This window comes from Hydra vulgaris, chromosome 06 (genome assembly GCF_038396675.1).
Source record: "Hydra vulgaris chromosome 06, alternate assembly HydraT2T_AEP".
Lineage (NCBI taxonomy): Eukaryota > Metazoa > Cnidaria > Hydrozoa > Anthoathecata > Hydridae > Hydra > Hydra vulgaris.
In genome coordinates this window covers 49,553,927-49,626,015 of record NC_088925.1, presented here as the reverse complement: position 1 = coordinate 49,626,015, position 72,089 = coordinate 49,553,927, and the positions used below count along the sequence as shown (strand labels likewise).

Below are 72,089 nucleotides of genomic sequence, written 5' to 3'. Positions count from 1 at the left end.
TCCTTTATATTTGTACACGTTATTACCCTTTAAAATCATACCTGATGATGACATTTTATAAGAGAGTTCTTTTATACCCGTTGTTTTATCATCATTTGTAGTAGGTTTTTTTAAAATATTTTCGATTAAAAATGACATGGAATAAATTTTTACTTATTTTTATATTTAGAGATTAAGAAATAATGTTATGATTTACACAATTATGCTTTTATTTACTTAACCATCCGAACCATGTGAACATCTGAAGGTGTCTTCAAAAAAATAGAAATTTTTAAGGTGACCTATCAAAAGATTTCCAAGTTTCCGGTCTTTGCAAGGGGTATAGTGTTGTAATTATTTAAAAGAAACCCTGGAGAGCAACTAAATGCGTGAGCTAAATCTTTTTAATTCACTCAAATTGATAAAAGTTTTGTTTAGAGAAACGCATCAGCTTGAAATAGTAATATTTAAAAGTCGTTTGTCAAAAATATGTAGAAAAACAAATCACTCTTCACAGCTTTATGAAACTAAAAAAATTGTTTTGTTCTTATATTTTTGAATATTATTTCTACTTTTAATTTTCAAACTTTTTATTATTAAATAAAGAAATAAACAAAAAAAAACAACCTTTCTTTGAAAGAAAATTTTATTTACTCAAATTAAGCAAGCAATTTCTAAAACTCGAACTGAATTGTTTTCTTAAGTCAAATTTTGTTTCCTTAGTTGTATGTTTTTTGAACGAATTATTACAAAACTTGTAAATTTCTTTTTTAATTTAAGATTAAGTTGCAATTAATAATTATAAAGTGATTTAAAAAAATAATTATAAATAACTTTTTCACTTGTCAAGCAAAGCTATTCTTATGCTTGTCTAGTAATTAAAATGACAATAAATACTGCAATAGAAGAGCAGCGCTAATTTAAAAACTATTGCATATTTAGCAGTGTAATCAAAAACGGTAAAGTAACATCCTACAGAGATCTGAGGTGTTTTATTGCGGTTTTTATTGTTACTTTTTTTTAGTTTATAAAAACATATAAATTCGCGATATATAAGCGTAGTTTGACAAAGTTCTTTCGGATGCGAAAATCCTGTTAGCATCGAAGTGTTAACAATTTCGCTATCTTTGAATTACATCAAAGAAGTCCATCTTATTTTAACTAAGTGTCTTTGTATATAAACTCGTATAAAACTCATTTTAAAACACAATAAAAGTACTCAGTCTGTGATAGCTAATTTGCGTAATGCATATTTTAAACATATTTTGTGTAATGCATATTATTTGTTAATTTTTGTTACGTATTTTATGTTTATATTCTTTGTGCTAAAAAATACCAGATCAATTGATTTTAGAAGCCCTATTGTGGTTGTAATAATAATAATTTTTTTTTACTTGTTTTTCATTATTATTAATAATCAAACCGCCGTAATCCTATGAATTGTCATTTGTATACTTTATATTTATATTATTAACAGGTCTGTGTTTGGGTCATCCTCCCCCCCCCCTCCTCCTCCAACAAACGTAATGTTGTGGTAACTCTAAGACCTTCCCCTCCACCCTGATAAAATTAAAAAAAAATCTTTGAACACAGTGTAAACAATGCAGCAGATGAAGTTTCATTTTCTAATGTAGGGGAGACCGGGGCTAGTTGGGTTGGTTTTTACTCTATGAGCTCTGTAGCCCTAACAGTACATTTTTTAAAAAATATTAAAGTGTAGTCTTAAAGAGTATGGATTAGGGTATCTTATAAAATTTGCATTCGTTTACCAAAAAAAATTCTTGGGGCCTTTCCGGACCCTCAAACAAACAAAAAAAATTTGCGCCAACTTACCCCACCACGGGGTAAGTTGGCGCAAGCAATAAAAATGATTATTAATGCACTATTAAGTGCAAAATTAATAAAAAATTTTTTAAAATTAATTTTTGCAACAATTTTATCCCAAAATTTAATATTACTTTTGGTACCAAATATTAGTCCGTATAAAAGCCGAACAGTAACCCACCTTTTATCTGTGGAAAAAAAAACTAAACAAAATTTTTTTTTAATTTTTTTGTAAGAATAGATATTTTCAATATTGTTAAAAATAAAAAAAATTAAAAAAAATAATTTTATAAAAATAATTATTTTTTTCCATAGTAAATGCTATGAGCCAACTTACCCCGTGAAAATTTGTCAACTTACCCCCGAAAGCTTTTTTTTTAATAAACAGTCTATAGATCCTGAAAAACGGCAGCTTTGAAAAAAAAGTCTGACTGGATATAGTAAACCAATTGTGACTGGAACTTTTACAATAATTTTTTTTTCATACGACTAAATATTTTTTTTGTAAAGTAAAAAGGAAGCGATGTTCTAAAAGTTACGTTTTTGTCCAAAAAACGCATAAATCTCAATATCTCCCATGCGCATGCGCGAATCCTGACAATACTTCAGTGAATGATGAAATGGTCAATGAGGAAGTTTCTGAGTAATTTTTGTCACTTTCTGATGAAAGGCTCTAAAGATAAACGCAGTTCGTCAACTTACCCCTGCGGCCAACTAGCCCCGGTCTCCCCTACATATATAAAAATTACTTACGATGTGATGTAATGATGCTTTCTTAAATTTTTTTATTAAAAAACAAATTCAATATATATAATAAAATTAAAATATTTTAATTTTTTAAAGTTTCTTAGCTTTTAAAGTTTTACATGAATTGAAAACATTTTTTAAAAAAGTAATTAAATCCTGACCGGCTAGATACCTAGCCCCAGAGCGGTTTTCTACGTTAAACATGGTTAAAAATGAGGCTACATATTAAATGATGGGTTTATATTTTCATAATATAAGTATTCTAATCTACAATAAATAAACTATAAAAGTTAACATTCAAATCTACAATAAATAAACTAGTGTTGTTATCGACTTCAACTAAATCGACTAAAAGTCGACTAGTCGAATGTCAAAATTTGTCGACATAATCGAGTAGTCGATTTAAACGACTATGGATTTCCTAATAATCGACTATAAGTCGATGTAGTCGATAATCTTAAAATCCTTATATTTTTTATTCGATTTAATATTAAAATTTTTAATTTTTTCATATAACACTATTATAACAATTACTTACTGTTTTCGTTTATTCTCTCAAAGTTTTATCTAGTTCCAAGTTTTATTCAAAGCATGTTAGTATTATTTATACCAAACTAAACTATCGATTTTGTATTTAAGTTTTTTTTTGTTTGTTTTTGTTTACTCAATGCTTGTGATGCTCATAAACACTTTTATACAGGGCCGTTCAAAGCTGTCTTGGGCCCTGGAACAAAATTAAATCGTGGAGCTTCAAAATATAATAGGCATCTATACAGTAACATTGCAAATATGATTGTATAGACTTTTTGCTAGCAAGTATTTAAGGCAGCTCTTAAATCATTGGGATTTGGAAATAAATTGTTCTGTTGTCATAGCAGCCCTGCTCTGGCCCTCTCATTCTGCTCCCACTTATGCAATTTATTATCAATTTTCCTTTTTAACCCCAAACAATGCAACAATATCTTAGACCCCATACATTGCAACATAAACTTAGATGGGAGAATAACAAGAAATAATAAATTGGTAGCAGAGTATGTTTGGAAACATAATGTTGCATTAAAGACAGCATAATGTTATGACAAAAAGAAATATTCAGAGATATTTTATATATTTAGATGGGAAAAGTCTTCTACATTAAGTTCTAATTTTTACATTTTTTTTTTGGAGGGTGAAAAATAATATATTCAGTTTTATTGATATTGCGAGTGAATTCTTAATGCAGAGAAGATTAGTGTCGTCAGCCAAATGATAAACAATCGAATTTATTTAAAACTATTTAAAATATTTGAGAAATATCATAAACAAGACGTTTAAAAATAAAGGTTGGAACGCTGTTTGGGCCAGAAGCCTTTTTAGGATTTAGAGAAAGAATAAATGATAATTTTTCATTTTTGTCAGTAGTTTTAATGAATATAGAGTAAAGGTTTGATATTTTTAAATACTTATGGAATGGTTGAATACTTTTTTTAGCAGTTCTTCGGGGATTGAAATAAAGAACAAGTTAAAAGTTTCTGAGAATTTAACTGAATCAGGCATAATGCTGTTGTTTGAAGATAAACAAGATGAGTATGAGATATCTTTCGAATGTGTATTCAAAAGACTTATAATACCCTTCCACGTAGCTCTCAAAAGGAAGCAAAATGGTTCTTTTTGCTTCGTCGTGTTACAACTAAATTTTTATCGGTTTTGGGAGTTTTTCCAAGACTTAGTTTATCATTTTTAGATTTCATGTTTTGAGAAATTACTTAAATATTTTTTTTTTTTTATTTGAGGTAAAAATTGCTGCAGTAATGTATGATTTAAGGCTCCAAGTTAGGCCGCGATTTACGACATTTTTTAGCGGTGCGTGTTTGTCTAGAAAAGAGTTAAAGCTAGTGAGGAAATCTTCAAGAGAAAAGAGAAAAGTGTCGACATTTCGATATAATTTTCTATTTTTTTTATTTTATAAACTGTTGTATTTGTTTAAAATAAATTCATTTTTTTCTTTAATGCATATCTTACAAGATTCGGTTGTTAGGTTGCACTATTCATATTGTCCCATTTTTATCACGCAATTTTATTTATGATTTTTATTACACTATAATTGTTAATTAAATGTTTTTAGCATATCTATACTGTGCAACCTTAAAACTATTAACTACCTTGATGTAGCTCTAAATCTCCACAACCAATCATGCCGACTGCAAACCTGATAATACTTTAAACTACATAAATGCCCAATCTACCTCCTAGTATACTAAAATAATTAACTCACAATGTTGAACTAAGACTGTCTGGTAATTCTTCAAGCAAAGAGGTATTCAAGAAATCTGTACCTATGTATAATGAAATATTAGCATATTTTTTGTTAATAACACAAACTTTCCTACCAACCTAACTTAGAACAACAGTAAAAGATAAACACACACCCGAACAATCAGTTACAACTCTCCCTACCCACACGCAAAACAGTTTAGTACTTTTTTTAAGTTTAGTTTAGTTTAGTATCTTTTTGACTCTAAGTTTAACTTAGAACCTTTTTTTAACTTTTTTTTTAACAAAAATTTAAAAGAGAAATTTTTGTTTGTTTGTTTGTTTGTTATTTGTTTCATCACTATTTATTTTACAATTTAACTTTAATACATTTATAAATACAAGTATACTTATATGTATACATTTATAAATAAGATTAAAAAAAATTAAAATAATGACAAGAGCAAGTAGAAGACTGCAGTCTTATCATCAAGCCCCTTTCATTTGTAACTTTGCAATAAGTTTCACGTGACATTAAAAATTCATAAGTAGAAATAAACCAAAAACAAAGCCTTGTACGTAACGATCTGATTGATGAGTATAGAAAAGAAAAAAAAAACTATTTCTATTGTGATATTGTGAATCATCGTTTGTGGTCATTCAAAAGGGATAAATTTGTTTTAGTTTGTTATTACTAATTTGATCTTTGAAAATAGGAGAGTATGTTGACGTCATTTAAGTTAAATAGGTGCTGTTTGACTGCTACTTTAAAGAGATTTGATGACTTCATATTTTTTTTTTCCTCTTTAAGGATCGAATCCCATAACTGCGGTCCTCAAGATAAGATAGAGAAGTCAGTTTTTTTAAGTAAAGTCTTCTGAATTTTAAAGTTTTGAAAAGAGTACTTCGTTGGGTATTTGTGATCAATGGTGGAAAATTGATTTTCAAAGTATTTTGGCAGCAAGTTGTTTTGCCATTGAAACATAAATAATAAATTTTGGAGGAGGTTCAGTTCATAAATATTTAGAGCTCCAATTTCCCTGAATAATGGTTTGGCGTAGGTATATCTGTTAGCATTGCATACTATTAGACACGCTTGCTTTTGTTTAACGTATATTTTTTTTAGTACTGAAGAGTATGTGCTTGCCCAAACAATATTGTAATAGCTGATATAACTGTGAATGAACGAATAAAATATATATTTTTAAGCAAGTTTTGATTAGAAGGTATTTTATTTTATGCATGATGCCGATTGACTTGGAGATTTTATTTTCGACACAAAATATGATTCTTCTAACTAAGATTTTCTCGAAAAATTATTCCCAGGATTTTCATTGAATGGTCTCTTTCTATACTAATGTTGTTGATCATAAGCTGGGGAAGTTGAAGTGGTAAATTAACAGAGTTAGATGGTTTGTGAAATAAAACATATTTTGTTTTGAGGATGTTTAAGGAAAGCTTATTAGCTTTGAACCACTCATTTAAGTTTTGCAGCTCGTTATTAACTATAGAAAATATTGTTTTTATATTTGAGTGAGTGAAGAAAATATTCGTATCATCAGCAAAAAGTGTAAAACTAAGAATGTTTGAAGTTAAATAGATATCGTTTACATAGAGTAAAAATAATAAAGGTCCAAGAATTGAGCCTTGGGCTACACCACAACTAATTGTTTGTAACCGTGTACATGTTGAATTGTACGACACTCTTTGTTTCCTATGATTTAAGTAACATCTGAACCATTTTAGATTGTTGTTTGTTACTCCATATATCTCTAGCTTGTGTAGGAGGATTTCGTGGTCAACTGTATCAAATGCTTTGGTTAAATCAATAAACAAGGCTAGAGTATATTCATTTTTTTCAAAACCGTTCAAAATTTTATTGAATAATTCAATTATTGCATGATATGTTGAATGGCTCTTGCGAAAACCAAACTGATTGCTATAAAGGATATTATTTATTTCAAGATAGTTATATAACCTATGATACATGATACGTTCGAGAAGTTTTGAAAAGCAAGAAAGAATTGATATAGGCCTATAATTGGATGCTAAAGAGTCGTCGCCATTTTTATAAAGAGGGACTACTCTTGCTATTTTTAATTGATCAGGAAAAACACCAGTTTTTAAGGATAAATTGAATATTGTTAAAAGAGGCGATTCAATAATATCAAATACTGATTTCAAAACAATTGAATTGATTTTGTGGATGCCTGGACTTTTGTTGGTTTTAAGTGAATTTAAGGCTGTTCGAAGTTCATCCGCGAATATTTCAAACTCATTTATAACTGAAAGTGTTTTTTTAATAAAAGACTTAAACGTTTTGCTTCCCGGAATTATTTGATCGGCTAAATTTTTACCAACGTTTATAAAGAATTCATTAAACATATCAGCAATTTTGTCTCTGTCAAAAATATCTGTGTTCATTTTTGTTTGTAAATGCTTTGGAAAAATAGTGTTTATGTTTAGTTTTTTTTTTTCCAGTTACTTCTTTTATTATATCCCATTTTTTTCTTCCATTTTCTATTGAATTTTCGAGCAGATTGGAGTAATAGTTTTTTTTTTAATTTGCTTTTTAAATTTTTTAAAAGAATTTTTGTATTTTTTATATTTAGTTTTATTTTTTTTTAAATTATCATGGAGTTTTTGCTTCTTTTTTGATGATTTTTTAAACCCTTTTGTCATCCAAGGGTTTACAGGTTTTTAGAATGAATTGTTTTCTTGGTCTTTGGAAAAGCTTTTTCATATTATTTAAAAAATAAACGTATAAAAAGATCATAAGCCTTACTCGCACTGTTGCACTCAGCTATGAGCAATCTGCTTTATGTCCTGCTGCCTTGTAGGATACGCCTTTTCAGGCAAAGGCTAGGAGATGCCAACTCCGACTTAAAACACCCCTGCATTGAGACTCTTGGTTGAGTAAAGGCTAGAGATGGTGTCTCGAAAAAAATACTCATCTTGGGCAGATGTTAAATGCATCCGGCTACTGTCTTGTAGAAGGCCTACTAGGCAAAGACTTAAGGGGTAAACAAATTCTATCGGTTGGCCAGCCTCGCACCCCTTCTTCATCTATTAGGCTGGCGCAGGTGTATTTTTAATACATTGTTTCCAGTTTAGGATGTTGAATGCTGGATATTCTTGACTCAATGCATAGGCAACTTATTCTATTATCTCCTAATGAGGGTACAGCTCTAAAACTTTTAAAAGTATTATGGTTCTGAAGCCGGCTGGTAGTCAGGTTTCCCGAACTCTGTAGTAGCTTTCAGAGAGGCTGATTCCATCAACAGCTAAAAAATATCAAAGTATTAACAGTGCCATGTTGCGCATGGATGGTGTCCCTGTTTGTACTTTTTTTGTGTATTGTGGAGGATACATTTGGAGCCCTTTGTTACGGGTTAGAGTTTATTAATAGTAATGAGGCAATTGCTTAGGCTATTAAACAGTGTTCTGAGTACTATCTATGCTTTAAGTTGAGTTCTTCAACAAATTTAAAAATGAATAAAGTACCAAAAACTAAAAAACACAAAAAACCATCATCATCACCAAGTTCTCTAAATCTATCATTCACTAATATTCATGGTCTTTGAAGTAACTATTCTTCTGTTGAGACTTATCTCTTGCAAAGTTCACCAGACCTACTTGCTCTTTGTGAGACTAATTTGAGTTCGGCTGTCTCATCTTGCGATCTTAGTGTTGATGGTTATCTTCCTTTAATTCGTAAAGATTCCAACAGTCGCATGCTCAGCCTGGGCGATTACATTCGTAAGAATTCACCCATTTGTCGTGAAACTAGGTTTGAATCCACAGACTATTCTTTTATGTGCTTTCGTTTAGCACCTTTTTACTTTATTGTATTTCTCTTTGTTCTATATTGCTCTCCTTATCTCAAGACTGCACTCTTTACGATGATATTTCTGATCAAATTGACCAATTTATTTCTGATCAAATTGACCAATTTATTTCTTATCAAATTGACCAATTTATTTCTGATCAAATTGAACAATAGTCTGTTTATTACTGCTAGAAAATCGTGACTTCTGGAGAATCTTTATAGTATCAATAATAAGAGCAAATCTGTAATTCCACCTCTCTTGTATGGTTCAGACTTTGTCACCTCACCTAAAGACAAAGAAGAATTATTTGCTAAGAACTTTTTATCAATATTATCTCTTGATTCCACTAGTTGCGTTCTACCTGATATAGCTGTCAAACAGGTTGATCCATTGCTTGACATTCGTATCACTCCAGCTTCTGTATCTAAAGTGATTTCCTGTTTAGACTATTCTACAGCTTGTGGCCCGGACAACATACCTGTTATAGTCTTGCAGAAGTGTTCTACGGAGCTTTTGTCTATACTTTCAAATTTATTCAACAAGTGCTTATCAGAGTCTTGTTTTCCAGTCTGCTGGAAAGCGGCATCTGTTATCCCTATTTTCAAAAATTCTGGAGAGCGATCCGATTTGTCTTACTACCGTCCCATTAGTCTTCTTCCTATCATAAGCAAGGTTTTTTAATCTTTAATTAACATACACTTAATCTCTCATCTTGAATCTAATAGTTTACTTTCTGATCATCAATATTGATTTCGATGTTTTTCTTCTAAAACTGATTTACTAACAGTAATAACCGATAGATTTTATCTTGCATCAGATAAAGGTGGAGAGGTTAAGGCCATCGCTCTTGACATTTCTAAAGTTTTGATAAAGTTTGGCATGCTGGTTTTCTCCGTAAGCTTTCTTTTGAGGGTGTATCTGGTAATATTTTCAAGATTATTGAATCCTTCCTTTCCAATTGTAGTATAAAAGTTGTCCTCGATGGACAGCATTCTTCTTCTTATTCTGTAACTTCAGGGTTTCCTCGTGTTTCGATCCTTGGCCCTATACTCTTTTTAATTTACATCAACGATCTTAAAGATAATCTCACATCTAAAGCGGCATTGTTTACTGATAATACTACCATTTATTCTTGTCGTGATAAGAAGCCAACACTCTCTGGTTGCATGGAAGGGGGCATTTGAGCTAGAAAAGGATCTCACTTTTGCTACAGCATGGGGCTCACAGTGGCTGGTGAACTTCAATTCAGATAAAACTCAATTTTTTTCAGCCAATTGTTATCGCAATTACTTAGATCTTCCTATATTTATGAACGGTAATGTATTTGATGAGTCATCCACTCTTCATCTTCTCGGATTAACTCTTACTTTCGATCTTTCTTGGAAACAATATATCAGTTCCGTTTCAAAATTAGCATCTGCTAAGGTTGCATCTCTTTATCGAGCTCGACACTTTCTTACTTTAGATTTTTATTCTCTATCTCTATAAATCTCAAATCCAGCCTTCTATGGAATACTATTGCCATACCTGGGGCGGATCTTCTAATGATGCGTTTTCTCTTTTAGACAAGGTGCAAAAATGCCTTGAAAAACATAGTTGGACATGCTCTTGCAGCCAACCTCCAACCATTATCACATCGTCGTAATGTTGCTCCACTTTCTCTTTTCTACAAATACTATAATAGGCACTGCTCTAAAGAGCTAGCGTCTCTTGTGCCATCTACTAAAATTCATTCTCGTGTTACTCGTCATTCAATTAAGTGTCATCCTTTTTCTGTGACTGTTCCTAAATGCCTCAAAAACTCTTAATCCTCTAGTTTTTTTCCTCGAACATTAGTCGTTTGGAATTCGCTTCCTTCATCTTGCTTTCCTGATTCATATAATGTGCAATCCTTTTAGTTGTCTGTCAATCCTTATCTTGCTCAACAATCTTCATCTTTTCTTTTCTAGTAACTTCCAACTTTAATTAGTGGTTGCTTGTAGCTTTGTTGGAAGCGAAGATGTTTAAAAAAATCACTTAAAATAACTTAATTTTCTTCGTTATTCTTCGACAAATTTTAACGATGAAGTCCGCGTCGTTTGACGCGGACTTCATCGTTAAAATTTAAACTAACTTTTGCCCTGAACTTTTGAATGAAGAAAAGAATTAGATTGTAGACGAACTTATAATTTAATTATAGATAATATTTTAAATCCCCTAAATAACTGGGGAGGTTGCTCAAAATTTATATGGTCATATTTTTTGAACACTAAGAGATTATTGCATGACATTTTAGACTTGTTAATGAACTTAAATTTAGTTTAAAATGTTAAAAAAATGTATATATAAATGTTATGAGCTCGTCGCTCTTGTGCTAATGGCATGAAAGGGAGGTAAACACTTTAGGGGTTTATTATTTACAGACTCCGATTATCGCAATACTTTTGAAAAGATTTACATAAACATGAATATATAAACGTTTGGAGTTTGCTCCATGTCGTTAAATAAAGTTCAATTCTCAATCAAAGACAAAAAACTTTCTACGGGCCTGATTTTATATATGTCATTGGAATCTGGTTGTTAAAATATTTTGGTTTACACTTTTGTTAATTTTTTACATTAAATTTTTGAAAATTTAAAGTAAAAAAAGTTACAAAAATTTACTGAAAAAAAAAAAGAACTTGATGTTATTTCATCTTTAAGATGAAATAACATCAAGACACTTTTCTTCACAATCGACCATACAATTTTTAATTTGAAAGTGTGCTTTTTTGAACCACCCTACTAAATTAGCTATATTAAATAAATTAAAAGCGACTGTTGTGGTTATGAAAAGTTATAAATTTTTTTTAATTTAAGAGCCGTTTTTTCTAAGAATCAGGCAAATTCCTGAAACTGTGGAAGTGACCTCCTCCAAATTGCTTGAATTTTTTATATATTGATCAGAATATAGAGAAAACCTGTTGGGGAAAAAAAAAATTTTCAAAAATGTTTCGTTCACTCGGAATCTGGGCTTAAATTTTTGAGATTTTTTTAAAAATTTTTAGAAATTTAGTTTTTGCCACCTTTGAACCCATTTTTTTGGCAAGGCAAAAAGTTGCACATAGCTTTTGTAGTTAATATCAGACGCAACCCAAAAGCTCTCTCCAAAAAATATAAAAAAGTTGCGTGACACTGTGCGGTTGGCTAATTATCATAGTTCAAAAGTACAAAATCAATCAGTTTTGTCAACTTTTAATCGGAGTTAATTCTAGCGGCGAAGTGTTGCACACAATTTTTCTTTTAGGATTTGAAATTATCAAAGGTATTGAGTCTAAAAATGCAAAGAAAGTTATGTGATACCTAAGGCCTATTAATATATTAAGGCTTGAAATTGGAAAAAAATGTTTTAGTATACTTACAAAATGAACCATTACGGCAGAGGCGCTTAGTTTTGTAAAAATGTAAACATATCCAACTGTCAATACAAAAAAAAATTCGTGTGATTTTGTCACACGCATGATATAACATGAATTAAAAACTGAACAAAAATCTAACATCAAGATAACTATATTGCTAATTAAATAAAACATAAATCAAACATTTAAATGTTTTTCCATTTAAAAATTAGTTTTTCATTTATTAATAGAGTCATTTACACACATTATCCACCACATCACACATAATTTCTACTCTGCTGCAGTAAGTTTCTCTAAGAATAATGATATGACTGTATTATAGTCTTCTTCGGATAATGAATAATCGCCACAACCACTGATTAGAAAAGGAGCATTTACTAAACAGATAATTTTATCAGTTTGGTTATTTATCTCCTCGGTAGTAACTGGCCAGCGAAAAGTATTCTTCTCTTGCCCGTTAATCATACAATTAACTCTGATCCCAGTTATAGATACCTAAAAGTATTAGCGCAACATTTAAAATAATATAATAAAGAGTTTATGATTTGTTTAATTTTGCTTACATTCAATAAAACTTGTAAAGTCTTATATAATGTCATTCTGAAATTATTTTTACATTTTATTTATATTCCTTTTATTTTAGAGCACTGTTTTGTAAAACAAAATAAAAACTTGAAACTAATATATACTTTGAATAATATTACCTCCACAATATATCCAATATTCCATTGTTTTTCATATGCAACAGCAACCCAATCATTCACTTTCCATACAAGACAAATTTCTTTTGCAAGATTGGCGATGTCTTCCTCATATTTATTATCATCTTCATTGTCTCCTGCCAGATTAAAGTCATCATTTTCGCCATAAACTTCTTTGTTATCGTTAACCTGACTATTTTCATTATTTTCTGTTGTCGGTTCTACCAGCTTACCTTTTCTTTTCAGGTTACTAAATCTATAACAATATCAATTGTACATATTTTTAAACATATGTAAACAAACACACAAAATTATAACTTTCACCTAAATTTTAATTTCATATTTGTAAAAGAACTATTTAACAGTCAGAAACATAATCTAATTTGCAAAAGTTTTGATAGCAACAATGCCTACCTTGAAAATAAAGATCTTATCTGTTGGCTAGTTACATATTGATCAGGCGGAAGTTCTCTCCTCAGCTGCATGTGAACCTGCTCAGGGCTCATTTTATTACCTGATTCTTCTCCACGAATAAAGTATTTATACAACAGTTCTTTCTGCTGATTTGAAAATCTAAAAGAACTTCGAACTGGTAATGCCCAACCTTGCAATAGAAAAATGTTCATGCAATGTGGTTTGTCTTTTACGGAAGCACTGTTAGAGGATGAAGAAATTGGCATATTTAGTTGTGAAGTAATTTTCATCTTATGAACAAACGAGTTGCGAACTTTATCCAATGATGTTAATGATTTCGGAACTGTATGAAGACCGGATAGCATGTGTTCTTCTAACTCAGCATCGCTTTCAAATGATAAAGTACAATTCATTTTAGTGCAAAATCTTAATGAATATAATTGCCTGTCACTTCTTTTCTGTTTTTCCTTAAGTGACTTGTTACGCTTAATTGAATTATCTGTTTTGCTATATGGCAACAACAACTTAATCGAGGGTTGAATTTTAAGATTTCCATACTCTTGTTCAATTCCCTCACCGATATTGAAATAACGCCACATCTTCATACTTTTCTCACCAAACTCAAATGAGTGATAGTTGCTAATGATCTTAATCTTTGGTCCAGTAACTACAGTTTTATCATTGCTAATTTGAGCAACTGCTACTTTTGCATCATTAGCGCCAAAACTATAATGCATAGCCTTGTGTATATCTTCAGCAGTCAAAAGATTATTACCAGAGTCAACGTAACTCCTTAAAATTGTCTTTACAACTGCACTCTCCCTGTCACATTGATCTTTTCCACAACAGGGTTCATTATAATCATATCTCAGCAACTTTATATCTCTCTCTTTGCATACATTGTAGATTGCTTCAGCTGAAAGATTTCCCTGATAGCAGCCGGCATTATCAGATTTGGTAAACATTTTCTTGATATGCGGTTGATCAATTCTGAATTGGTCTAAAACTGCAGTGGCTAACGAAACAACATCACCTATTCCCTGATCACACCTATACATTGAAGTAAAGTAAACACGTTTGAATAACTTTCCTGCTATTTTTATGAAGAATATATCCACATGTAAACTCATTCCTTTCTTGCCAAAATACTCTCTTTGGCCCTCTCTGTATCGAACCGGAAGAATTTTTTGACAAAAATCTTTAAGACAGAAAGCAGTTTCATCGTTTAATTGCTTAAAAGCTTCGATTTTTGCCTTTTTCTGTTGAGAATCTCTCATCAGGTGTTTTATATGTAGTTGAATACATCCTTTACAGCAATTTCCAAATCATAAATAGAATCAGCATCGTCAGAATTTTGAATTGTTAGTTCTTTGATCATCTCGATAGCTTTGCACAAATCATAGCAATCGGCACATACCACTTCTGATATCTCTGTGTTGGATTGAAGATTTTTTTCAGATGGATCTGATAAGGCATGTTTTGAGCTATGAGAAGAAATGTTTGAGTCATTGACACTACAATTGGTTTGATAACTTGTTTTCAAATACCTTTTTCCTTTTTCAAGGGCAGCTTCGAGAGATTTAGAACTAAATCTTTGTGCCAATTTTTGTAATGTTTGAAAACCATTCATGCCTGAAGCAGTAACATCATCTAATCCAGCTAAGCTTTTTCGACTTGAAGGTTTTATTGCATGCAATACTTTCCACAAACTTGAATCAGATAATGGTATATAATTGTTTTCACTACAACTTTTTCGATAGAACATGATAGCGTGGCTATATTTTGTCGTCAGTATTGCATGCACTATCTTTTGTTCTTCACCGCTGTCGTATTTTAATTTGGTTATTCCATAAGCAACATCATGCAAAATACCGCTTGTAAATATAAAGTCTAAGAAATGTTCACACTTTGTTTGATCAAGACTAGATCGGACGAATACTTTCTTCTCTGGAAATGCCAACCCTTTATGAGATGCATGCCATTTTCTTGCTGTTTCTACACGATGTTTGGTACACTCAAATGTGTTCATTATAAACTTTTTGGTATACTTGGTATGGTCTAATAATGAGAGGATAACTAACTTTCCCATGGAATCACTTTGCTTATATACTTTCTGAGCACGAATAATTTCAATTGGGAGAGGGCTATTTATTTCATCAACATTTTTACTGTTAAGAAAATCTATAAGTATTTCCTCTTGTCCAGGAGCAACAGCTTCCGCAAATTTTTTCTTTAATAAGTTTTCTAGGCGAACATACTTGCGTTTTAACTTATCTTTAGTAGTATCTTCCAGATATTCGAACTTCCTTTTTAATCTAAATTTTATTGGATTTGCATTAAGAACCTCAGTTACACTCTCACGGCTTCTTAGAGATTCGTCCAAAATCTCCTGTGAAACATTAATTTCACAGGGATCAAATTCTTCATCTGGAGTAGCAGGTGTCATATATGTTTGTTCTTGTTGTGTTTGTGTTTCTGTACATAAATTGGTGTTTTCGTTGACTCTAGATAAAGCAGTTTCTTGCTTTAAATGGGTAAAACACAGCATTGCACCAACTGAAAATACTTCATTGTATCGCTTTGACATTGATATGACGACATGTATTGGTGACGCCCTTAAAGCGGGAGATTTTTTTCCTTTTATATTTAGATGGTGAGGACGAAAGCATGTTTTTGGAGGACTCCATGCAATACCAAACGTGTACCGGTGAAAAGCACATATTTGTTCATCCTTTTCAAGATTTCTTTTAAGTCTATTTGCAATAAGTCCATTTACTTCCCAAATATTATTATCGTTTAATCGCATGACCTAAAAACAATTTTTTAAACAATTATTAAGTGTGTCATTTAAAGCATTGTTTATAATCTGACTCTTCACGAAAAATGTTTACAAGTTTGAAATACATTGTTGTTATTATTAAAATACAATATTGCAAGAGTGTGATTAATTTAGTGATTATTTATTAAAAGAGTGAGGAATTAATTAAAAGAGCTATTTTTTTTTGTTTAAAGAACTTTGTCTCAAAATCTTATTGCAGAGAAGTTATAAAGTATGTAATTATAAAAATTATATTACAGTCTGCGTAAATTTAAAATACATAATTACCTTTAAGTTGATGAGGTGTTTCTTAACATCAACATCTCCCAGCTGATGAATGTAGAACATTTTGTTTATAATTTTATGTTTTTTGAATGATCCACAATTTCCTTTTGAAAAGCAACAACAGTTTTCATAAAAATATTTGTTTTGTTTCATACTCAACTAAAAACAAGTTCTATTTATGCAGTACCTATTTCTCAATAGCAATGATAAAATATCTACTCTATTTATGCAAATTTTAAAGATCGTTAAAATAAAGTTAAGACATTTTTATGGTAAAGTAAACAACCGCCCACTAACTTGTTTCTCCACAATCGTGATATCAGCGATTCTTTTTCCATTCGATCACCACAAGTTATTTGGTTATGACGTAAATTTAAATAATTCACTTCTGATCCTGTATTGTTTTTTATTATTATTTATTTCAATTGTTATGATTTCTATATCATAGTCAGAAACGCTTAAATTTTTTCTTAACATTACGTGCAATGTTTTGTGTAATGCTAAATGCTAATTTTGGATGATAGAAATTTTATTGTGAGCGAAAACCTCATCTGTGTGTCCAAAAAAATATCTCTTCGTGCTTAATCATTTTTAACAATTTGTACCTTTATTTTTAACTTAATATCTAAAGATCACACGAATTTTTTTTATTATTATGTTAGGACCTTTTTGTATTGACAGTTGGATATGTTTACATTTTTACAAAACTAAGCGCCTCTGCCGTAATGGTTCATTTTGTAAGTATACTAAAACATTTTTTTCCAATTTCAAGCCTTAATATATTAATAGGCCTTAGGTATCACATAACTTTCTTTGCATTTTTAGACTCAATACCTTTGATAATTTCAAATCCTAAAAGAAAAATTGTGTGCAACACTTCGCCGCTAGAATTAACTCCGATTAAAAGTTGACAAAACTGATTGATTTTGTACTTTTGAACTATGATAATTAGCCAACCGCACAGTGTCACGCAACTTTTTTATATTTTTTGGAGAGAGCTTTTGGGTTACGTCTGATATTAACTACAAAAGCTATGTGCAACTTTTTGCCTTGCCAAAAAAATGGGTTCAAAGGTGGCAAAAACTAAATTTCTAAAAATTTTTAAAAAAATCTCAAAAATTTAAGCCCAGATTCCGAGTGAACGAAACATTTTTGAAAATTTTTTTTTTCCCCAACAGGTTTTCTCTATATTCTGATCAATATATAAAAAATTCAAGCAATTTGGAGGAGGTCACATCCATTGACTGCCTGATTCTTACAAAAAATGACTCTTAATTACTTTTACTTTTTCAACTTTAATTTTTTTTTTTTAATTGATGTTATTTAAATCAGTTAATTAAAAGTTTTTTCAAAAGACAGTCTGGTTTATTGTTTTTGTTTTGGAAATGGCTTTGCATTTTGCAATTTTATTCTAAGTTTTATATTTTAGCTTCTTTTATTTAGCGTGGTTGTTGTTAAAAACCAATCTAACTAAAATGAAAGTTATTTCTGGAAATGACCAACTAGAATAATTGTTGTCTGTAATAGACTAATTGAAATTGGTTCATTCCAGACATTAATAGGTATTAATAAACAAATAAACAATAAAAAAAATTAATTTTCATTTCTGTTAGAATGGTTGTTACAATCAGAGCCATCCCGAACGGGGGGGGGGGGGGGTGTAAAGGGTATCCCCTCCCACCAAGTTGCACATTTAGCATTTCAGTTGGCAAGTTTTGAAGTTTAGTTGGCAAATGCCAAATATTGAGGACCTTTTTTTTTTGTGTTCTAGTTGGCAAAAAACACATACAACACCCCTCCCCCTCTTCCTGAGTGACCTATTCAGGACGGCCCTGACAGCGATCACGCCGAAGAAGAGAACCGAAAAGCAGCAGCATAGCTACATATACGCTTAGCTCTTTTACGGTAAATTTTTATAAGGGCCACTAACCTATTTCCTCCCGACAAAAAAATTAATACAAAAAAAATTATTCAAAAATTTTTTTTTTTGATTTATTTGTTTTATTATTATTTTTGAAAAAAAGCTTTGAAAAAGCATTTAAATGCCTTTTCAAATCTTTTTTGCAAAAAAACTTTCTCTCAAAAATGTTATAAACCCCAACTTTAAAGGAAAAAAAAAATTAGAGAAAAAAAATAAGGGTACGACCCATCTTGCCCAGGAAACAAATTTAACATGCATGTTCATTGGGACTACTCAAATGCTGTTAAGATAAAGTAAAATCAAAGCAAAGTCTAAAAGATAAAGTAAAATTCAAAAAAAAAAAGATTCAAAAAAGTGGAGTTCTCCAGTTGGCTCTGAAAATAATTTTAAGATGTACTTATATTAAATTTACACAAATGCTGGAAGTTTCAGAGCTCTAGCTAGTCTGGAAGGTAGTGAAAAATCAATTGCAAGATTCCGGAACAACTGATAGCCGACAAATAACTTGTGAAGTCAAACTAACGTTTGAAAAAAAGTTACAAGTTTATTCTGAAGCACTATTTTAAAATAAAGCACAAGTTTATTCTGAAGCACTATTTTAATTGAATAAGATTTTATTTTTCTAATTATCTTTGTGCGGGTCGGACACCAACGCAACAAAAAGGAGGTGATTAGGGTACCCACAACCTATAGTAGAAGATTGACCAGCTTTCCTTTCTATCTTTTTTCAAATAGATTATATATGATAAAACGAAATAAAAAATTATATCTCATAAACACTCCTTTAATCATATCAACTATATTAGTTTAAACGACTTATAATTTTTTGAAAGCTGTTTTAGCAGTCGATGTCCTTGCGGATAACAAAAGTGTTTTACTGTGTTTAACAAAATACTTGATTAAAAAGGCAAATACAAAGAAAAATAACTAGAGAAAAAGCTGCGCTGTAACGAACAGTGACTTAGTCAAGGTTTACACATGCATAAAATACCTATAGCATAGAAATTATGCCCTCTACCCCCACCCCTGCCAAAGTTTCATGGCCACTAACCTATTTCTGCTCAACAAACAAAAAAAAATAAACAAAAAATTAATGATTATTTAGCTAAAAAAAGAAATAAAAAATTAATGATTATTTAGCTAAATAGTCATTAATTTTTTTTTTTCATTAACTATTTCTTTTTATTTTGTTTGTCAAACGAAACTTTGGCGGGGGATCGGGTAGAGGGCATAATTTCTAAGCAATAGGTAATTCATGCATGTGTGAACCTTGGCTAAGTAACTGTTCGTTAGAGCACAGCTTTTTCTCTAGTTATTTTTCTTTGTATTTGCCTTTTCAAACAAATATTTTGTTACGGTAATATGACGCAATATATCATTTTGGTATCCACAAGCACACCAATTGCTAAAACAGTTTTCAAAAATTTGTAAGTCATTTAAACTATCTGATATAATTTATATGATTAAAGGAGTGTTTATCAGATATAATCTTTTATTACTACTAATAGTACTAATAGAGGCGGCTTATTAGCAGCCCCTATTAGCACTCATGCGGCAGGGAGCCTGTCTCTAAACTACTGGTATACCCGCATGTTGACTATATTTGCCCCTAATTAAAATAGAACTACCCTTTATGATATACGTGAAAAAAAATCCTTTCCGGATGTCCCACCACAAACATTGCCCACATACATCAGAGCATTACCTGAAGAATAACCCAGAAATGCCCTCAAACAGGCAATGGATTTGAATACGCTATCTATCTCAAAATTTATGTTAAATCAACATGAAATGACTGTTCTTTGAGAAAGTAAACAATGTTACATTTTACTTACAAAGTAAAGTATAAAATTTAAAAGAAAAAATTTACTTTAGTTTGTAATTGCAAATAACATTTTTTTTCAAATTACTTTTATGTAAGCTGTTTTTGCTAGTAAGTTACTTTTCGCGACCCGAGTGCTTATTTATTTTAACTCCCAAAAACACATCATTGAAAAAATGAGGATAAAAGATTCAAAGTTATTTTTCTCAACATATTTACGCCTTTTAAATTTCTAATTAACTTTATTTGAAAGAGATAATTATATTTCTTCAGATTTCTTCAGATTAACTTAAAACACTTTTTTATAGTAAAAATATTTCTTTTAACGAATTGAATTGTTTTGGAGATAGTATTCTTCAAAAAAATATTTGTAAAAAAACAATGCTTATTTATTATCATTTGTAAAAAAACAATGCTTATATTTATCTCCAATAACAGAAATCAGGATACCATTTTTGAAGCATTTTACTACGTTTGCAATACTCATAATTTGACTATTGTTTTAAACTGTTTCTTAAGTAAGCAAAAAGTTTTTTAAAAAATTACCAAAAAAGGGTTACCCTAAAACCATGACACTTCCACTGTCTACATTGTGAAAGTAGATATTAAAAGGTACACTATACAAAAACAATATTAAATAATTTCAAAATACAGTAAAAATCAAAGATTATTTCAACACAACAAAAAATTAGTCTTATAACAAAAAGTTTTAATTTTAAGGTTGTTTCATAAAAAGCACAGTAAATTACAGGCATAAAACATAGCATTGACTTTATATCTTTAGTTTTTTTTATGCATAGAGAAAATTTAGTAATTAGAGAAAATTTGTGATGTTAATAATGAGACACTAGAGATTGAGACTATTTGCTGCAAATGTGTTTTTTGCGCTAACTCGTAATGTTCTTCCTTTTTTCAAAATACTTACACATTTCTGGTTCAGTAATAGTGACAATCCTTGTATATTACAAAATGTGGCATATTAAAACAATATTTTAGTTGTTTGACAGAAAAAAAAGGTATGTGCAAAAAATTCATAGTCTTTGATAATTTTTCAAAGTTAAAAAAATCTGATGATCTGATCTGAGTTGGGGCTTTCTTCTCAGAATTTTTAATACACGAATTAAGCTAATTGGACTAAATACTTCATTCTTATCTAAAGTTTTTTCAACTAAGCTATGAGCATTATCAAATTGCACAAGAGAATGACCTTTTTCTGAAAATTTTTGAGTAATTGTCTTAATTTGTGTATTTTCTGGCTTAAAGCCTTTTAAAGCAAAAGCAAGTATTGAATTTCTATTTTGTAGTACACATGAGTCGGACAAAATAATAATTTCTGTTACATTTGGATGTTCTAAAACTAATTGCCTTAAAACCTTTACCAATGCTGATCCAATACAATTAGCAGTTCTACCACCAGTATATTCACTCCACACACAACAGTAAACTTTGTTATCTATTGGACTATGAACAGTGAGATTAAAAAGTGATAGTTTTCTTTTATAAAAAAAGCTTGATAAATTTGCTCGTGGAGGTTGAATAATATTTTCCATACCAAAACATAAAACAACTTTTCTGGATTCTCTGTCATTCTTCCTTTCTTGATAGGAATCTGTCTTTAAAAAAATATGACACTGAAATTGTATTTATACTCTAAGCTGTTAATTGCTTTCTCCATATTCATTTTATTCTCTTCACAGCAGTCACATTGGTCTGATTTTGGTCTTGAAAAACTTATATTAAACTCTGTATTAAACACTTCTCTATACTTATGTTACTTAACATATTGAATTCCTTTTTTTGTGCAATGTTCAGTATATAAGTCATACTTTAATGACAAATTTAACTTATTTTCAAGATATTGTTTTTTGGTAGTGCTCCTACAATAACGAGATTCACTACGTGGAAACAAATTTATGTGAGTACGAACTTCGTCCAACAATGTTTGTGACAACTTGTATTTTATGTGCATTCCTTTTTTCCATTCAACTGGAACTCCTGTATGTAGATCTATTAAATTGTTGTGAAAATAATTTACTCTTGCTTGAGAAATGCAAAGAACTACTAAAAAAAACTTTTGACAAACCCTGTCAATAATGCTGTCATTTTCCATAAAATATTGATAAGAATACTTTCTTTTGCCATTGTCTGAAACAGTTCTAACTCTTACTTTTTCATTCCGTTTTGTAAACTTAGCATAAAAAGCATTTTTGCTACTGTCATCTTAACTCTAGAAATGTTTGTATATAAGTTTCCTATTTTCCGGGGTAATTTTTGATTCACAAGAAAATATGCACTTTAAGCAATTACAACAACAGGTTTTCTTTCTTCAACTTTTTTCCCTCTTGAATTTATATAGGATTGTCCAGATTCTTTTTTTTTTTTTGTGCAATTCCTTTTCCACATATTAGTATTTCTTGTCCGTTTTCGAGTTTTCTTTACTTGGTCTTCACTAAAAAGATAATACAATAATTTGATTTACAGAATAACAACAGCAACAAAAACACTTGAATAATTTTTAATAAGATCATATTAAATTTTAAACAATTATTATAAAATTCTAATTTTTTACAAATTATTCAAAGATAAACTCTTAAAGCACTTTGTTATTTTGTTAAATAAACAGATAAAATATTCACAATTCGACTTACGTTGTTGAATTACAAAAAAAAGACATAATGCGTTGTTTCGCGATCAGCTATCTTAAAATTGTCATCAAATTATAAAAAGCAAGCTGCCTGATTGGCTAGAATCTGGTAGAACAGTTAAGCATTATAAATTTTTTGTTTGTTTGGAAACTTGTTTTTTGTAACGCTTATTTGATTGGCCGTTTTGGAGTTAAAGCAATTAAGCATAATAAAACAAGTTAAAAAGTGGAGATAAGACAGAGTGAATTCTTAATTAACACGCACCAGGCATATTATTACACAAATCAACAATTAAAATATAAAGATTTTGATGCCTTTTGACTGCGTTAAAGTTATTTTGATTTTTTACAAAATTGGAGTTAAAACACAAATAAGCACTTAGGTCGCGTTTTCCACGTAAAAGTAATTTGTTGTCATGATATAGCTTTATTTTACTTTTAAAAGTAAGTGTTATGTTTTTTAAATATTATATTTACGTAAGTTTACTTCATAAATAACTTTTTTTACATATAAAAAATTAAATTTCAATGTAAACTTTTTACATAAATATAACCAAAATTACTATTCAAAGTAAAATTACTTTACACGGCATACCATTAAAATTAAATTACATTTACAAGTAAAAGTAAAAATGCAAATAGCTTTTACTTGTATAAGTAAATTACTTTTTTAAGTTACAGTTACTCATTTAAAAAACTTAAGTTAAGTAATGAAGTTTGACATGTTATATAATTTATGCAAAAAAAAAACGAATTACTTTTAAATGTAAGTAAATTATATATTTTTATGAGTTATGTAAAGTAATTTGCTCTTAAAAGAAATTCGCGTTTTTACATTAAAATAAGTAATTGTGCCATCCCTAGTAGCAAGGATTTATTTTTACCGTCATTTCATGGTAAAATGAACAGATAATAATGTCACAAATACACATTTTAAAAAAAAAAGTAATTAATTAGTAGTCAAAATCAAATCAACAATTAAAACAAATCCATAATACTTGTCCTTGGGATTATTGCTGAAAGAACACCGTTACTACCTCTAATTTTAATCTTTGATTATCTAGGAGCGTCTTTTAATACGCTCCTAGATAATCAAAGATCAAAATTGTTCCTAACAGTAATTGTGTAAGGTTTTAAATAAAAGATTTTTGACTGTCGGTAAAATGGTCCGCAACTAAATTTGTATAAAACCGGTTCGCAGTCCGGGTTTTACCTAGTAAATAGTTACTAAGAATCTTCAGACACAACTAAAACATTTTTTATTATTAAAAGAATAAATTCAAGATAAAAGAATAAATTCAAGATAAAAGATGTTCTTAAAAAAAAAGATATAACACGGTTTGTAGATTTGGGGCCCTAATATCAATGAAATATTCTTTTAGGTGGTAGTAGTACATGTCTATGGGAGTCCATATTGAGGTGTTTTGAAATCCCTCATTAACGTTCAAATGGAAATTTGTATCTCTAAGTATTTATAAACTAAATGATCTAAATTCGGACTTTTTCAGTGCTAATTTCATACAGTAAACATGGTCTGTGAAAAAAATTAATAAAATAAGAAATGTTGACAATTAAATATTTAAGTTTTCTTATTTTTATAACTTTTTTCAAAATTTGATTTATTACGTTGATTCAAGAGCATTTTTGAAAGCTCGAACCTTGTGTCCGTATCCTAAGTTTTTTCCGGAAGAGGCAGTACATAACAAAGAAAATTGTAAACAAGGTTTTTGTGAATATATTTGTTAAGTTTCAAGATGCCAGCGTGTGCAAAGACCCATGAAGAATGCAGAAAATCTGTTTGTGTCATTTGCATGAAGAAAGGTGACCAAGAGCTGACCGAAAATTACAAATCAAAATCAAAAAAACTACAAATCTGCATTTGTTGAAATCCTTCAACAAATCGAGAAAGATCTCAATTTCAATGATGAGAGAGTGCCTTTGGCAATTTGTATCTCATGTCTCACGGACAAGAAATACTAATATATGGAAAAGGAATTGCACAAAAAAAAAAGAATCTCAGATTGGAAAGCTTTGTGATGGGAAAACAACCGTTGTGCCGAAACTTTACCACTTTGAGACAATTTTAATCAAACCTGCAACTCGTTTTTCTAATGTTTGTGAGTGTTTACTCTGCCAAATTGCCAAGCTCAAGGAAAGAGAAAAGCATCCATTCAGTAAATTCCAAGACTCAGAGCCCAAACTTCCACAGCAGGCTTCTCAAAGTGCTGAAAAACGTTGCACAAAGTGCTTGTCAATTATTGGACAGGAAATTTGCAGCTGCAGATCCCGTAGGAGTCGAGCAAGTTGCATCAGCAGTTTTGGCTTTTAAAAGTGCCTCTTTAAATGTAACCATCAGGCTTAGTCAACCAAGCGGAAAGATGTTGTCTATGAGAAGAGGTATGCTGTGCTGATTTGATATTGTTAATTTCATTTAAAAAAACGTTTGAACTTGTCAATCAAATGTTTGAATAGGGGGGGGGGGGGGCAAAATTGGGGTAAGTCAGAAATGCTTAAAAATCTTGAAAATTAAAAATCTTCTTCAATACTCTTTATTAATTCTAATTTAATTTACTTAAAAAATATTCTTATTATATTTTGTTCTAAATTAAATTCCCAAATCTTTATCTAGTTTAATCACTTGATTGATTTTGAACTTTCTATTTTTTTTTGTTTAGGACCATCATCAGCTCAGCAACTCTTTAAAGAACCTCTTACAACGGAAAATATGGTTCAAATTCAGCAGAATACTGGACTGTCCAACAATGAAATGCGAAAACTTGAATCAAATTAGTCCTGTAAGATTGGTGTAGCCAAGTTTCCCTCTAAAGTTTGCTCAAGCTGGCCAAAAGCTTCATGATCAGTTTATTGTCAGCAGCATAACTCTGGCAGAAAATAAGGAATCATGCTAGGTAGTTCATTGCCAAAGTCTCAGCAGTCTCAGTGAAGCTTTTAAATCAGCTCGAAAATTAACTGAATCTGCCATTTCGAAGTTGGGAATTGATGGAGGAGGCTCCTTTCTGAAAGTAAGCTTCAATCACATTGTTTTGGAGGAGGATGAAACGCCACCAAACAGCCCAGTTCAGAAAACTATCAAACTGATGTCTCATCCCTCAACCAAAGCAACAAGTGTAAAGCAACAAATCCTGATAGCACTTGCACAAAATACTTCAGAGAGCTACCATAATGTGAAGGCTATTTTGAATCTCATTCAAGTTCAAGAAAAATGTCAGATTTGTCATTCTCTCATCATTTCTTGCGATCTCAAGCTGACAAACATTTTATGTGGAATACAGTCTCACATCAGCAAGCGTCCATTTTGTTGGTGTAATGCCTCATCACCAAATCTCTAAAACTGTGGTCACCTGAGAACTCTTGGTGAGATCAGAAGACAACATTTCGATTTCATCAGGGCAGAAGGAGATTTGAGAAAATCAAAGGAATTCAAAAAATGTCGTTCACTTACCAATACTCGATTTTCCAGATGACAAGCTCGTCTTTGAAGCTATCCCACCCATGGAGCTTCATTTGCTACTTGGTGTGGTAAATTACTTGATCAAAACTCTCTGTGATCTTTGGCCCAAAGCGAAGGAATGGCCCTCATCACTTCACATTCCCATCCAGCCTTTCTATGGTGGTCATTTCAATGGGAATGACTGCATGAAGCTCTTGAGAGGTGTGAGCAACTGCTTTCAGAAAAGAAAAGTTTTGCTCAAGCTCATGGCTTCATTTAAACACTTACGCTATTCAAGGATGTTGTGACTTCCTATTCTGGCCAGAATTTGGACCCTGACTACGAATCCAAGATTGCTCAATTCCAAAAGAGCTACATTAAACTTCCGATTTCAATTACCCTACAGTTAATGATTACCCTACAGTTAATGATAATTTAATTAAAAAACAAGCCAGTATTAGATTCTTAGGAGTTTTTGTTGATGAGAATTTATTCTGACTTCCTCAAATTAGATATATTCAATCTAAAATCACTAATTTAATTGGTATGATGTATCGAGTTCGCTCATGTATCAATAAACAAAGTCTCAAACTAATATATTTTGGACTAATTCATTGCTTCGTCAGCTATGCAAACATAACATGGGCGAGTACGCAACCATCAAAACTTAAAAAAATTTATTGTCTACAAAAACATGCTAGCAGAATCATTTACTCTAAAAATAAGCGTGAACATGCCAAACCTATAATAAAAGATATGAAAATGATGGATGTTTTTGAAATAAATATTTTTTAATTTAATTTTTATGTATCGAATCAATAATAATCTCTCTCCTGCAAACTTTAATAACAAGTTTGAAATAAACATAAATGAAAACTATTATCTAAGAGCAAATATTAGTAACTCATATAAACTGCCTTGAAACTTTAATAAATATGCTGAATATAGCATTCCATATCGAGGACCAAATATATGGAATAGTTATTAAAAAGAATTCAAATGTATGGCAAAGTTATTAAGTTCATTTAAGTTTCTAATAAATAAGGAACTTTTTAAATTTTGAAAATCATCTGTGCTTAAAAAGATTACCAAGTAATTTAAACTATTTTAGTATTTATTTTATTTGATTTACTGAATAGCGCAGCAGTTTTATGCCAATTTTAGGATTTTACATTTACTATCTATATTCTATTAAAATTGTATAAAGGGGCTCTATGAAAAGATTGCAATGACGTATTGTTATTTTCATCTTCTTTGAGCCCCTGTCTGTTTAACTCCTTAATTATAAAGGTTATTGTAAAAAAGAACAGTTTTTATTTTTTTCTTGTATATACAAAAACGGTGCTTGTTGACAAGATTTTACTGTCTTCTTTGTTTCTACGGACATATTTTTTTTTCTTGTATATATATGTTGGTTATTTACTGTTAAACAGAAAGAAAAAAAAAAGTTACCCCTAAAGCGCATGCAGTGTATTTCCATGTGCCTCAGGTTCATCAAGAAGAAAAATTGAAATTACTCATTTTGCGCTACAATTAGTATACACAATTACCACCCAAAAGGATTTTCATTGATATTAGGACCCCAAATCTACAAACCGTGATAAAAATCATTTTTTTATAAACACATAGTAAATATTTTGCTTCATACTAAAAAAATATATAAAAATAAATTACAAAATTTGCTTTTTAAATCATATGTAAGACGCGTTGTAAAATGTCACTATCAACTTAAATGCGGGAGAAGAGTAAAATTAAAGCTGTTTTTATTATCAGGTTACACAAAGAAAGTTCATTCAGAACACTTCTAAAAAAAAGTGTTTTGTGAATAAAATGTCAATTTTTTTTTTTAATTTGTCCTTTTGTAACTTCAGTGTTTTTACTTAAAAAATGTAAAAGAAAAAAGTTGCAAGTGCTTGTTTTTGTTTTTTGTCATTAACATACTTTTATTTATTTTCTGAAAAAATATTTATCTTATATATAAACAGCCGTCTTTCGCTCGTATTTGTTTCTGTAATAAGTCGAGTTTTAAATTTTTAGAAAATTATTAACAAGAAATTCAACAGTAACAAATTACAGCAGCAATTAACAGTTATCATTACAAACTCTTAGAATTCAACTTTACTCTTGCAAGAGAACTTTACTATAGCGAATTCCGTATGAAAAATAAATAACCAGACCTACAAAATAGAATTTTTTTAAGTAAAATAATTATTGACTAAGGTAAAACACAATAAATTAAATAGAATATTATTAAGAATAAAACAAACCAAACAAAAGTTTACCTATTGCTAGCCATACAACAAAACGGATCCATGTCAATACACTAAGCATCGACATCAAGTAAATATTGAAAAACAATGCCAATACTGGAATCCATGGCACCAATGGCACTCGAAAGCTCAAGGTGTTTTCACAAGATTTGTTTCTTGATAAGATAACTGTTGTTGCTAAGAGAGCAACACTGAGTATTGACAAAACGATAAGAACGGCAATATTTTTTTCAGTAATTTTTTTAACAAAGAATGACAAGATAACGGAAATTCCTATTAACTCTAGCAGAAGAAGAATGACAGTAACATTTACTCCCATTGATATATATTTTTTTTTAAGTCCTAAGTCTGTCGAATATTTTGAACGATTGGTCGATCGTGAAAAAGATTCTATTAATATAAATAACAGAGAATATTAATTAACAGTGTGACCATGTAAGTAAATACGAAAACAAATAATAAGATGAATAAATACAGAAATACATGTGGTTTTGTAGAACGATTAGAAATTTTTGGGACATTTTGGGAAAGTTTATTTTTACATAAGTTTTTGTTTCTATTTTAAGATTGCACTTTTAGATAAATATTTTTTATTTAAAAGCCAGAATACATCTCCTCCTAACTACCTGAATACATGTGAATACAGAAAAAAAAAGCTTTAGCTTATCAACTTTGTTTAACATTTAATACTAAATACTAACATAACACTGTTTACGCAATAAATTTCCTATGAGTTAATTTTAAAATGTTACTAATTTTAGTGGAGGTGTATTTTATAACCTGTCAATATATTTGGAAATGCATAACATCTTAGTAAAAAAAATCTTAAATTATAGCTTTTAGGAAAACATAAAAAAAAACCTTCCTCTCACCCATACCATCACAATGAGAATTAAATCTAAAAAATTACTAATAAAAATTAAAAACATTTTTTTAGGAAAACATTAAAAAACTTCACATCCTTCACAATTTTCTATACCTTTACCACTAGTTTTATTGCAAAATACTCCCCACCCCAACAAATATACTATTGCCACCATGCTTAACAGTAACCAATCTCTACACGGTCTAACAAACTATCATTGGTTTCCAAATAATAAAAATTTAGGTTATTTTGTCGATTGCATTTTTATTGTTATTTTACTTATTAAATAAATAAACAAATTTATATAATTACCATGCTTAATTGGATAAAAAACTCTTATTACACAAAAATTATAACAAAATCCTAAATAGATCAAAATTCTAGTTGAGTGTTTTGTTTACAATAATATCATGTGAAACAACATGTGAAAATAACATGTGGACGCAGCAGTACATACCTCGACAGAGGGTTCGGATTTGGGCCTGTACAAACCTTTTTTAAAAAAAATTTACTATGCAAAAAAAAAATTCTTTACGTCTGAAAAACTGTCAAAAACTGAAAAACTGAATTAAGTGGTGTTTAAATTAAAGTGGTCCAAATATATATTAGAAAAATGCTGACCCAAACTCACACAATTATATTTTATATATAAAATAAAAACTTTATCTCTTTGTATTGTAGACAACATGTCAGTAGCCTTTAGAACCCCTATTAAAACCTTATCAATTATTTGCAAAATAACATCACCTTCTTCAACAAGTTGCTTATCATCTGTACAGACATTAACATCACAATTTTTGTCTGGAACTTCATAGCGCAATAGTACAACACATATCACAACAATACTGTATGCTAGCAGGGTACCAATAGACAACATTTCAACCAATTCATTTAAATCAATAATGGCTGCTATAAATGCTAAAATAAACTAATGCATATCAAAATGATTAGAATAGAACAAAAAATAAAAGCACTTAACTTCAACTTCATTTAAATATAGATCAATAATGATTACAAATATTAAGGAGCGATTGATTATAATTTTATAAAATAGCTTAAAACTAATTATCCTAAATTATGATAAATCATATTCAAAAAAGGCTTTACATTAATTATGATAAATTATATTTAAAATTAGCTTTAAATTGAATATGATAAATAAAAATTTAAAAATAACATCAAAAAAATAATAAACAAACATAACAGCTCTCAATAAACTTTTTTACTTTTTGTAGGAGATAACAACCTACCTACAAAAATACCAGATATTATTGTTGAATAGACTGGAACCTGCGTATTAACATTAACTTTTGAAAAAAATTCAAACAACAGTCCATCTTGTGACATTGAGTAAAGCATACGAGGTACAGGCATTAATGACACTAATGTTGTTCCTATAAAAAAAAATTTCAAGAATATTAGTTTAAATTATATTGTTATTTTTGAATGTAAAAAAGACTTAGTATAACTATGTTCATGAGTCTTAAAATAATTAACATTGTTCATCCTCTCAGATGAATCTTAGTTCAAGGAAAATTTCTTACAAATTCCCTCTGAATCAGAAAATCTTTTTTGATAACTATTTTTTAAATATTAGGATATTGATGAAAGTTTAACGGAATAATGATAAAAATAGGTCTTTAATTTCAACCAATTGAATTTCAATGCATCAAAATGGAAAAATTTATTTATTAAACTAAAATTAATACAGCTATAAAAAGTTTATTTTAAAAAAAATATTTTTGAAAGCAATTTTTTAGTTTATTTTTCAGGGTAAAACTTTCTATATTTAATGATAGCTTATTAAAAAATCCTGCAAAAAAAAGTCTTATTTATTATTATTATCAGGAGTCTTTACAAAATACCTTATCTGGCATAATGTATGAATGGTTTTAAAGTAATGGCTTAAAAAAACAGGATCTTTAGGTTATCAGCTAAGAAACAGGATTGATATTTAGGTTATTAGCTTAGAAATGAGATTGGTGTTTAGGATATTAGCTAAATAAATTGATCTTTTGGCTAAGAAACGAGATGATGCTTTGTTCATTAGCTATAGTGGACCTTCTATCAATCTTAGTGAAGCAACCATTTTTCAAACCTAGTGCAGTAATCTTCTATCAAACATAGTGGAGCAGCCTTCTATCAAACATAGTGGAGTAACCTTATATCAAACATAGTGGAGCAACCTTCTATCAAGGCAACATTGATTGAAGGTTGCATATACAAAAAACTGTATAAGTAAAGAAAGTTTTTTTAAATTTTTATAATTTTAATAATCTCTTATCTAAATATTACTTCATAAATTAATGGGCTGGGTTAATTGACATTAACCCATGTTCTATAGTTATATTAATTAATAAAGTATATATATTATTAGAGATTATCAAAACTATATTTAAAAGCCAAAGCTTTTTATGCTTGAGATGCTTACCTTAAACTTCAAACATTGCCATTAATTTTGATTCAGAAAATATGCGGTAGGGGTGTAATAGTGGAGCTCTCATTTTGAAAGTCCCAACATGTCTCTGCTCAATATGTTTCTTTATTTAACAACTTTTTTATTAAAGATTCATGTTTCAGAGTTATAGAATTGAGGGATGAGGGATTTAGATTGAAAAACAGACATAACAATTATAAAAAAAAGTTAAAATATTAGCAGTAGGGTTTCTCAAACAGGATCCCGGAGGTAAAAAACCATCATGTTATCCCAGGATTTCAATGAAATTTCCTGGGAATTCCGGTAATATTTTTAAGCATATTTTAAACATTTATATAAAATAATAAAAATATTATTACTCAAAATTTGAGTGCTAATTACTTCCTTTTCCCTTTTGTAATGAATTTCTATAAAAATTAGGAAGATATATTATAGAGGGCAATTAAATCACCAATAACTTGCAGTTTTGGTTTGTGTCTAAGATAGATAAAATATTACTTTTGAATTTGATTTGTAAATAGATTTGATTTACTTATTTAAATTTTATATGTTGTAACTTACAGCATATAAAGCTTAAAAAAACAAACCAAATCAATTTATAAATCAAATTCAATAATAATATTTTATCTATCTTAGACACAAACTAAAACTGCAAAAAATTGGTGACTAATCTAATAAATAATCTCAATTGCAAGAAATTACAATGAATAAAGGGGAGTCCCTAATATGTTAAATATAAAATAACCGCAGACAAGTTACAAGTACTTGTACGTGCAAAAAAAAAAGTAATTAGTTACGCATAAAAGTTGGTAGTTAGTAAGTAAAGTAATTAGTTACGTTAAGAAAGTAGTTTGTATGTAAATAAGTGAAATAAGTGAAAAACCAAGTAAGTGAAGTTTAAAATATATGTTTAGTAATTACAACTAATTTAAAATAATTTATGTAAACCTAATATCAGCACACTATTTCGAGATTTAATTGTAGGTAATATAGTTTTGTATGTATATTTTAGTATATTTTAATCTATTTAATTAATAGGATAATAAATGTCGCATCATGTCAAGTGGATCTAAGGCAAGGCAAAATTTAAAAAAAAAACAAACACAGAATCTGCCACTTGTTATATATGTAAAATAACAATAATGTGTGAAGGATTTTCAACAATTTTGTCATTTAAAAAATCTTTACAAGAAAGTCGAAATTGAAGTAACAAAAACAAGGCTAAATGAATACACAAATTTTGAAGTTAGAAATGTTAAACCTAAAATTACATAATTCCAAAAAAGGAATCTATAGAAGAAATTGTTTCAAAATTGGCGACTGTAGATGGCTTTTCTATTAATGCTATTGCAATATCTAAATTTATAAGGAAATCTTTATCTGATAAAGGTAGAATATTGCCAAAAAACCCTTCACATGTAATGAATTTGGTAAAAAGTCAATACCATCTAGCAAAACAGGGAGTGGTTAAGAAATTGACCATGCAAATTCAAGGTGGCTCAAGATTCTCTATTTCGATGGACAAATACACATCTCTAAAAAATCATTGCTATTTGAATTTAAATGTGCATTTATTAACAAGGCTTTGGCATGGGCATGATTCAAATAGTTGGGTCGCTACCAGCTGAAAAAATTATTGATATGGTTGAAAATAAATTATCTGGATTTAAATTATCTACAAAGAAGCATATAATTTCTAGTGTAACTGACGGTGCATCAGTTATGAAAAAATATGGAAGATTAAGCAGGATGGAACATCAACTTTGTTATGCACATGGGCTACATTTAGCAGTTTGTGATATTCTCTACAAAAATTCAGTGATTTCAAATTCATCTGGCAGCGAGTGTAATGCATCAGAATTACCAATAGTTCGAAGAATGAATATTTAGAGGCGCAGACTGTAGTAACAGCATTACAGCCAATTAAATTGAGAATTGAAAGATTTGGCTGACACAACGCATCCCTACTTGATGTAAAAGGTAGCTATGTTATCTTGTCATCATCATGTTATCTTATCAAAAAATTAGTGTTTATATTAGATGTTTTGAGCAAAAATAAAAATTGTTTTTCGGTTAAAATGCTGCAGTTGTGCAACAATTGTTAAAAGACTGAATAAAAATTTAGTTGGATTGTTAAAATATTTAAATAATCCATCAAATTATAAACACGAATCAGACATAGATTCTGTATTATTATTGCCTTCCAAATCAGTCCTCAAGCTACATTAAAAAAATTATTTTCTAAGCTATTTGTTGAGGATATTGATGGTGGTGGAAATTCCGCTGAAATTGAAGAATTAGAATACAGTAATGATGGGACTGAAACGTCATTTATGGTCGAACCAAATTTGAAGACAACATCTGAATTAACACTTTATCAAAAATTGGATGCTGCCATTACAAATGTTAGTCAAATTGAGAGTCTAAAAAATGTATTAATGACATTAAAAATATTTTTTAAAAAATGGATATTTTTGATGCAAGGAAAAAGCGCACAAATAATTTAGAAAAATTATATAATGCTCTATTAACTATCCCATCGACATCAATCGATTCAGAAAGAGCTTGTTTGGCGGCAGGTCTTTTTGTTACAAAAATTCGGTCATTGTTAATTGATAGCACTATTGACAATTTATGTTTTTTAAAAAATTATTTAAAAAATTAATATATACATAAAATATAATGTTATTGAAGTTTATTTTGTTATGTTTTGAGATTCTTAATTTCTAAAATTATTTTGTATTTATTTTCTTGTTAAAAGTAATAATATTAAAAAGATGTTTTTTTTGTATTTGTTTGAATTTACACATTTCCCCCCACTAATTAGTGGGATCCTAATTGGATAAATTCTTGCTTGTTACCTAATCCCAGGAAATTAATCATTTTTGTCCCGGAATCCCGGGAATTAGATTTTTAAGGGAAATGAGAAGCCCTAATTAGCAGCTTTCTTAACTATAGTGGTTCCCTGGGGGAATTAAATAAATAAAAAAATAAAAAAATTTAACAGCCAAAAAACTTAGCGCATATTGCTGGAATAACTTGTAAATGAACACAAAACTGATATAATATATTAGAATGGTATTTATTTATGAGAGGACTTCTGAAATAGATTTGAATTTCTGTACCTTTCTAATGATTAAAACTAATGATTTAAGTTAAAGAATAAACAAATACAACAACTTCCTTAATACATACAAAAAAAAACTCAGAATTAATTGAACATCAATTAATTCTGTAATTGTAAATCAGAATTAATTGTATGACTAAATGCTTCAAATCCTGTTGTATACTAGATTCGGATTAAAAACATTTTATGTTTTAAAAATATTTAAGCCATAATACAAGGAGCAAGACTGTCATCTAAATTATAAATTAGTAAAAGTAGAAAAATCAAAAATTATTACCTAAAAGTCCAAATGTTGCCCCAGTCCCAATAATATATGCCATTGCCTTGAATCCAACTTGTTTGAAAGCAATAGCAACTGCAGCTGATTCATTGAGATCTTTGTAATCAACCATTAAAGTAATAACCCCACTCACTCCAAAATAAGCAAGGAAGCAAATGGCTAACGAAAAAAAAATTTTTATAAAATAATGTAAACATTAAAAAGATTTATTTGGGTTTAAAATGTTGCTCAGATAATTCAATTATCTAAAAACAATTTTATATAAATAATAATTCCACTAAGAAAAATTAAGCTCATTAATTACTTAAAAATAAATATATGAATAAACAACTGATAAAAATTTTAATTATTAGGTTAAAAATATTCTAGAAAAGATTTTAAATATTTAAAAAAAACAAAAAAACAAAGCACTTTTTTCATTTTCAGTTTAAAAAAATGTTGTTGTTTTTTTCAGTAAAGTCTAAAATAATAATTTTTGTATAAAGTGATTATTATTAAAGACTTGACAACTAATTGCTTAAGACCCAGGTTGACATACTTTTGAATAACTATTTTAAATATTTTCTTAAAGACCTGTTAAATTCAAAAAAAAAAATTTTTTCAATAAAAGCTGCCTACCCAATTTAGAAAAAAACAATTAGGTATGCAGCCTTTTTATTAAAATAAAAGTATAAAGCCTTTAATATTTTCTAATAAAGCCTTTTTATTAAAAAATTAAATTAAAAAGCATTTTTTTAACCAAAAAATTTTTTTTTAATAAAAAGGCTGCCTACCCAATTTTTACTTTAAAAGATTACCGAGCCCTAACACTGAGTCGATGTATGCAAACTCCTTGCATGATGTATGCATACTCCTTGCATAATCTCTCTGTTAAAATTAATTAATGTATGTACAATTTTTGTTTAAATGTTTCCTCTATTTAAGCGAGTTTGTACACTCTGTACATGTACCTAAACTCTGCTGCGCCTTCATAAAAATCAATCAATAAAATAAAAAACAATAAAAGGAAACAGAATAAAATTAAGTAATATAAACAGTGTAAGCAATGAAAGAATTTTTATTTTTTAAATCTGCATTAAAAAAAAAGAAAAGATTTAATTCAATTAAGTTTGCCTTTTTTTGGTTATTAAAAAACATTTAATTTTCTTTTTTTTCTGCAACTATATATATATGTTCTCTTACTATGGGTTGCTTACACTAATTCCTGGAGTTGCCTGACCTAAAAAATAAGGTGTTAGACTTAATATAAAATATGGTTTTAGTCTTTTGAGGCATAATAAGGATATGCCATTTTGAAAATTTGACAGAGAATTTCCATTGGTTTCACATGGTCACAAGAGATTTTATAACACTACTTTTTATGAATAATTTTTATTAAATAAGTTTTATGGAAATTATGGAACCCTATCATTTTTATTTTCATTTTTATTAAAATGTTGATTAGTAGTCTAAATATAATTTTGTGAAGAAAGTTTTTATGTCTACAGACTATAAATGTTTGGAAGGTATTAAGTATTGAGTGTATGTTGCCTGCAATAGTAAGAAATTTGAGTGCCAAACAATAATTTAACATGTTTCAACATGTTATATTATTGTTGGGCATATAGATTGTTTATGCTTATTAAGTTTATTTTTTTTTTACACTTCAAAACTCTTTAAAATTTTATTTTTAATCAAGTGGTTTGAATATAATTTAAAGTTTCTGAAAAACCTACTTTTATACTTTACATTATATGATTATTGATAATGAACAATTACCAATGGATTGGTGTGTTTTGTTATATAATATTAAATTTGGTTACTTAGGTTTAATAAAAACTAAACAAAAAATTAACAAAATTTAAATATAAAAATGTAAAATAATTACTTATAGTTCCAATCATACTGATTGGAATTGCCTTTGCTGGGTTCCTAGCCTCTTCTGATACAGTTGCAATGACATCAAACCCAATAAATGAAAAAAAACATGTAGATGCTCCAGCAATAATACCCGGAACTCCATATGGTGCAAAATTTTTCCAATTATGTCCTTTAGCATAAAATACTCCAACAAGTATAACACAAGTAATTGTTAATATATTTATGGAGACACAGAAATTATTTAATCTAGCAGAGTTCTTCATACCACATGATATAAATATTGTAAATAAAATTATTATGGCAAAAGAAACAAAGTCTATGTAAGAACTTATTCCAGGAACCTTTATTTCCCCAGTAATTGATATTGTCTCATTTTTAATCCAACCTCCAGTTAAAGAATCAACATAATCAACTAATCCTCTTGCTACAACAGCAGCACCAATAATATATTCAAGTAACATGTTCCAACCAATGACAAAAGCACAAAACTCTCCCATTGTTACATAACAATACACATATGCAGAACCAGCTTTAGGTATTCTTGCTGCAAACTCAGCATAACATAAGCCTGAAAGAACAGAGGCAAATCCAGCAATAAAAAATGATAAAACAATTGCAGGACCAGTTTTATTTTTTGCAACATCTCCAGTCAAGATATAAATTCCAGATCCAAGTGTTGATCCTATTCCCATCAAAGTTAAGTCAAATATCGATAGACATCGTTTTAGTGTTGTGTCTTGACTAGATGCAGACAACAAGCTTTTCTTACGATTGCATGTTTTATACAAAAATGTTAGCCCATTCATTATCGTATCCATTATCAAATACTATATAACCTGCATACATAGAAATAAATATTACAACCAAAAAAATAACTAAAAAATATTCCATGTTTTTATCATTTAAGTCTTCATTTTTAAATATTTTAAACCATATTAAAGCAAAAATACAAAGGTACTACTTTCATTAATAATTTAAATGTTATTTTCAAAGAATAATAAAATTTACATTCATTCTCTGATTCAGGATTTTTATCTGATCATGTTTCTTATTAAAATGTGAAGTTTAACCAATAATTTATAAATAAAATGTAAAAAAATAGGTACCATATGTTTAAGATGTTATTCCATGTTGACTAAAAAACTAAACATGAAATGTTATTTACAAAGTAATTTAAGTTCTTTAATATAAACAAATTTAGAAAAATTGATAAAAATAGATTTAAAAATTTTTTGTTTCATATTTTGAATGAATGAATGAGTATTTAAATTAGCTTTATAATTCATTCAGTGAGTTAACAGACTTGCCAAAAACATTACCTTTTTGATATATTAACTGTGGTTTATTATATAATTCATCAATTGCTACAAAAACCTGTCTTGAGAAATAGAATATTTGTAAAAATAATTTTTAAAAAATCATCTCCAACATTTCTTACTTATGCCAATTTTGTAATCATTGATGTACATGTAGTTCATATGGGCCATCGTGTATTTAAGAGTAAAGCATTTTTTAACAATAAAAAATATTCAATCTTAATGGCAACCATATAAACACTTAGGAAATGGTGCTTAACATCTTTTCAATAATAATACTTTTCTTTGGGTCAATGGTTTAAGATTTCAAATAGTGTATTACAGCATGGAGACAACTAATGCAGTCAATTATATTTATACGATTGCAAGAAAAAGATTTTATGATTAACACTATGGCAATAGTTATCAATATAATTTCTTATTTTTAAAATAAACTATGAACCACCCAAGTTATCTGATGGATAAACAGGTTGAAGATGTAAACAGTTTTTCTATACATATGATAATATTAAAAATGTTTAAGAAATTTTTTTACACAGATTTTCAATGAATGAAATGTTATCCACTTGCACAAATTACTCTATTTCAGGCACAATTCTTCCAAATATTGGTAATTATTTTCCTTTTGGCTTGGTGGTTGCGGAGTCAGAACTGCTTTTGCTTGACTTTACATAATAAAATACAGATAGTGGATGGTTCAGTTCTATTTTTTCTGCAAGCTTTTAATGATTACAAATGAAAAATACATAGCCTGTCTTGTATAAGAGTTCTATTTAAATGAAGTTTTTATGTAAAGCAATATATTCATTTTTTACAATAATACTCTTAAATCTTAAGAAAAAAATCTAAAAAAAAACAGTTTTTAAAGTGTTGAATGTTTTGTTATTGAGATTAGTCAACTGCTTTTGCAAAAAATGTTTTTAGATATTGATAAGATCTGATAGCTTTTTGCTATCTTTAAAAAAAAAAGTCTTTTTTTTATATCAAACAGTCACATAATTTAGAACTAAAAAAATTATTAATTTACTCTAAAAGTTTAATAATACAACTTTAAATTCTTAACATTTTAAAGTAAGTAATAATATGCAACAATATGAGCTTAATGACATAATAAACAAAATTATTGGACCAAAACATAAATGTGGATAAAGTTTTGGATAAATATAAATCTAAGAAAAACTTATTGTTGAATAAATATATTGTTAATGATCTTTATCAGAGTCTGCAATAAAATACATAAACTTACATTGTTACATGTATAGATAGGACATTACTTTTTTTTACTTAATTTTTTTTGTGAATAAATATATTGTTAATGACCTTTATCAGAGTTTACAATAAAATACATAAACGTATTTCAATGTGAATCACAAATTTAACTCTTACTCAGTTAAATTTGTGATTCACATTCGTTGTTTATGTATTTTATTGTAAACTCTGATAAAGGTCATTAACAATATATTTATTCACAAAAAAAATTAAGTACAAAAAAACAATGTTCTATCTATACATGTAACAATATAAGTTTATGTATTTTATTGCAGACTCTGATAAAGGTCATTAACAATATATTTATTCAACAATAAGTTTTTCTTAGATTTATGTTTGTCCAAAACTTTATATTTGTCCAAAACTTTATATTTGTCCAAAACTTTATCCACATTTATGTTTTGGTCCAATAATTTTGTTTATTATGTCATTAAGCATTATGTCATTAAACATTGTTACATGTATAGATAGGGCATTATTTTTTTGTACTTAATATGATTGCAAAGTTAGCAACTTTAGTTCCTTTTTTTATTATACTAAACATTTTCTTACTCCTGACTTAACACTTATATTTGGGCTACTTATACTAGTAAGGACCACTTTTTTAAACAAGTTCCAAAATCGCATTGTACATGTAGTTGCATACATCTTCTTTACCTGTCCCATCATTGTAAACAAAATCAAAAATTTATAATACAAATACTAATTACTTGACTAAAAAAGAATATAAAATACAAATATATATACAAACTTTTATAATATCCACATCATGAAACATTTTTATATACACAGTAATATGAAATAACTTAGTGTATCTTTGTCTCAAATGAGATTTATAACAGTTTATATATATATATATATATATATATATATATATATATATATATATATATATATATATATATATATATATATATATATATATATATATTGTAATACTGGTTTGTAGTTTAAATATCTTTACTTAACAAGTAAACGATTCTAAGATTTTTTTTAATTTTAAAATCAATTTACAATTGTGCATAATTTAGAATTGTGTGCATGTGCTGCAGTAACATTTTATTACAATAACTAATAATTTCCACACCGTAGTCACGAGGATCTTGTATCAATAAATAAAAAGTAAACAAAGCTTACTGTTTAGGACTTATTTTTCACTAAAAGAAACATTTTTTTTAATCGGGTCATTTTTGTATCAAATCAAACAAAACTAGAAAAAAGAAACAAATTATAAAAAATTTACACTTTTTTAATGTAAATTTAAATAAGTAAACAATTTATTTACGTTTGGTTTATGTAATTATTTAAAAAGAGGTAAAAACATAATTGCAGCTATATCCAGGGCCGAACAAAGACAAGGGTTTTCTCCCCCCTTCCTCACCTTTTTATTTAATTTTTTATTTCAAAACTGTTTATAATTTTCTTATGTATAAATTAATAGTAATCTATTATTCGTTGTTTTAAACAACAATGTAAAAATATTTATGTTTAAATAAAAATAATTAATAATTGCCAAAACCAGTGGAATTTACCTGCCTGATTTTCGTGGAATTAGCTTCCATTAGTAAAATTTTTGAGATCAATAAAGTTTAAAATAAATAGTAATTAAATAAAATAAAGTAAATAGAAGCGAGAGGCATGAGAAAGTAGGGTTTATAAATTATATATTTTTTAAAATATTGTTTACTTTCACAATAGCCATTGATAATGACTATCGTGATTATCATGGTCGCACTGGCCTAGATGGAGGGATTAGGGATTTCTCTTTACCCCTGGCCCCTGCCAGCCCTCAAGATCCTGAGCCTCACTATAAATCAAGGTATACAACTAAAACATACAAATATAAACATAAATTTATAATAATTACTTATTGCTAACATGCATTAGTTTTGCAAAGACAATACAATAATTATGGTAGTTATTTCTACGATTAAAATGTATACTAAAATTAAAGCTCAATTTGATCTTCTTTACCAAAAGAGCTATGTAATTAAGGTCAAATTTGTTTTTGTTCAATTTTTTGCCGCCATAAAAGCCCTAAATATGTCTCGCTCCTGGACCCCTAAGTGCCAGTCCTACACTGGTCACAAAAAAAGTGATTCTATTTCTTATGACTACGCTTTCACGGTCGTTTACGAGCTTCAAAGCCCCTAAAGAAAAGCCTCAATTTCCTTTATAAAGCCGTAGCAAATTTTTGCATTGATTACAAATTTCATAAACAAGCAAATTATTATTATGATATTGACACAATTTAATATGTACCTTTAATATAATACATATACATATATATATATATATATATATATATATATATATATATATATATATATATATATATATATATATATATATATATATATATATATATATATATATATATATATATATATGTATATATATATATATGTACTTAGGTCGTTAGAAAAGTTCATAGAACTTCATCTATAAAGATACAATGAGATAGGAAATAATTAAATATTTATATATCATTTTAAACTGTGTTTAATTATGAACATTTTAAGTACTTATTGAAATATTTTGAATTTTTATTAAAAAGTTATTTAAATTTTATTATATACGTTTAAAAGAAAAACTTTAAAAATGGAAAAATTTGAATATCGAGCATTTATTCAAACCCGTGCTCTACTTGGAGTTTTAGCACAAGCCATAGCCGATGAATTGGTTTTAGTTTATAGGGACCAAGCTCCAAAATATAGTACTGTTGCCAAGTGGGCTACTTTATTTAAAGATGGTAGAGAGAGAATCTTAAAGATGATCCTCTCTCAGGGCACCATCAAACCACGTATATAGCTGAGATAATTGAACGTGTGCGAACCATTATTGAAAAAAATCTGCATGCAACACATGATGTAAATGAAGCCCTGACATCGATTAATCGTTTTACTATCAGCAAAATTATTCACAACGCACTTAAAAAAAGAAAATTAACATCACGTTGGATACACCACGAGTTAACCGATCAAAATTGCAAGAATAGAGTTGAGGCATGTAAGGAAAATTTAGCCCTTTTCAGAAACGGCCTATGGAGACTATGTGATATTATTACAGGGGATAAGTCGTGGTTTTATTTGAGACAAGTTGGACACAAGTCGGCTAACGCTAGTTGGGTCGGTGAAGGTGAAAGTCCAAGAACTATAGTAAGATGCGACAGGTTTCAGCCAAAAACATGTTCAACATCTTCTTCAAAACAACAGGTGTTGTTCATTTGGGTTATGTTGAAAAGAGAGACACCATTACTAGCGAATATTATATAAAAAATTGTTTGAAACCTCTTATATGCGAAATCAATAAGCATAGACCAAAAACAGGCACTCAAAATTTCAAATTTCTCCATGCTAGCACTCGACCCCATGTGACTCAAACCGTCACAAATTGTCTAAACCAAGCTGGAATTACAATAATTCGCCACCCACCATACTCACCAGACTTGGCTCCATCCGATTATTGGCTATTCGACTTGATAAAAAAAATATTGATGAGGATACTGACGTCGAAAGTCAAAAAAGTCGCATAACAAAGCTACTTCAAAACAAACCCAAAGAAAAGTATAAAAAACCGATAGACAAATGGCTCGAAAGGATGCAAATTTGTATAGATAAATGATGGACATTATTTTGAACATTTAATAAAATAAAATTAAAAAAAAACTCTTTTTTTTTTTTTATAAGGGAGTTCTACAAACTTTCCTAACGACCTAAGTAAATATATATATATATATATATATATATATTTATATATATATATATATATATATATATATATATATATATATATATATATATATATATATATATATATATATATATATATATATAGACAAGATAAAAGTTGGTGTTAAATCTTGTGTCTTTGGAATGAGTAGAACTGCTTGTTGAAAGACAAGAATCGCAAAAATGATGCTGACAGAATACGTGTCAACTTTTTAGGCAAGTTGGATAGTCTTTTTGATATTGGATCATCTGATGCCATACAGGAAATCAGGAAATCCAGGCTTCTATCTGCTTAAAAGAAAAATGACGATGTTGCATTCTATTTCTATAGTTTGATGTTTGAAATAGATGTTGCATTCTATTTAGATCAAAAAACAGACAAAAAGGCAACCATGGACTGAAAAAAAGGAAACAAAGTCAAGACTTTGTTAACTTTTTTGAGGGGAGGCGTGGCATTTAACTTGACAAAGTCATTTTTACAAGCATTTATCTCTCACGTATACCACGCAAAGTGACAAAGTGAATTATTATAGATAGGATTATAAAACACAATTGTCCACAATCTAGTATAAAAGTTTCAACATGGGTTTGTACATCACAAAGGCTGCCTTATAAATCTTATTGAATCCCGTAACATTTTAATGGAAGCAGTCTACCGCGTACACCTTGTTGAATAACTTTTCAACAACTTTGCCAAAGCAACAACAACAACTAGATGTTTATTCTCCTTTTTAAATCATAAAATAATATTATGATAATCATAACTTAATAATAATAGTAATAACAATAATAATGATAATAATAATATAAAATATAAAAAAATGAGTTAATTAAAGTTATTGTTATAAATTATATGTAAAAAAAACAATAACTAAATGGTTGATAAGGATGGTGTCACTCAAACAGACTTCTGATCAAAGGAGTGACACCAGTTTTTAAATATAATATAAAAAATAATAAGCACACACGCATAGAGCATACTTAATCTAAGTAAACATTTAAAAATCATACTTTAATGATAATAATAAAAAATAAACAAACAAGAAGTTAATGATCATCGTTGTAGTAATCATAATTAAAAAAAAAAGAGTTTATTTTAAATATCAAGTGAAAACCATGTCAATATGTTATAACAAAATTGTTCTCAGAATTTTTTTAAATTTATATTTCAGTATTCAACACATTGTCACACAACGACTTCTTCATAAGATTCATGCCTATGATATTATAAGCTAGCTAGCTGGATCACAGGTTGGCTAGCTAATAGACATCCGAGTGGATTAGGTTGACAAGTGGCGTCAATCAGGGATCAGTTCTTGCATCACTGCTATTTGTGTTCTTTATCAATAACTTATTAGACTGCAATTAAAGCTATAACAAATTATACGGCGATGATGGCAAGATTATATGAGTTATTGATGTCAACCAATTTTCCTCTGGTTATAAAATATTGCAAGCGCTTTAAATTAGTTGCACAGCTGTTTTATGAATTTTAACTTTGGGGGCTGTCCATTAATTACGTCAATAAATTTTTGACAATTTTTACCTCCCCCCTCCCCCTTGTCAACAACGTGTCAAATTTTCAAAGAACCCCCTATAAAACTACTTCAACATTTAATTAACCCCCCCCCCCCCCTCCTTAAGAAAAAAAGTTTATTTTAAGATGTAGTTACATTAGTAGTTTACAACTTTAAGAAAAATTTCTTTAATTTTCTAACATATTTTTATAAATAAACCCAAATCTTAAATCGTAGCTTTTACATCTTCCCATGGAGATGCCAAATGCTCCTCAATTGTTATTATTGGCATAGGGTCTGGTTGAATAACTTCTTGGGGAACCAAAACACCAGACAACTCAACATTTTCTTCATCTAGCCCATTCTACACTTAGCATTTTTCCATAAGAAATAACTGCCATGATTTCTCTCTGTCTTTTGGCTGCCACTCGCATTAGACAAATTCTTTGTTGTTGGGGTGCATGTAGTATTTGACTGGACCTAGATATACATTTTTTGGTGTTGTTGAATGTGCTTCTTTAATATTGCTTGCGAAGCAATATAAACGTGACAGATTTTACAGATCCGTTCAAACAATGACAACTGAATATATAGACAATAAATATCATATGGAAGAATTTTGAAAGCTTTTGCTGATTGAGGTAGTATAATTTCAACTTTAATAGACTGACTACAGAAAAGAGGTGGAAATTTATGTAAGTTTATATTAGATATATCTGGTGCTTTAAGACCCTCATTAGTTTGACAGACTTGAATTGGTGGGGGGATAAATCTATTAGCAATAATTTTAAAATACGAGCTTCTAATCGGTTGGCAACAAGTTAAATCACAGCTTTTGATAACTTGTAGAAAATAGTGACTTCAACCAAATCCATGTAAAAACAAGTCACTATTTTCTACAAGTTATCAAAAGCTGTGATTTAACTTGTTGCCAACCGATTAGAAGCTCGTATTTTAAAATTATTGCTAATAGATTTAATCAGAGAGAAATCATGGCAGTTATTTCTTATGGAAAAATGCTAAGTGTAGAATGGGCTAGATGAAGAAAATGTTGAGTTGTCTGGTGTTTTGGTTCCCCAAGAAGTTATTCAACCAGACCCTATGCCAATAATAACAATTGAGGAGCATTTGGCATCTCCATGGGAAGATGTAAAAGCTACGATTTAAGATTTGGGTTTATTTGTAAAAATATGTTAGAAAATTAAAGAAATTTTTCTTAAAGTTGTAAACTACTAATGTAACTACATCTTAAAATAAACTTTTTTTCTTAAGGAGGGGGGGGGGGGTTAATTAAATGTTGAAGTAGTTTTATAGGGGGTTCTTTGAAAATTTGACACGTTGTTGACAAGGGGGAGGGGGGAGGTAAAAATTGTCAAAAATTTATTGACGTAATTAATGGACAGCCCCCAAAGTTAAAATTCATAAAACAGCTGTGCAACTAATTTAAAGCGCTTGCAATATTTTATAACCAGAGGAAAATTGGTTGACATCAATAACTCATATAATCTTGCCATCATCGCCGTATAATTTGTTATAGCTTTAATTGCAGTCTAATAAGTTATTGATAAAGAACACAAATAGCAGTGATGCAAGAACTGATCCCTGATTGACGCCACTTGTCAACCTAATCCACTCGGATGTCTATTAGCTAGCCAACCTGTGATCCAGCTAGCTAGCTTATAATATCATAGGCATGAATCTTATGAAGAAGTCGTTGTGTGACAATGTGTTGAATACTGAAATATAAATTTAAAAAAATTCTGAGAACAATTTTGTTATAACATATTGACATGGTTTTCACTTGATATTTAAAATAAACTCTTTTTTTTTTAATTATGATTACTACAACGATGATCATTAACTTCTTGTTTGTTTATTTTTTATTATTATCATTAAAGTATGATTTTTAAATGTTTACTTAGATTAAGTATGCTCTATGCGTGTGTGCTTATTATTTTTTATATTATATTTGGAACCAGACTTGATCTTTGATTATTAAATTTTCAACTTCAAGCTCAGACTTTTCAGGCACAATATACCCTGGCACTGTTGAAAAATTATCTATACTTACTTGCTTCCATTTTTCTGACAATGTTTGCCCAGCATATTTGAAGTTTAATTTTTCCAATTCTTCGTCAACTGTTCTACCTTGTGTGTCAAGGTGACTTCCAAATTGTTCATGCGACAAAATTAGTCCGGACAGTTCTCGACTAAGAGAAGCAATTCGTCTTTCTACTCGATTAAACGCACTTCTACTAGACGCATTTGTTGCTACAAACATTGCATCAATGTTTTGCTTTACAAAATGATGGACAGCAACATCAAAAACTTTTTGATACCTTGGATTTTCATTAGGTCCACCATCCACAGACATAATAAGAATCGGTTTGAAAACTCTGGCATTGCATCTTGAATGATGAAGCATACTTCTTTAGGTCCCAACAAAGAAGCTACTTCCTCTAGGTGATTCAAAGTAGCTGTACAAAATCGACCATCAATGTGTTTTGAGTGTAAATCATTTTGCTCGAATTAATTTCACTGGTACAGTTGTTACATGGCTTTTGCCTTCCGATGATAAACTTCGTTTTGGCAGGAGCCGAGTATAAACAGCACTTCTACTTATTTGAAAACCGTTAATTTTTAATTGTTCTGTCAATTCATTAAGATTTATAACACTACGATACACATCGCTTTGTCTTTTTCCATGAGCAGCAGACCCATAAAATGCAATGTCAACAATGGCTTTTAAAAGTAGCGGCTGATCTTCTTCAACTGTTGGTCGCCCAGCTGTCTGTCGGATCTTTAATTTACTGCTGATGTCAGGATTTCTAGCACAAATTTCCGCTAAAGTTTCTTTTTTCTTTTTTCGAAATATCTTTTGCTTTTCTTGTTCTTATTTTTTTCTTTTGAGTTTTTTTTTAAGCTCATCAACTTTTATAACACCACATTCTTTTCGTTTATACAAGCCAATCAAATCGCTCTTGAAGATGCTTCTCTGACTCTGTAATTCATCTTATGTTTTTGCTTTGTTTTTTACAGATTTTTCATTACAAGTAATACTAGATGGACCAGCTTCAAAATCAATTTCTATGTGGTCTTGTAGAATGTTTTGTGTTTGTTGTTTCACAACTTGTAACATTTTTAGATTTGTTGCTACTTTTTTAGGAAGGACACTTCCAGTCTTCATTGAATGGCCTGCCCAAAAGGTCAACAATGTTGCCTTATTTTTCTGTGCTAAGGCGGAATAACTATTCAACAACAAATCTATTTTTTTTTGGCAAATCGTCCTCTTTTTTCAATTTATTCCAAATTTCAGTAACCTCTCTTTGACAGTCTTGCTTACGCTTGTTGGGAAATGCCTTTATATATGCTTCATACAACGACTTGCGAAAGTTTGGTTTGTCCATTGTAAATCTAAAAAAAATATAACAATTCAAAAATTGATTTAGATTTAATTTAATTTATATCTAAATCAATTGGTAACAAATTTGTAATCTAACACAAAAAAACATATAAACCTAGGCCTGTTTAACAATTATTTAATGGTTCTGAACATTCTAGACATGTAATGTATTAATAAGATATTAAATAAGTCCAAGATAAGACTGTCGAAAATCGTAATAATGCTTGCCCATGTACCCGTCAAACGAATGGGCGGTTACCGGTGAAAAATAAACTTTATATAAAAGTTGTGCCGGGAAAAAAAACCATATAAATTAAATGGGTAGTTTTTCCCAAATTTTCATTAACACTAAAAGTCGATATGTTAGTTTTTCTCAACTGTAATCGGGACTTGGATTTTAGTGCTGTTATTGGTTTAAAGTTCTTCTTCTTTACTTATACCAAAACTTTATTTTGTTTTAAGTTTTCTTATTCACAAGTCCCAAATACTGTTGAGAAAAACTAACATGTCTACTGGTAATGTTAATAAAAATGTGTTTGTTTGTTTTTTCGAAAAATAAAATACCTTTTTAAGAAGAATTTTAAACCTTTGATATGTAATTTGCATAAACTGAAACTTGGATTTCTTTGAATGACCTTTCAGATAATTATGTTTTCCATCTTCCAGGTTTTAAGAAAAATTGTTGAAGAAACTACCTAACAAACGAGTCGGAGGAGTTCTGATTTATGTAAAGGAAAACATTGCAGTTAACGTTAAGAATAATAAGTGGGTTTCAAAACTTTCAGAACGTTATGTTCGATGTTTTCAGAAATTCTTATTATGATAAAGAAATCGTTATTATTTGAATTTTTTACAAGATCTTTAAAATCTTCTTTCACATTATGTGAAGAAACTACGCTAGAAACGCAACCTAATTTTTTGTTTTGGGAGTAATAGAATTAAAAAAATAAAAAATTATTGACGTCAACTTTACAAATTGTTGATTTCCGCAAAATGTAGAGCTCTTGTTTCCAATATTTGAAAGAATGCCTCTGCAATAACACCATCCGTGATAATCCAATTGAACCTGAGTTAGGTATGGTTCTAATATAGAAAAAATAGCATTGGTGAAGACTTATTAATTATTATTATTAAATGGTGAATGTCAGTTACTGTTAATTTGAATCTTGTTTTAAGATCACTTATATTATTGTTAAGATAATCAATTGTCATGGGTATGGCTTTATTAATTGTTATTGATGTATACAAAGCTATTAGATAATAAGATAATTGAATTTCATTTAGACTAACACATTTTGCTTCGTTGACAAATGACCTAGAATTCAACAAGCACATTTTTCTGAGGTTCCATACGCAAGAGTGCCGATGGTAGTAGCTACTGGTCGCATTGGATAATTTTTTTCTGGCTTGTGAGCTTTTAAAACGCCGTTAAGTCGTACTTTATCATAAGTAGGGTTGGGTCTGGGTAGGATTATAGTTTAATATTATTGAGTTATTAACGTCTTTATCGAGTTTCTCTTTATCGAGAAATTATTCAGATCCTTTATCAAATGGATAAATATTTAACACATCTCTTATCTTTTTTAAATTATTTAACGCTAATTGTTGTTCTCTTGTTTGGTTGTCTGGCAGATTATGTTTTAGTGATTTTGTCAAAATTTTACTAACATTTTAACGTATGTTCTCTGCGTTAGCTTTTTTATTTTGTTTCGCTAAATTCAAGACAAATCGTCAGCCGAGAACCAATATTCATTTTTTGTGAAAAAATATCCAATTTTTGTGAAAAAAAGAAAAAACTCAAAATGTGGACATACAGCTTCTTGGTTCTCGGCTGACGAAATGACTCAATAGGGGTTAATATCTCCATAAACGGCAATTTTTTATAAGAAGGTGCAAAATTAGGACCCAAATTTAAAAGTTCATTCGCGGGAACGTCTATTTGAATTTGTGTGAGGTTTAAAACTCCTGATTTAATTATTTTTATAGACTTTTTTGATATAGATTTTATTATTATTTGTTTTTGAAAAAAGGATGTTCAACTGACTTCACCCAAAAATGTTATCTATAAATGACAACTATCACTATGCGCAAACATCTTAGGAGTTTAAACAATTCCCTATTCTACTTAACAGGGATAACGGGGTAAAAGTTGCTTTAAATAGTTGGAGACCACTATTTAAGAAAATCATAAAAAAACAAAACAATTTTCATTGACGTTGTCTTTGCAATGACTTCTTTTTGATTTTTAATGTTTTATTTTGTAACGGTTTTAAATTGGCATTTTACGTTCGATGACAGGCTATACAAAATAGACCAAAATATCACATCAAAGAAAAATTAGTTAGTACGATGCTATTTTTCATGTTTTTATAACTTATTATAACTTTACGTACTACAAGAAATGTCGCTAAAAAAATTAAGAATTTATTAATATAAATTTTTTTAAATGACTTTTGTTCAGCTTTAATCAAAAATTTAAAACATTTTTGTAGATTTGTTAAACTTATAACAAATTTTAAAGTTATAATATAAATTTAAATTTAAACAAGTTTTTTTATTAAATTTTTTTGTTTCGCTGATAAATATCAGTTAGTTGACTTTTTCAAAAATTCATTCTATATTCTAATTATCCTTTTTTTATTATAATAAGTAAAGCATATTATCTGTATTGTAAAGGTGTTTATGACATTTATATATTAGTTTCTTTATTGTATGTAAAATGCCAAAAACATGTTCTGTTGATTGGGATTATTTTGAAATAGAACTAATAAAGATAATGAAGTAGTTGTTTTTTGTATGTAATTTTTAAAAAGTGCCAAACGGTTTAAAAACTTGCTAATGGATTAACATCCAATATAAGATATCACTTGAAAATAACTCATTTATCTTTGTATAAACTATTAGTTGAAAAAGAATTTAGAAATTCAGTTGATAAAAATGGCGGAGAGAAAAATAACTCTACAGAGACACAAGGTAACCTATAACAAAAGTTTGTTCACTGATTTATTTTAACTAAATAGTTCAATTGAGAAGTTGTTTTTTAATTTCAGATGAGTATATCGAAGGATCGATACAAGGTCCCACAGCAAAAAAAAAAAAAAAAAGTTACGAAAGAAGTTTTAGCTCAAGTAGTCCCACCTCAGAAAATATAAACAAATAAAACAAGACAATATTATTTAAGTCATAAAAAAATACAGTTTCTTTACTTTCAAAATATAAATATCAGGAACTGTCTGACATGTAAAATTTTATCAAATGCCTTTGCAAAGTCAAGAATAAATAAATAATCGATTATGTCTAACTTTTTTTTAACGAAGTAATCGATTATGTCTAACTTTTATTTCCATTAGTTTGCATGGAACAGAGTGATATTGGCCTGTAATTGGCTGGATCTGTTCTGCTGCCTTTTTCATAAATAGGTGTAACATTAGCTCTGAGCTAAGTTGATAGAACCTTGCCAGATTTTATTAAAAGTTGAAAAATCTAAGTTAGTGGAGCTGACATTGACATGGACAAGCTTTTAAAACTAACGGACTAATGTTGTTATTGTCCATTAACTTATTTCCATTAAGCGGTTTTAGGTATTTGAGAACAATAAATTGATCAATCGTTATATTCAAAGTTAAAGCATTTGTTTTGGATGCAAAAGCTTTTAGTGGCTGAATCAGGTTTCGTTGTAAAAACTGATCAAAATTGGATGTTAAGAATATTTGCTTTTGTTATTCCATTGATGTTCATTTGATTTGAATCTGAGTTTAAGACCGATATTTGATTGATCACTGGCCGTTTACTATTATTATATGCAAATAGTCTTTTTGGATTGTGCTTGTCGTTAGCTAGCTTTGACTCATAGACGTGTAATGTTTATTTGCTATTTTTCTTTACCTCTTTTTTGACATTTGTATACTCCTTGATGTGTGCAGCATTTTTACATTTTAGAGGTTATATGTAATAACATTCTTTAACATTGCAATCCATAAACTTAGCTTGCCACTTTATGTTATTTATAAATGTATTTATTTCATTATATTTACCATATTTGTTAAGTAACATTTTGCTGTTAAAACTATTTTAACTTTTTTTTTTTTTTTTTTTTTGTTCTTTATTTCAATATTTATGGTACAGATACGAAAATATATATAAAAAAAAAAAAGTCAACAAGTCAAGATATCGTTAAAAAATAAATAATAAAAATAAATATAAAGAACGCGGGTACTCAAAGAAGACTATCAGGTCTTGTCACAGAAAAACCGCTATTGAAAATATTAGAACGTTTTTTTTAAAAGTTTTTATTTTTTAATTGTTATTTCATTTTGTTATGGTGTTTACGGCTTGCATCAATCAAATTGCTATGTCTTCCGAGCTGCTGACTTATGCGAACAATGATGTCCATAATAGATAAACCAAGTAGTTAAATCACTTTCGCGCACTGAATCTAATTTGTCGAAAATATTCACTGAATCTTAATTTTCTCCATATTTATTATTCACTATATATAACTGAATATAATCAATATAATTTTATTTCCAGACTGAATATAATGCATTTCCAGATTGTTCAAAAACCTGTGCAAAAGGACCTAGATAGCCATATGATGGTTATCGCTGTCTCAAGCTAAATTACCAAACTTCCGTTTACCCTTATGACAACAAAAAAACACTAAGCCACTGCCAAATATATAAATTAACGTTTACGCTTCTGAAGACAAAACGCCAAACCACTACCAAAGGATGGTTCACCTCCAAACGTAGCCAACATACATATATTGGCAGAAACGCATACATTCATTATTATTATTTTTTTTTTTTCTTATTTATATATTTATTTTAATATTTTTGTATTTTTACTTTTTCTTTATTATCATTATTATTATTATTTTTTTTTTCAATGTTTTTATTAATGTTATTTGTTTATTTTTGTTCAATTTTTTTATTACAAAATTAAATTTAATAATAAAAGTATATAAAGTTCGTAATATAATATTATAAATAAAAATAATAATAAACGTGCAATATTATAATAGAAGAGTTCTAAAACTTAAAAACTAAAACATGTTAAATGATTGCTTGTGGGTAAAAAAACAAACAAAAAATAAAAAAATAAAAAAGAATATACATTAAATATATACATATACTAATATAGATAAGGGATTTTCAAAAATTTGAAAGTAGATTAGTATATTTTCAATTAAAAAAATGAGTTTTTTAACATTTTGTTTAAAAGAATCAAAATTACATTCTTGAGAAAAATCTTTCGAAGTATTTAGAACTATACTATTCCATAAAAATGGTCCGCGAAATCAAATAAAAAATTTTCCAAAATTTGTTTGAGAAAATGGTTGTCGAATTAAATTATCGTTCCTTAAAATATATTTATTTCTATCTCTTTGTAAATACAAGTTACGAAAAGAAACGGGTGATAGGTGGGTCTTGCATTTATACATAAAACAAAGTATATTAAAAACATTTAACCCATATATATATTGAGTGCTTTCATATCATATAAAAGAGGCTTGGCGTTAGCAAAACGCTCCTTGAAATTTATAAGGCGTGCTACATGCTTCTGTTGCCGATAAATAGGTTTAAGTTTACTTTTATAAGTGCTACCCCAAGCAATGTTTGCGTAGTTAATATGGCAATGAATTAACGAATAATATAACTGAATTAAGGTACGTTTGTCAAGAACGTTTCTTTTTTTGTATAAAATGCTTAAACTCTTTGAAATTTTATTGCACAAGTTAGCAATGTGGCTTTTCCAATTAAAATTTTCATCGATATATACACCTAAGAACCTTGTCACTAGAACTCTTTTAATAATTATGTTATCGATAAAAAGAAAGAGTAAGTTGCTAGACAGCTGGTGCTTTTTACCATAAAGATGAAAAAAAATCCATTTAGTTTTGTCAATATTTAATGATTTGTTTAATCTAAACCATTCGGAAATTTTGACTAGTTCAATGTTCATGTTGCTAAAAAGTGTAAAAATGTTTTTATGAGAAAGAAATAAGTTAGAATCATCAGCAAACATAATTGTCATTAGGTTAGAAGCTTTTGGTAGATCATTAATAAATATTAGAAATAGAAGGGGCCTTATAATGGATCCTTGAAGAACTCCACATGAATTATTTAACAAATTAGATGATACGTTATCATCCGCATAAACAAATTGTTTCCAATTATTTAAGTAACTTTTTAGCCAAATAAATATATTTCCAGTAATTCCGTATCACTCTAGCTTTTTAAAAAGAATTTTGTGATCAATAGTATCAAAAGCTAAGGGTCTGCGTCTCGGAATTGTTTTCTCGAAATAAACTGGGAAAAGCGTAATGAGACGAGAAATTTCCCGGAAAAAAATAACGAGACAAAGGAAACGATTATCCCGGAATAAAGTTATAAATCGGGACATAAATTTTTTCTCGGAATTTAAAAACTGTGTCCCGGATAATTACGAAACGTTATGAGACAGATCAATTATATTAACTAGATATCTAACTCGCGCTTTCGCAGTGAAGAAAATGTTTTGCCAACCAAGATTGTTTTGCCAGCCAGAAATGATGCAATCATAAAAACAAAGCTAAACAAAGACTTATTAACTGTCCAGTTTAAATAAAGCGGGTTTAAAAATTTTAAAAAATTGTTTCACTTTTTCTTACGGAATTTTTTTTTGAAGTTAGACATCTAGTTAATATATATCATTGAGACATAGATATTTATATCTATCTGTCTCTATGATATATATTAATGCCATAACCATGCCATAACGACTCAAGACGTGGCATAACGATACGAGACATTCTGTTAAAATACGTGACAAAACAAGACATGCCACAATGGTTCGAGACAAACGAGCCATTCCGAACGCGTGGATTAAGTATTAACAAGTTAAATCCTTGATTATTAATGGGCAGTTGGGTAGATTTGGTTACATTTGGCTGCCAAGACAACTTGGCAGTAACATTAAGGGTCAGACTTGGCGATGTATGGCTGGCAGAATAAATTTGCTGTTAAAAAAATGCAAATCATTCACAACAATAGCAACTACAAAAGTTTTTCAATAACCAAAAAGTTTAAACTTATATATTATAACTCTTTTTATATATTAGTGAAATTTAATGCTAAAAGCATTAATGTGTCTTTCTTGGACCATTTGTGCACTAAAGCAGGTAAAAATTTTTGATATTTTTTGATAATATAAGAAAAACGGAGACATCAAATAATATAAGACATACCAATTTTGAATGTTATGCATATTTTAATAAAAAAAAATGGTTTTGTTAAATTAGTGAATTACTAAATTAGTATAGTAAAGTTGAACTGTCGTTAGTTGAATTGTCCTATCTTTTTAAGACCCGCGTAACATAGTTTCATTTTTCGGGAAATGGCAGGCTATACTAGTACTCTTTGGAGAGTGGGCACGTCAACATATAGCTCCTGGATTTTAATTTATTCTTTAAATTTTTAGTGAGACTTTTACATTCGGCGCTGTCTGAGTATAGTCAAAGTCAAATTGTCTATCAGTCTGCAAGATACCACGAAGCAAAGGTCATATCTGGAATTTTTATGAGGAGCAAATAACAGACGAAATTCATGATGACTGTGGTATAAGCCAGGCCAATGGTCGGTGCAAACTTAGTGGCAATATTTACAAGGTCAATGATGGTAACACATCTGGCATGCGTAAGCACCTACTTTGTGCGATCCTCTTGAGTTCAAAGAGCTGGAGAAACATAAAGCTGTCCACAAGAGAGATTTGGTTTGATTTGGCCTTGGACGAACTTGAAAGTATCTATAATGAAGATGAGACTAATGAGCCACAAAGAGGTGAGTTAAAAGTGTAAAATGACGTTGCTTGTAGCAATTTTATTTTAAAAAAATATTGGATTTTTTTAAACTTTTAAGATTAAAAAAAATCCAATATCTTTTTAAATTTTAGGATTTTTTCCAGGCGAAAAATCTCCTCAAGTTCTCAACCGCTCCATTAAGAAAAGACGACTTTCCATACCAGATTGTCTTATTGAGTGCAAGTCAAGCCAGGCAAGACTGAGTCAGTGTCTGAAGTACAAATCCAGAAATCCAAAGCAACTTTGAGGTGACTTGGAAATTATGAAACTTCTGGCAAGGATGAATCTTCCATTCAGCTTTGTTGAGGCAAGACCTTTGAAGGAGTTTATGCACTACTTAGATCCAATGCTGAAAATTAAGGCTGCCACAACTTATTCTAGGTACAAGCTGCCTTTGTTGTATGACAATGTCAAGACGGCTTAAATGTGGATAAAGTTTTGGAAACTAATCTACTGCAAAGTCCGGGAATGGCTCTGAGCACGGACATTTGGACTTCAAGGAACTTTGATCCATACCAACATTGTCTGTTCATTACATTGACAAGGAGTGAACCCTGAACAAGTTTGTCGTTTCTGTCAGTCCGTTCAGTGAGAGGCACACAGTAGACAACATTGCAAAAAAGATCGACAAGTAAGTTAAATTACAAAATGTACTTTTTTACATGAGTTAAGTTAATTGTGTTCAACAGTTAAGGTGATATGCCTGATCTCGCCATTATGCCCGTTTATAATCAGTGCAAAGGAAAGTTAGTTATTTTGGTGTTTGTATTAGACATAAATTACCATACTGTGACAATACTAGACATTTCAGTTTGCTGTAATTTTTTGTTACTTTTATTAGGGTTGTTGCTGATCTACCTGCGTCAGGAACTGTTTCAGTTGTCGTAACTCATGGCAATGCTGCCAATGTCAAAGCTGCAATTCCAAAGTGCCCCTTTATTGACGATTCTTTTCTTTGTGTGGACCATACCTTGAATTTGGCCATAAAGGACACTGTCGATGCCACCACAACAGTAGACCATGCAATCACTCGTGCTCAAAGGCTAGCAAAAAAGACGCACGAGAGTCATTTGGTGAATGAAAGAATCAAAGCTATTGCAACTATGAACAGGGACATTCAACTTGCCATGGGAACCGATTCAAAGGAAAATGTTACAGAGTTGGTCTACAAAAAGTTCATCACTGCCAACAACACTCGCTGGAATTCTACATAGATGTATGTGCAGAGTGTCTTTGACATGAAAGAACCTTTTTGGTAATTAAAGCAAGGCCAGGCATTGACCCAGCAGATGTTGCATCTCTTTTCATCTCAAAATCATGGATCAACCAACGGCCACTGCAAACTTGGTGGAGGAAACAGATTCGTTAGCTCAAGACGTGATTGAATTTCATTCTCAACATACAGCAACTTTGTAGAAGTCCGACATTGCCAAGGAATGGGATGTCTACAAGAATATGCATCCCTGGCCAAGGAAAGAGGCCCAGGAAAATGTTCTTGGGTTTGGAAAAAAACATGAAATGATTTTACCTCTTTTAACTGAGGCAGCCCGGCGTTACCTGGCGATTCCAGCATCTTCAGCCACTTCCGAGAGGGCCTTCTCTGCAGGAGGAAACATAGTCACACACAAAAAGACCAAGTTTCAGCCGCAAAATATTGAAAAGTTGCTCTATATCCAACAGAACTATGACTTTGTTAAAATCAAGTACTGGAAACTGATCTCAGAAGATGACAAAGATTCTGGTAGGGCATTCACAAAAGTTCTAAAGAGAGATCTTAACTTTATCTTTGCCTTTAGTAAAATCTTAAATTTTGCCACTTCCATTAATTGTTTCTATGTTTTTTGTTTTAAGTTTAAACTTTTAAACTTTTTTTAAACTGAAATTTTGCTCAATTTAAAAATTTTTGTAAATTTCCTTTCAGATTTGTTGTCTCAAGTGAGTGATCAAGCCAATGTTGTTGAATCTGATGATGTGGTTGCGATTTAGCTTAATCCAAGACTGCCAAGTCAGCCGATGTCACGAGCAAGTACGGCCTTCTCTAGAATCTCTACTGCTACAACATCTCATGTACCAGGTATTACACCACTGATCACCAGTTCAAGGGGTTCTGCTCTAGCTCCTTTTGCTGGACCATCCAAAGCTCCAACTGATGCACCTTCAACTAGTGATACAAGTAAATGAACTGTTTGATAAATTTTGTAATTAAAAACTTTTATTTATTGCCAATAAAATTTAGTTAATGTGCATTAAAGTACAACATTACAAATAAAATAAATGAAACACATGCAAATTTTCATTTCAATTTTTATTTATCTTGTTAAGTCTCGGTAAATAGTTTAATTACGATAAAGTAGCCGAAACAATTGTAATGACCAAGCCCCCCAGCAGAATTCTAAATTTTATACAAAGGATTAACTAGTATGTCTTGTTATGTCTTGTTATGTCCCGTTCAAAAGATGTAAATTCCGGGAAATTGTGAAGCTCCTATTTTGTCCGGGACATCTCGTCTCGTCTCGGTATCGTTCCTGATTTCGACTAAATATTGAAAATTGTCTCGCTTTTTATCGCTAATTGGGACAAGGCTTTTAGGATCGTCTCGTCTCGACTAAAAAAAATAACCAGACGCAGATTCTTATCAAATGCTTTTGCCAAGTCAATGAAAACACCTAAATTAAATTGAGAATTTTCAAATGAGTCAGATATATTTCTTGTAAATTGAAGAATGGCATGTTCAGTGGAATTTGATGGCCTCGTTAATACCCTATACAGCAATTTTGTCACATACGTGACTTTTTGTGCTGGGGAGATCATAATTGACTACTCGAGTTGCTTTAGTTGCTTGCATTTTATTATTTTGTTCAGTAACCATTGCTGCTGTTGGTTTAGGATTTGCTACGACCTTTAACCAAGTCTTTGGATTTGCCGTATACGTTTGTGAAGTAGTTGTTGTTATTTGATACTCTTTGTTGTAATTCAATTTGTTCTAATTCAAGTTTAAAAAGCAGTATTATCCATTTCAATTCTTAACATTTTTTCCGTGAGAATTTTGATTGTTGTTGCATGCGTCTGAGTCCAAATGAGTAGTTTTTAATAAAACTGGAGTTATTAATGTGCTTTTTTTTAGTGAAAATTTTATTTTTTATTCACAAGTAACTTTTATTAAGAGTAAAAATTCAACAAATATAATAAATTTAGAAGATAAAAAAAAATATGTAGTTTTTCTAAGCAAAGTTAAAGCAAAAATACGTCTGTTTTATTTCTCAAGCGCATGCGCATCTGTATTTTTATTTGTTTTTATTTGGTTTTAGTTATTTTTTCAGTAGCATAAATATTTTTCCCCTTTACATCAAAGGTCAAGTCATGATTTTATAAAAATATATCTCCAGTTGCAAAAATGAAAAAATAATAATAATAATTTGCAGAAGAAACAATTAAAACTTTTATATGCGATATAAGTTTTAAATGTCGCTTTTTTTTGCGTTTTTTTGTTATTTGTTGATGTTGCATAACAACATTTTGTTGATGTTGCAAGAAATTAAAATCTATAAATAACTTTGTTTCAATTGCACTAATATTTGATTTTGAATAAACTAAAACATAGCTAAGTACGAACTCTATTTTGATACTTTCAGTATCAAAATAATCTGAACATCAGTATCAAAATAAGCTGGAGTATCATAATCAGTAGTCTGAACAGTAAATTGGTGCTGCAGTATCATAACCAGTTATCTGAACAGTAAATTGATACTGGAGTATCATAATTAATAATCTGGAGTATCATAATCCGTAATCTGAACTAACTGGAGCAAAATATTACGCCCCACTTTGTTAAGATTGCAATAAAACATAAAACAAAGTTACAAGAAAAAAAAATTTAAACCCATATAAAGAAAGTTGTTTGAAGGCGCACATTATTTGTACGCGCATACAAAATATGTGCGCGTTTTAAAAACTTTATTTTACGCGAAAAATGTTTAGATATTAGCGTGGTGGGCGTAATAATGATCTTATTATGAGGCTTGGCTGACAAGGTTAGGAGTTCCAATCCTCGTCAGGTATATATTTTCTTTAATTTGATGTTTTATTTTTGGGTAGTTTTAAGTTTTTTTAATTATTATTGTTTACTTATAGTTATGTTCATCATTTATATTTATTTTCATAGTTTCCAAGAATAAGTGGATCAATCCATACATATATTGACGTAATCGCAGTGGAATGAACATACATCGATTAACTTAAATTAAGGATAGGGGCAGTAGAGTGTACATGCATCAACTGACTTAAATAGGGATAGAGGCAATGGAGTGTATATACATTCACTGAGGGTTTAGGTTATAACAGACATTCTTTTAATTAAAAGTAAAGTATTTCAATATTTATTTAAAAAGGGTTTATAAATTAATTTAATTTGTATTGAAAAAATATTAAATTAAATTTCCCTAGATTTTTAGGTAAAATAGTAAAAATAATTAATAATAATTTATGTTTACTTACGTGCGTTCAAATAAGATAAAATTAGGTTTACGGGCATACAGCACCTTGAAGGTAAACCTTTAAGAAGACAATTAAAAGATGAATTTACGTCAGCAAAACTGTTAACGCTTTAGTGATTTTTTAACAAATGGTCTCCCTTGCTGGGTGTGGTGTCAACTACTTGGCACCACACCCAGCTAGCACACGCACATTGATAAAACGTTAGAACAATGTTGTTGGCGGTTAACAATTAACACTCTCAAATATCGAATAATTGCTTTAGTCTAAATAACCCTTTTTTTCTTTTTTTCTTTTCAACTGAGAAAAGAAAAAAGAACATTGGTGAATGCATTAGTTGTTTAGTAAGATTCATTCAAAAATGCACTAAATAGTATATCAAAGAATACAGTACAGAAATGCGCCACAAGGCTTAAAGCAGATAGTTTGAAAAAACAACTTGAAACTCTTAAGATTGGTTTAATGCTCTAAATTTTGAATGAAATATTGAAAATTATTTACAAAATTAATATTAACCGACACAGGCGGGAAAAGTAGAAGGAGGGGCGCTATTAGAGACAGAAAATAGGTCGGGGTGGGGGTACTTAGCTATGAACCATGTAGTGTAACTGGTATTTATAAAGTAATTGATTACAATCTCTTAAAATATTTTTTAGAATTAATATATTTATCAACTCTACAGAATCTTTACACAAGTTGCAAATAACGTCGTCAACTGCAAAATGTCATTCTCGGTTAATATCAACATAAATGTTTCAAGTTTGTTGTCACTTAATGAGTGATGCAACCTAGTTTTAATAATTTTAAGTTTAATTATTGCCCGTTCATAGCTCACTTGTAAAAAATAAAGTCTTAATAGATATTTTTAAGTCAGAAACAGAATTGAATAAGCGGTTGCATTTAAGGAATATTTGCATAAAATACTTTAGCAACATTTTAAACATTTTTTAAAAGATCCTAAACAACGTTCAAACTTCTGTAATTGTCATTATCGTTTTCAGAAGCTTTTGTTAAAGTATCAAACTCTGAAATTAAGTTGACTCTTTCTTGTAACTAAGACCTCTTAAAAATACATCTTACATTTATGCTCGGGATAATCTGATTAATAAATCTACGGAAAATTTCCACTCTGAAACGATCAAGCGAATTCTCTGGTATGTGATCAAAGGCTAGTTCTCCTGCCATAAGTTTCTTTCAATGAACTCTTTTTAGACGCAACTTTGTTTCAACTTTTGAATTAAATTCACTTATTTCAATGAGGGAGTTGGTTTCTTCAACAAATGCAACCGTCTTAGAACAGACTTCATCGAAATATTATATCTGCAGTTTTTGTTTTGCTCTTAAATAATCTAGACCTCTTGTTTACAAATATTCAGAAACTTGTTGCAAAATAGTGTACACACGTAGACCCAGAAAGACTGCAAGAATCACATCGTGTTGATACCATTTGTCATGCAGTGCTGTGGCTTTGAATGTTGATTTTATATCAAATTTTGACGATACTTTTATATCGTCATTCAACTTATGGAGCATAATAAGTTTCATAAATTCGTTCAAGCACACCCTAGTTTTACCACCAGCCTGTTTTACCAATTTTTTCCAACTCCTTGTACAATTAGAACATTCTCCCAAACATTCATTCGTTTGCAAGAACCGCCAAAGTAAGTGGCTATACTCTGTGCAGGAGACCAATTAAAATTTTGACAGCGTTTTTCACAACATCTGTTGCGGAAAAATTCAGGACACGCGCGTAACACCACCTGTATGCAGCATTTGGTGAAACATTGATAATGTAACGTTTAACCCCATGGTATTTACCACATATGTTTGCTGCTTCATCAAAAGATTTACCCTCAATTCTTTCCATTTTTAAACCATTGCGTTCGAGCACTAGTTTCAATATTTGCTATAGTCCTGCACCTGTTACATTCATAATTTTATTTACAGCAAACAATCACTCTTTGAAATCCCCTCCATTTAGATACCGCAAGATTATCGTATAATGATCAAATCACCGGGGTATCTTGACTACCATCTATTTGAACAGTGAATTTCTGATCACAAATTTCCTTGACTATATAATTCTTTATCAAGTTTGAAATAGCAGCAAGAATTTTGTAAAATGTGGTCTTTGACGACATTGTTACCAAGCCTCCACTTCCACGCGAGCTTTTCTTTTTTTTGAGTATCAAACGTTCTTTCCTCGCTTGACTTACCTGAATTACTTTTTCTACATGATTATTAAGTGGAGCGAATTATTTTTTCGACATGATTATTATGTAATTTAGATTCATCATGACCTTTGATTCATTAGTGTAGAACTTTTTAAATCCATGAGTAAAACTAGAATCTTCTTCCGAAAATGCCAAACATGCATTACAGTGAAGTGCCACGACTTGATTACCTCCGACTCTTGCGGTTATCCAACGCCTTTGATTATACTTATTATTTGAAAAACAATGGTCACACTCTTTGATTTGAAACTCATTTTGGATTATAAGTAAAATTCTTTACATTTTTATAGTTTGGATAAACCATGTTATCATTTATCTGTGCGCTGTCACGAAGCCATTTATAGGTCAATTTAGTTTTATCAGTACTCTGAGGTTTATGGTTAAGACTACTTGAAATAGCATTAGCTATTGTTAGTCCAATATATACATATATATTATAATTTCTTCAGTAACTACTGCAACGAGTTCTGACTCACAGTCTGTTATAATTTACCGGCAATTTTATAATGGTAAAAAATGATTGAATATGCTGTTGAGGACTGGAGGAAACTGTATTTGACATGAAAAAGTATTTTCCTCAATTAACATGGGCTTGTCTCAGAAATAGCTGCTTCTTTAACGACATTATTAGTATGTTCATTATTTAACAGCAGCTTACGTTGTTGGTTGTGGCCGTGCGATGCATGAGGGCAGTAAGTAAATTGAATAAAATATTTGTTTTTAATATCACTATTTGACTTTAGTTATTTGTTCGGGATTGATTTATATTTGATGACATCTTAACATAATTTTGTGTTTACTTTTATATTTGCAAATATATATATATATATATATATATATATATATATATATATATATATATATATATATATATCCATAAGTTAACTCATTTACTTCATAAATCTAAGCACTGGCGTTATTGCATTGGCGGTTGGCACAGTAGCGATGTTTTTTGATTTTGTGTTAAAAACCGATAAATATCGCACGCAATATTTTCAATAAAAACGGCTCGCAGTAAATCGTTAGAAGGCCAATCAAATTTGTAAAACACCCGATTGTAATTAACCTAAAACCCTATTGTAATTAATCTAAAAATTGATGAATACAATTGCTACAACAAAAACAGAGCATACGGTGAAAATGGTGGTGGAGTAGTGATTTATGCAAAATCAAACTTTACCACAACAAACGTTAATCATTTAGCATTGTGTGACAATGAAATAGAGCAGGTATGGTGTAGTTCAACCACTGGACCAAAACATTTATTAATGGATGTATTTAAAAACCGCCAACTAGTCCAGAAATCGTAAACCCTAAAATTAATTCAGTGCTTGGAGCATCCAAAAACCTTCTAGAATAAAAAAAAATACACTGGATTAATTATAACTGGTGATTTTAATAATCCACACATAAAATGGGACAAAGACGGTGGTACGAAACTGAAACAAAATTGTAAATTTAGTGTAGCATTTATTGATAATTTTAATAAAAACTATATTGAACAATGTATTATCGAACCAACATTTCAAATATCCGACCATGAACCTACAAACACACTTGATTTACTAATGACAGATAATTGTAAAATGATTAGAGACGTTGAAATAGGCGCACCACTTGCACACTATGTAATTCAGTTCAGTTATGACATTCAAGGTTTTGAAACAATTGCTACACAATTCCATAGTAAAGATTTAAATTATCAAAGAGGTATTATCAAAAAAAAGAGCAAAATATGATCAAAAGGTTAAAAAAGACTCATGCATAACAGTTGAAGTTAAAGCTTTAATACGTAAAAAGAAAAATTTATGGAACCAATTTAAGAGCAGGTAAGTTCAAATATCTGAATATATTAAACAAGTTAAAAAAAATTAGTCAAAGCCAAACCAAAGAACCCACTATTGATTATGAGAAAAAACGTATAAATAATGCACAAAAAAAAAATTCAAAATTGTTCTATAAATATGCAAATAATAACCAAAAAAACATCGGTTAAACACAATCAATGAAAAACTACGCAAAGGTACTGACATGTATGACGTGTATGACATGTATAAAGAGCATGGTGAAATTCCGGAGTTTAAACCATACGTTACAAATTTTTTTGAATGGGATTGAATTAATGTTGTTGCGAATGAGACAGTTCAGCAAAAACTGGATTCTCTAGATGTCAACAAAGCATGCGGTCGTACTGGTATTAGTCCTTATATACTTAAAAATTGCTCAAGTAGTGTGGCAACTTCATTAGCTTTAATTTACCAAAAATCTATTGAAACAGGGGAAATTCCCAGCAAATGGAAAAAAGCAAATACCACGCCAATACTCAAGACTGGAAATGCAACAGAACCCCTTATATAGATCCGTATCATTAACATCTTAAACATGCAAAGTTATGGAAGCATTTATATAAAAAGCAATAATGACTCAATATGATTTTGTAAAAAGTAAAGCCTCTGTAACTAGTTTACTAGAAATATTAGACATTTTAACAGCAAACATTAGTGAAGGTTTAGCGGTAGATATGATTTATTTGGATTTTGCTAAAGCCTTTGATAAAGTTCCACAATAAACGATTGTTGAAAAAGTGCGAAACTTATGGTATGAACGATGTACTACTTAACTGGATATTGTTTTTTTTAAACCAAAGAAGGTAGAGAGTTTTAATGGTTGAATGTGTGTCATCGTAGTTTGAAATTTTTAGTGGTGTGCCTCAAGGCTCTGTGCTTAATCCCTTGTTATTCTTGATGTTTTTAAACGATCTATCATCAATTGTTAATTCGAATTGCAAATTATACGCAGATGACAATAAACTAATCAAAGTTATAAAAAATGTTCAAGATCACGAGTCTTTACAGAATGATATCAATGAGTTTGTAAAATGGAAGGATATCTCGTTGACCAAGTTGAACGTTGAAAAGTGCAAAGTGATGCATGCAAGCAAAAAGAATCCACAAATGAGTTGTAGTAATACCCATGACGGCAAAAAATATAAATTAGATAAAACAGTAAGTGAACAAGATTTAGACGTGATTATTTCATCCGACCTTACATGGCATGATCAAGTGACTTTAGCAACGTACGTAAATACGTTGCTAAAGTCACTTGATCATGCCATGTAATTAAACGTACATTTACATACTTTGATGTGAAAACGGTAAAATCACTATATACGACATTTGCGAGACTGCTTCTTGAGTTCGCTATACCAGCATGGAAGCCTTATTTACAACGGGATATTGATGAGTTAGAGAAAGAACAAAGAGGAGCAACGAAGTTTGTTCCACAACTTAAAAAGATTTTATATGAAGAAGACCAAAAGCAATTGGTTTAACAACATTGGAGAAAAGAAGAGCAAGAGGAGATCTCATACAGCAATACAGATTCAAGCAAAATATTGACCAAGTAAGTTGGTACAAAAACCCACAATTGGCATCATCCTTGACTTGTGCAGGCCCGGCTTTTTCGGTTCGGGGCAACAAATACAGTTTAGAATGAGAATACGTACCATAATGTTTACCGAGATATAATTTCTTCACCAACCGAGTTTGTAATACTTAGATTTTGTTACCAAATGAAATCATGAAATGAAGCAAGAACGTTGAATGTTTTCAAAGCGCGAATAGATAAATATTTTTGATAACTTGTGTTTTAAAATGTTTGAATCGTGTTCCACAAATTATTTAATTTTTAAATACTTTATTATATTTAAAAAAAATTGTAATTGTTACATCAATAAATATTACTATTACTATAGTGAAAAATAGATAGCATATTTGAAATCAAAATGAGAAATGCTATACGATAAATGTATTGTTTGCTATAAAACAAGGAATTTTTTTTTTGTTGGCCTGTGTTAGTTTATGTTACACAGATTATCAATGTACAAAACATAAAAAGTTATTTCGAGAATGAAAATCATATAATCATATGAAAATCATATTGTAGAAGAGTTAAGAATAAATTAACTCATGTATTTTCAGTAAATTGTTGCTTCAGCTCAAATTTCTTGTTTGTCTTCTATTTCTATTCTACTATTCTATTTAATTCTAATTTTATTTGCTTGTTTTTCAGAAATATACTCAAAATTAAGCTGCAGTTTTTCCTTACTAACTAATAATTTATTAATTAAAAACAAAGGACGCACATACTAGGTTAAACAATATGAGCACAACACAAACAGAAAGTTACATCATTTTACAAAAAATTACAAACAGAAAGTATCATCATTTTTTATTTCATGGTTTTATAAGATTAGTTTGAACATTCTTTTCATTCCTAGGTATTCTAAGTTATATTTTAGAGGTATACTTAACTTATGCAATATAGTACTGATGCACATCAACATAAATAAAGGAAAATTATGTATTTTTTAAGAGACTTTATCATAAAACATGTAAGTTCCAGTAGTTTTTCAGAGAGTTTTCAAAACGTTAAAAAAATCAGAAAATTCGCAAAGTTCTTAACAAACATGGTAGTGCAATGACAATGATTGTAAGGGGGAAAAAAAAACATAAGTAGTATTTAAGAATGGTATAAATAGTATTTTTTTTTTCACAAAAAGTTTTCAAATTCTTGCGCCATATATTTACATATACGTATTGCGCCGAGAACTTCATTTTAAAACTTTGCTAAGATTTTAAGAGTGATCTACTAGTATTTTTACTGGTAGATTTTATGAGTACTTGTAATTAGGTTTCTAATAATAGCAAGAGCAATGACGAATCGGAAGAACGGGAAAAAAAAGGTTTAACTCATACCTTTTTTTAGTGAAAAATATACTGCATAATATAGGACATTTAAAAATAGAAACTGACCTTTTTAAATTGCGTTTATACAATAAAAATCTATCTTTAAGGTTTATCACATATTAGAATATATACCCCTGAAACAATATAAACAGAAAAAAAATACTATTAAGTTAATAAATGTTACCAAATATGGTTATGGTCATATGTGATGTAAATTGGTACCTTTAGGGGTATTGTGATTTACCTTAAATGGTAGGATATGTGATATACTCTAAAAGGTAGGGTTTGTAAAATACCCTTAAGGTGGTCCTAAACCATTAAATTGAAAAATTCGTTGTTTTTCTTTACATAACTTTATGCAAAATTTATACTAGTGTAATATATTTTACTAATTTTGACTAAATTTAGACCATAAGTTGGTGTATTTTTAATTCTAAGGTGCTGAAAATGTTTTTCGTAATTACGCCCCTAACAACGGCATTTATAAAAAACTTATTTTTCTATAAAATCTAAATCTAACCTAAAGTGTCATTGCCGACTGTTATGAGAGATATTTTAAAACCAATTTTATTAATTGAATGCTTGGATGCAATGACCCAGAATGTCAATGAGTCACTTAACAAAATAATTTGGTCTCGATGCCCTAAAAGTCAATATTTTAGTTAAATAATAATTAAAATTGGTGTTTCTTCACCAATTATTTATTTTAATGAGAGTTAATTTATTCTCAACTCTTTTACAATATGTTTTCATATGATTCTCAAAATTACTATTTATGTTTTGTACATTGATAATTTAAGCGGCCGTGGTACAGTGATTAGAGCACTTGTTTTAGAAGCAGGAGATCCAGGTTTTAAACGAACTCTGGACATATTTTTGTATCACGGTAAGGAAGGAGGCGTGAACTTCCTAGTTAAATGCACTTCCGCGGTGCTCTGTGACAAGTCTGTTAGGTCTTCTTGGGGCACTCAAAATAACATAACTAAAAAAAAAAAGATTGTTTTATGGGCTAAATAATGATTTAAATTTTTAAATATTAATCCTGGAGCTTCATTTTGCATAAATGTTTCAAAACGAGACTTATGTAGAATAAAAAAACAAGAAGTCAAGTTCACCATTAAAAAGAAGAAGTTAAATCAAAGGAAAATTTTAAGAGCTAAAAGAAAAGTTTCATTGATGAACCAGCAAACACAAATGACTGTGAATTTTATAGGACTGGAGCATATTGACTGTTTTTGTGTGATTATGCTTGTTATTTTCTATTTAGTTTTTAATTTTCGTTTTTCTCAGTTTTCGATTAAATTTTTGTTTTTAGTCACCGTTTCCAGAATAAAACTTCTTAGATTTTACAATTGAACCTAATTTCCTAAGTTATTTTTTTAGGATTGATCAACAACCTATATTAAAATAAGATTTATTTTGAAATTTTGGTCTTGAAACACACGTACTTATAGCCATTTTTCGATATAAATTGTCTTTATCTTTGAAATATAAACTGTTCAATATATTTTATTGGTTTTAATTTAGTTAGTTTTAGCAAATTGCTCTTCATAGTAAAACAAAACTTTTTCTAAAATTTTATTCAATGAGTAATAATGGTTTAAAAGTTATAAAGGGAACAGTAATTGGGATATTTTGGGTCCAAAATATTCCAATTATTCAATAAACTAAACATGCTTTATCAAGCCCGTAAAAGTTTTTTTTATTTCATTTACTTTTTTTCTCTTTTTTTATATCTGGGCATCCTATTATATTCAGTCAAAATTAATTTAAGTTTGAGCATTAGTAAAACAAGTTTGATGGTATAGGGCCACCTTAAGATTATAGGGCCACCTTGAGGTTATTTCTGCGTTTTTTTATAGAGTGTGCAAGTATCTTTTTTTGAAATCCTTTGGTAAGGAGTTCAGCTTTTTTTCGATTTATTGAGTAATTTTGTTTTAAATTGTGACGGAGTTATTTGTTATTTGAAATACTTACCAAAAAATGTAGCAAATTATTATTTTTTTAAAGTATATAAATATAATTTAAAAGTATATAAATATATTTAAAAGTCTGTAAGAATATTTTCAATTAAAAAATTATTTTTTTTAGTTTTCTTTTGAAGAAACAAAAACTCAATTCATTTGATAAATTAAATATTTTAAAACTTTACAGCTCTATAAAAAAAACTCCAAAAAAGGAAACGCAGAATTAATCAAAGGTTTGGGAAATAGGTTGTCTAATAAAACTATAATTTCTTAAAGAACTTTAATTTTTATTATTACCCTCTAAAAAAATATAGATCAAGAAAAAAAGTTGGAGATAAGTTGATTTTGCATTTAAAAATAAAGCATAGAGCATTAAAAACATTTAATTGATATACCGTAAAATCGCCTAAGTTCGGTCACCATGTAACTCCGATAATTTTAGATAAAATATAAAAAAAAGCATGCATAACCCAAATTTTACAAACTTTTTTTTATCAAATAAAATCTGTAATTAGTTCGTAAATATGAATCTATAAAAAAAATAATAATGTTTATATGCAACCTGCTGAAATAATTCTTTAGCAAAACAACAATTTGAAAAAATGCATACTATTAAAATCTAAAATAAGCAAATTATTAAAATAAACGATCAAATTTAATCTTAGTATAATTAAGAATCACCAAATTAATTATATTTAAAAAAATAATTATTAATTTTTGAGAATTAACTACTTTTTTTATAAAAATTAGTGAAATTTTGAAATTCTAACTTCGGTCATTCACGGATAAATATCGAAGGAGACAATTAGCAGTAATATTGTGAAATGTTGATAAGTGTTGCGAATGTAAAATTTACCGGTAACTTTACCTGTAAATTTTGACAGTTTTATAATGGATACACACAACCGTATTTTATTTGAATAAAAAAATTGTTCATAATTTCAAAACTAACTGACAGTTCTTTGAGTTCTAAAAAATATCAAGCTTGTGACATTTTTTTGGAGAGAAAATTACAACTCAACGACAATTATGGATGCGTTACGAATCCTGTGACGATTGGTTGTGTGGATCTTGCTGTTCTACTATGGTCAACGATACGTGCAAGAATTGCCAATAAACATACAAAGCTCATTTAAAGCAAAGAAATGTTTTTTTATTAATTGAAAAAACCTTTTTAAATTAATTGAAAAATATATTTTAAATTTTATTTGCTGCGGCGTAGCAAATGTGATAATGGCTAAAGTAATAAAATAGTTGACTAATTACAATAAAAATTAAAAATACTACTACTTATATTTAAAAAACCCCTTTTTTATGTGCTCCTTCTTGTTTTCTTTGGTGCCCCAAAAGATTTTTTTTGAGACCGGGGTGACGCCCTCCTTAGTAACTGGTATTACCTGAATTTATATCATAATTTCACTCTAAAACAACATTTAAAAATTAGTTTTCATTATTTGTGACGTTAAGTTTGTGATACGTTATTAGTATTTATATAGCGGCCGAACTTATGAGATGGTATTAAAAGTTCGGTCAAAGTAGATGTTTTCATTTTAAATTAAATACTGAATACTAGTTTTTATTTTTAATTTTTTTATTTTTACAAAATCAATTATAAATATAATTTTCTGTATGTTTCAGGAAAAAAAATTGAAATTTTTTTATTTATGCGTAATAAATAAATGTTCAAAGCTTAAGTGACCGAACTTAGGCGATTTTACGGTATGTAAAGAATATTTATATAAAATAAGAGAGGCCTTGAGTAAGTAAAATGGTTTTCGTAATTTATAAGACGTACAATGTGCTTCTGTTGACAATAAAGTCGTTTTAGTTTACTTTTGAGGGTACTACCCCAAAGTAATATTTGCATAATTAATGAGTAATTACATAGTAAAAAAAATATATATATATATATATAGTTACGTTAATGAATGTTTGTTTAAAACGTTCCTGCTTAATATAGAGCTTTCAAAACATAAATAAATGTTGCTATGCAACTAAAGAAATAAGAAAAATATTTTGTTAGGACAACTAAACTTTAATAATCAAGAAAGTATTTGTTACATGTTAGTTTTGTTTTTTTGTATTTTTGATTTTAATTTATAAATTAAAGGATTTTGGAAAAGTTTAAAGTTATTTTTATATGTTTTTTTTTAAATAAAATCATTCGTTATTTATTCGCGATTTATTTATTTTATTATAATCTAATATGCAATTTGTCCTTCGACGACTAAAATGGCAGCTTTTGAGCGTAGCTTTTGGTTTTTCAATATTTTATGGAACAACTTTTTTTCATTCTCGCTACATGTTTAATTTCGAGAAAACCAATAATAACCAAATGCAAAACGGTTTTGTTTTGGTCATAGGTATATTAAGCAAATTAAACGAGTTTAATAGAAGAAGCGCTATTCGTTTTACGTGGTTAAAAACTTGCAAGGAAAATGAAGCTTTAGTCTACTGCAGGTTTTTTACAGATTCTCCTGAAAATGAAAGTAACAACACTAAGTTGAAAATAAAAACAGAAATTGAAAAATACGGAGATATTGTGTTTATGCCATTCAAAGGTAAGTAAAAGTATGTTTTTAAAGTTTTATTTAGAGGACCAGAAGAGGATCCAAATGCTCTGTTGACTCTTCATATTTTATTAGATGAGGATCAAGAAGAATATAGACACATTAAAAAAATAACTAAT

General features: G+C 29.3%; 4 protein-coding genes and 2 long non-coding RNA genes across 6 annotated transcripts in view; 3 read left to right on the top strand and 3 right to left on the bottom strand.

The window, feature by feature from the left end:
• The window catches only part of LOC105845539 (homeobox protein ceh-22), a 1,959-nt gene extending 1,517 nt beyond the window's left edge, over positions 1-442 (bottom strand). The window contains exon 1 of the mRNA XM_065798372.1: positions 42-442. Coding sequence (XP_065654444.1) covers positions 42-138 — 97 coding nt within the window. The 5' untranslated portion in view covers positions 139-442. The remainder of the gene's footprint in view (positions 1-41) is intronic.
• An 11,817-nt stretch (positions 443-12,259) lies between these two features.
• On the bottom strand, positions 12,260-15,913 carry LOC136081469 (uncharacterized). Its single transcript, XM_065798783.1, has 3 exons — positions 13,105-15,913; positions 12,694-12,946; positions 12,260-12,484 (listed from the first exon to the last, which is right to left on the bottom strand). The coding sequence occupies exons 1-3, from the start codon at positions 14,379-14,381 to the stop codon at positions 12,260-12,262; spliced, it is 1,755 nt and encodes a 584-aa protein (XP_065654855.1). The 5' UTR covers positions 14,382-15,913.
• A 6,920-nt stretch (positions 15,914-22,833) lies between these two features.
• On the top strand, positions 22,834-60,426 carry LOC136081940 (uncharacterized). Its single transcript, XR_010639256.1, has 5 exons — positions 22,834-23,038; positions 55,582-55,940; positions 56,065-56,591; positions 56,802-57,701; positions 57,882-60,426. It is a non-coding gene; the product is annotated as an uncharacterized LOC136081940 (long non-coding RNA).
• LOC100210777 (cationic amino acid transporter 2) lies at positions 27,962-37,788 on the bottom strand. Its single transcript, XM_065800383.1, has 6 exons — positions 36,892-37,788; positions 35,022-35,183; positions 30,431-30,574; positions 29,928-30,098; positions 28,328-28,705; positions 27,962-28,222 (listed from the first exon to the last, which is right to left on the bottom strand). The coding sequence occupies exons 1-6, from the start codon at positions 37,700-37,702 to the stop codon at positions 28,164-28,166; spliced, it is 1,725 nt and encodes a 574-aa protein (XP_065656455.1). The 5' UTR covers positions 37,703-37,788; the 3' UTR covers positions 27,962-28,163.
• LOC136081941 (uncharacterized) lies at positions 50,381-51,313 on the top strand. Its single transcript, XR_010639257.1, has 3 exons — positions 50,381-50,464; positions 51,025-51,093; positions 51,171-51,313. It is a non-coding gene; the product is annotated as an uncharacterized LOC136081941 (long non-coding RNA).
• An 11,041-nt stretch (positions 60,427-71,467) lies between the features above and the next one.
• The window catches only part of LOC100208400 (uncharacterized), a 13,845-nt gene continuing 13,223 nt past the window's right edge, over positions 71,468-72,089 (top strand). Inside the window, exon 1 of the mRNA XM_065800382.1 lies at positions 71,468-71,961. Coding sequence (XP_065656454.1) covers positions 71,607-71,961 — 355 coding nt within the window. The 5' untranslated portion in view covers positions 71,468-71,606. The remainder of the gene's footprint in view (positions 71,962-72,089) is intronic.

What these genes read in the sequence shown, in the direction of transcription:
- LOC136081469 (XM_065798783.1), bottom strand. Translation starts at nt 14,381, where the DNA reads ATGAGAGATTCTCAACAGAAAAAGGCAAAAATCGAAGCTTTTAAGCAA. An exon ending in ATAAGATCTTTATTTTCAAG is followed by an intron (nt 12,947 to 13,104) that starts GTAGGCATTGTT and finishes ATATTGTTATAG; the next exon opens with ATTTAGTAACCTGAAAAGAA. An exon ending in ATATTGGATATATTGTGGAG is followed by an intron (nt 12,485 to 12,693) that starts GTAATATTATTC and finishes TAATACTTTTAG; the next exon opens with GTATCTATAACTGGGATCAG.
- LOC100210777 (XM_065800383.1), bottom strand. Translation starts at nt 37,702, where the DNA reads ATGGATACGATAATGAATGGGCTAACATTTTTGTATAAAACATGCAAT. An exon ending in GGCAACATTTGGACTTTTAG is followed by an intron (nt 30,575 to 35,021) that starts GTAATAATTTTT and finishes TTTTTTTTATAG; the next exon opens with GAACAACATTAGTGTCATTA. An exon ending in TGTTGTATGGCTAGCAATAG is followed by an intron (nt 28,223 to 28,327) that starts GTAAACTTTTGT and finishes TCTATTTTGTAG; the next exon opens with GTCTGGTTATTTATTTTTCA.